The 72089-nt window shown below is 35.3% G+C and overlaps 7 protein-coding genes and 1 non-coding gene across 9 annotated transcripts; 2 read left to right on the top strand and 6 right to left on the bottom strand.

Moving 5' to 3' along the window:
- The first annotated feature begins 1048 nt into the window (after window positions 1-1048).
- On the top strand, window positions 1049-1155 carry LOC133033747 (small nucleolar RNA R71). The gene has a single exon (XR_009685815.1). It is a non-coding gene; the product is annotated as a small nucleolar RNA R71 (small nucleolar RNA).
- A 19690-nt stretch (window positions 1156-20845) lies between these two features.
- Window positions 20846-24040, bottom strand: LOC133031020 (uncharacterized). Its single transcript, XM_061104227.1, has 2 exons — window positions 22812-24040; window positions 20846-22781 (listed from the first exon to the last, which is right to left on the bottom strand). Exons 1-2 carry the CDS (start codon window positions 22886-22888, stop codon window positions 21917-21919), a joined length of 942 nt encoding a protein of 313 aa, XP_060960210.1. The 5' UTR covers window positions 22889-24040; the 3' UTR covers window positions 20846-21916.
- A 1118-nt stretch (window positions 24041-25158) lies between these two features.
- LOC115705538 (uncharacterized) lies at window positions 25159-33003 on the bottom strand. 2 transcript variants are annotated; one of them, XM_061104224.1, is made up of 7 exons: window positions 32281-33003; window positions 31863-32140; window positions 31069-31167; window positions 30833-30958; window positions 26687-30077; window positions 26496-26575; window positions 25159-25572 (listed from the first exon to the last, which is right to left on the bottom strand). In XM_061104224.1, exons 1-5 carry the CDS (start codon window positions 32390-32392, stop codon window positions 28332-28334), a joined length of 2361 nt encoding a protein of 786 aa, XP_060960207.1. In that variant the 5' UTR covers window positions 32393-33003; the 3' UTR covers window positions 25159-25572; window positions 26496-26575; window positions 26687-28331. The 2 variants fall into 2 exon arrangements, with proteins under 2 accessions (XP_060960207.1, XP_030488753.2); XM_030632893.2 differs by having other exon boundaries at window positions 25159-26575.
- Window positions 33004-33157: 154 nt separating this feature from the next.
- On the bottom strand, window positions 33158-55349 carry LOC115705537 (elongator complex protein 1). The gene is made up of 8 exons (XM_061104215.1): window positions 55266-55349; window positions 55018-55070; window positions 38591-38763; window positions 38132-38465; window positions 34413-37482; window positions 33965-34063; window positions 33554-33872; window positions 33158-33353 (listed from the first exon to the last, which is right to left on the bottom strand). Exons 3-7 carry the CDS (start codon window positions 38750-38752, stop codon window positions 33557-33559), a joined length of 3981 nt encoding a protein of 1326 aa, XP_060960198.1. The 5' UTR covers window positions 38753-38763; window positions 55018-55070; window positions 55266-55349; the 3' UTR covers window positions 33158-33353; window positions 33554-33556.
- Window positions 55350-57592: 2243 nt separating this feature from the next.
- On the bottom strand, window positions 57593-58468 carry LOC115703841 (uncharacterized). The gene has a single exon (XM_030631072.2). The coding sequence runs from the start codon at window positions 58466-58468 to the stop codon at window positions 57593-57595; it is 876 nt and encodes a 291-aa protein (XP_030486932.2).
- Window positions 58469-59851: 1383 nt separating this feature from the next.
- On the top strand, window positions 59852-62753 carry LOC133031015 (uncharacterized). The gene is made up of 2 exons (XM_061104205.1): window positions 59852-60096; window positions 61152-62753. The coding sequence occupies exon 2, from the start codon at window positions 61152-61154 to the stop codon at window positions 61914-61916; it is 765 nt and encodes a 254-aa protein (XP_060960188.1). The 5' UTR covers window positions 59852-60096; the 3' UTR covers window positions 61917-62753.
- A 171-nt stretch (window positions 62754-62924) lies between these two features.
- Window positions 62925-64577, bottom strand: LOC115703840 (uncharacterized). Its single transcript, XM_061114964.1, has one exon. The coding sequence runs from the start codon at window positions 64575-64577 to the stop codon at window positions 62925-62927; it is 1653 nt and encodes a 550-aa protein (XP_060970947.1).
- A 5806-nt stretch (window positions 64578-70383) lies between these two features.
- Window positions 70384-71703, bottom strand: LOC133037482 (uncharacterized). Its single transcript, XM_061114880.1, has one exon. The coding sequence runs from the start codon at window positions 71701-71703 to the stop codon at window positions 70384-70386; it is 1320 nt and encodes a 439-aa protein (XP_060970863.1).
- Window positions 71704-72089: the final 386 nt, after the last annotated feature.

Here is a 72089-nt window from a genome sequence, read left to right as displayed (position 1 = left end):
AGCGCTACACTCTTCAGTTAGAGCCACTGTCTCATAGTCTTCCATCTTCCTCTTCTTTGACAAAATTTCCTTCATAAACTTCACATAACTTGGCATCTGCTCTAGAGCTTCAGCAAAAGGAATGTTAATGTGAAGTCTTTTGAAGACTTCTAGAAACTTGGTGAACTGCTTGTCTAAGCTTGACTTTCTAAGCCTCTGAGGATAGGGTATTTTTACATGATGATCAATACTAATTGGTTGAGACTGTGGTGGTGCTGCTGGGCTGTCAGTAGCCTTCTCTGCGGTTGGTGTTGGTGTTTGCACTGGTTGAGCATTTATTTCTTCGTCTATCTCAACTGGTTGTGGTAACTCGGGCCCATCATACTTCTTACCGCTCCTCAGGGTAATTGCCTTGCAATTTTCTTTGGGATTGACTTCAGTTGTGCTAGGCAAATTTCCTTGAGGGCGGGTTGCTACCTGAGTTGCTAGCTGGCCCATCTGAGTCTCTGTGTCTTTAATTGAAGATCTAGTTTCGGTCATGAATTGGAGCGATAAATGTCCGCAAACTAGAACTTCCACCGAGGCTTGTTCTTGATTAAACTGTTGGTTCTGATTTCTTTGTTGATAGAACCCACTATTTCTTCGGTTGTTATTCTGGTTGAACCCATAATTGTTGTTGTTGTTGTTCTGTGAAAAATTCCCAATGGCTTTAGCTTCATCCATTGGCAAATCATCCACATCTGCTTGACACTCCGAAAAGTGATGACTTCCTCCACATAACTCACAAACAATTTGGGCTTGCTTAGCTTGCCCTGCAATGATTTTAGTCAATGCCTCAACCTGAGCTGTTAACTTTGTGATGGCATCAACTTCTAACACACCAGCTACCTTCTTAGATTGACTCCTTTCAGTTGGCCACTGCTGATTGTTTAGAGCCATCTCCTCCAATAGATCATACGCTTCATTAGCACTTTTTCTCATAAAAGCTCCTCCCGCTGCTGCATCTATTAAAGTTCTAGTATTACCAACCAGCCCGTTATAAAAGTTGTGAACCAGCATCCACTTCTCTATACCATGATGAGGACACCTCCTGATCAGATCTTTAAACCTCTCCCAAGCCTCATGGAGAGATTCATTATCTTGCTGGCAGAAATTATTGATCTCTCCTCTTAGCTTTGCAGACTTAGCTGGAGGAAAGAACTTTGACAAGAATTTTGTTGCCAGATCATTCCATGTAGCAATAGAATTAGGTGGCAAAGAATTCAACCAACTCTTGGCTCGTTCTCTGAGCGAGAATGGAAACAACCTCAGTCGAATGGCATCATCGCTAACTCCATTAACCTTAAAAGTTTCACAAAGTTCCATGAAGTTAGAGAGATGCAAATTAGGATCTTCAGAAGGGAGACCACCAAACTGAACTGAAGACTGCACCATTTGAAGGATGGCAGGCTTAATCTCGAAATTGTTTGCATCCACTGCCGGTGGCCTGATACATGACTGCACTCCCGTCAGAGTAGGGAGAATGTAATCTCTCAAGCTACGGCCATTAGCTTGATCTTCCACGGCACCTCCATTATTACCGTTATTACCCCCATTGTTTCCAGCATTATTGTTCACATTCGCAGCCATGATCTCTGATGTTTCAGCAGTTGCTGAAACTCTTTCTTGCCTCTTGTTCTTTCGATTCCTCCTGCAAGTTTTCTCAATTTCAGGATCAACTGGTAATATGACTGTTTGTCCTTGACGGCGCATGCACTTAGGATTCCTGAAATAAATCAAGAAAATATTGCAAGAAAAAGGTTAGAAAAATCAGCAAGAGAAAATATACCAAAGTAGAAGTTAGTATAATTTTATGTAATATTAATCTTAGACAATTCCCCGGCAACGGCGCCAAAAACTTGTTGCTATATTTTTAAACACTACGCAAGTATACGCAATCAAGTAGTAAATCTCACACAGGTGAGGTCGATCCCACAGGGAATTGGATTAAGTACTACTAAATTATACTTATGATTCTATTCGGTAAATCAAAAGCAATTATGATTTAAAAACAGTAAAATATGAAAGAAATTCAGAAAACTTAATAACACAATTTAAAGTTAAGCAAGATGAGACAATAGGGAGGAGAATCCTGTTGTTGTTTACCCAAATCGTTAATGATTAATTACTATCCTATTCTTGAAGTGAATGACAGATTATGAAACAACCTAGCTCCTTTCAGATCTTCTAGATTCTAAATCACATGTTATCTAATTAATTCCTTAATTAAACTAACATGAAATCAGCATTAAGTAATAATCTACTCGTCACATAAGTCATGCGAATACTTTCGTTTCACATAGAACATCGATTATCTTAATTTTAGCATTCTCAATTCTCACTTTTCAGATTTTGAATTGAGATCATAGAGCATGCACAAGGTGATCAATCTTAAACATGAAATTAAACACAAATTAAGATAATTTCACAAACAAGAATTGAGGAATGGTAATTAAACATTAACTAGGCAAAACATTAAACAACAATCATCATCCTCCCTAAATGGGAAATTTAGTTCAGAAACAAATCCATAACCATTCCTATGACAATATTCAACATAAATAAATTAAAGAGGAATAAAGAAAAGAAATGTTGGTGGATGAATTCTGGATCTTCACTTGAATCTCTATGCTCTTCCTGCCGCTCTCAGCTGTGTTTTAGGGTTCCAAATCGCTCTCCCAGACTTCCAATCGCAGTTTTCTATTTATAATTGAAATTTAGGGTTCGATGGACGAAAATGCCCCTGGTCCGTACGGGATCTCGCCGCGGCCAAGCTTCCTCTCGCCGCGGCTAGAAATCGTCAAATTTGGGTGCTCTCTGTATCTCGTAACTCGCCGCGGCGAGCCTCTTCATCGCCGCGGCGACTGAAGCCTTCTGAATTTTCGAGATCTAGCCGCGGCCAAGTTGTGTTTAGCCGCGGCCAGATATGCACAATTGCTGAAAAATTGAGTTTTCTTCGGCTCAGCACGTCTTTTAACGAATTTCTGCACCCGAGATCTCTTTTATTCCAAAGAACCTGAAAACATAGAAAACAAGCGTAATTCCGTCCCAACACAGCTAAAAACGCACATAAATTGGATCCAAAACATAGGCTAAAAATAGCCTAACACCCGGCAACGGCGCCAAAAACTTGTTGTGTAAAAATTAGATACGCAAGTGTACGCAGTCACAAACAAGTAATACAGTGATAAGTAGTGAGTATCGTCTCCACAAGGACTGTAAAACTAAAATTTCTATTGCAAAAGTTAATTACCAAGCAAAATGCCTAAAATCCAAAATGAAATGATCAATGAATCAACTAAATGAGCAAGAAAATAAGTAAATTAACTCAAAAGTAGATGCAAGATGGAAATAAAAATGAGTTGTAAGCTTTTGAAGTGTGAAAGGTTTGAATTATTGAATCCCCCTATGTTTAGCAAAAACTGTGCGTTTTGCTGCAGCAAAAAGTTAGCAAATCTTTAGCAAAAATCCCAGGTTAACAAGAACTCCATTAAAGTGCACAAAACTCTTCTAAATTTTATGCAATCAATCCTTGGACCTGTTCAAACATATTCCTATGTCAAGCAAGCTCAAGAATACCATTTCAAGCATAGTTCTCAATTGTTACACAAGGATATAACATATTCCTATGTTATTTCAAATATAATCTAAAAAAAAAAGATTAAGAACTTGTGTCATTCAAGCTAAGTCCATTACATTTAACATTTCCAGAATTAAATATAACTCAATAATCAAGCTATTGGTGGCCAAACAATATCAAGAAACTAGCAATACACACACTTGAATGAACATGAGAATTTTTACTAAATATTTGCATAAGAAAATAACTCAACTAAACATAGGGTTCTTCAACAATTCAAACCATTAAAAAGTTTAGCTCATAGCTAACTTGAGAACCACCATTACAAGATAAAATTTAGACATGGAGTTTGAATGTTAAGTTAAAGAAAATAAAAGAGAGAAGAAAGAAATAGCAAACAATAATAGAGGAGTTTTCCAAAAGGATGGATGTTGAATCTTGTTGTGCTTCTCCTCTTTCCTCCTTCTTCTTCCTCTTCTTTCAATCTTCTTTTTTTCTGTAGAAAAATGGTAGCCAAAGCTTCTCTTTTCGTTCCAGCCTCTTTTCTTTTCTCTAAATGGAGGCTTCTTTTTTCTTCCAATCTCCTTAGGTTTAGTACCTTTTTGCCCCAAATAAACCCTACACATGGCATGTTGATAGCCTCTCCATGTAATAGCTCCAGCCACCACTCTTATATTTCCACGTCATCTCCACAAATGCCACCTCTTTTAATGAAATGCCAACTCACCCTTTTTCTAAGAAAATAAAACACATCAGCCACTAACCTGTTTGCTGCAGCAAAAACTTCACAGAATTTCAGCAAAATTAAAAACATGACTAACTTGGTATTTTCTTTGCCAATTTATGCACAAGAGTTATTGATTTTTACTAACAACTTCAAATTACACACACACACATAAAACACTGAAACTTTCACAAATTAAGAGACAAACATAACTTAAATGACACAGAATTACAAAAAAAAAAATGCTTAAAGTGATATCAAATAACTCTTTACTCAAGAGTTATCATGGGCCTTCACAATTGGGTTCAGTATGTCGTACCCACTTTTATGGCTCCTAACTCTCACACAAGGCCCAAAAGAGAGGAATTTAACCTTAAAATGAACAACTGTTATTAATTGAATAGGCCCAAAACTAAATGGGCCTAAATAAAATCTATCAAAAACTATGATATTTTATTTAGCAACAACAACCTATATGCATCTATAACAAAATTAAACATATAGGCTCACACAGGCACACAATTTGGATGGATCCTATCATGTTGCTAGGTCATACACAGATGAAAGAAGATTGTGAAAATATACCTGTTACAAATTATTTACTTGACCAAGGGAGCCATGAGTTAAAATCAGATCATTGGATCTGTCAACAAGTTAACCATCGCTATTTGCAATCAAGCAATAATAGGTTTTAAAAATTTACAAACAAGCTAAAACACATACTCCTTGAACAAGGTTAGCTGGATAGTTGGATGTAGGATTTATTTAATTTTAAATAATTAAATTTCGAAAAAATAATTAAATAATAAAAATATTTAATTTTTGAAAAAAAAATTTAAAAAAAATATATTAATTAAAATAATATTTAAAATTAAACCTACAATTCTGAAAAAATAGGTTTCAACCAACCTAAATATCATTTCAAAATTTGCTAACTACTTTTAAAAATTTAATGTTATTTTATAAATAAAAATTAAATAAAAATTAAAAAAAGATAAATAAATATCTTTTTCAGATTTTATAATTTAATTTAAATAAATAAAATAACAAAATTTAAAAGTTAGCAAAATATCTTATATCTATTTAAAATTACATGATTATAGTTATCTTATTTTAAATTTAAATAAGGTCAAATTATTTTAAAAAAAAATTAATTTAAAAAATTTAATATCTGACCTTAAATTTAAAAATAAGATAAGATATAATCAAATTTAAAAATAAGATAGATAATTAAGCAAAAAAGATAGATATTTACTATTTTCAAATTTAAATTACACTAATATCATGAATTAAATTAAAAAATATTAATTAATTTAATTATGATAATTAGAATTGAATTAGGAATAGTAAATGTATAAATACAGAACTACACAAAAAATCGGAAGTTAAATCCATGAAATAGCATGAAAAAACGAAGAAAACGAAAAAAATGCGAGTTGTACGGACGGTATGTTGTGCATACACGTCCGCGCACGCATTAGGGGTGTTGGGCCGAGAAACCTCGGCGCAAGGGGGATTTGCATGAAATCCGCTCGCGTAAGCCCTGTTGCTCGATCCCGATTTTTTTTTGAAACTTCAAAAAATCATAACTAATTCAAATTAAATCGAAATTGAGTTCTGTAAAAAAAGTAAATTGCTTATATTTTTTCATACTATCCAATAAAAATAATTCCAGAAACAGATATTCAATTATTTTTCACGAAAAATTCACAAACATCAATCAATCATCATATAACACTCAATACAACATGATACCATCCAAAATATCAAACAATCGTTTTAAGTCCAAATTTCTTGCAAGCAAATCAATTATTATGGCTCTGAGGCCAGTTGTTGGAAATTATTTTACCAGGATCTTAGATCTACTCACAAGTATGTTGATTAACACCCTAAATATGAACTTCAAAAACGATAAAATAAACACATATAAAGTTTAGTAAACCTTACATTGGGTGCAGCGAAATATAATGACTCCTTCCGTTCAGATATCTAGCCCTTGATTCCTTTCTGTAGCAGAGCATTATCAATATCTGAACCTAGATCTCTTTCTCTCCTTCTTTAGTGCTGAAACTCCTTCTTGCTGAAAGTCTTTCTTCACGATCTTCCTCACTATGATTGAGGTATCACTTGCTGTGTGTGGGCACTACTCTAATCACTAAGTATTTCGAAATCTTAAGGAAGAAGAGAGAGAGAGAGTGGGCGGCCAAGGTAGAGAGAGAGAGAGAGTGGGCGGCCAAGGTAGAGTGGGTTTTTCTGAATGAGAAGTGTAATTTTCTTGAAGCCTTCACTATCTATTTATAGCATTCCACTAGGGTTAGGTTTGAATTATTTGGCATTAAAATAATAAAAATATCCGTTTGAAAAAACATCCCAAATGGTCAGCCGTGATATGTAATGGGCCTTACTTGGATTTTGCAGTTTTCACAAATTTTACTTCTATTTTCTCAAAAACGCCAATTTTTCAAATTCAACCATTTAAATGCCAATTCTAATTATTTAATAACTATAAATAATTATTAAATAATATTGTCATTTATCATATTTATTAATTGAACCATACAAAGTATCATAATTAACAAATATGCCCCTAAAACTCTTTCTTTACAATTTTGCCCTTACTTAGTGAAAAATTCACAAATAGACATAGTCTAATTTGAGAATTATAATTGATTAATCAAAACCAATTATATGAGTCTTACAAGCAATATTATCTCAACTAGTGGGGGGACCATGGGTCTATATAACCGAGCTTCCAATAAGCAGATCAAGAATTTATAACCTAAATTCACTGACTTATTAATTCTTCGTTGAATCCACGCATAGAACTTAGAATTGCACTCTCATATATAGAATGCTCTATATGTTCCACCATATAGACACATCATTAGTTATCCATTGTTATAATCCTAATTTGATCAATGATTCTCTATATGAATGATCTACACTGTAAAGGGATTAGATTACCGTTACACCCTACAATGTATTTTATCCTTAAAACACTTAACCTCATATAAATGATATTTCAGCTTATGTGAAATGAGATCTCCACCATTTATTTTCGTTTGGTCAAGCTCGAAAGAGATCATCCTTTACTTACTATTCGCCAGATAGAAGCTATAGATTCCATGTTTATGTTAGCGCTCCCACTCAATTGCACTACCGTGTTCCCAAAATGTACGTATCACCCTGACCCAAAAGTAGGCTTAACTAACAAAGCAAAGAACACGAATAGCCTCTTGAGATTGAGCCTAATCATAACAGGATTAAGATCATTTGATCTAGGATCAACTAGGCGATATTGACTTGAATAGATATTACGGTAAGTTTAATAAATCTAAGTCAAAGTTCAATATCGGTCCCTTCCGATGCATACTCCATGCATCCAACCTGAGCTTTACTTTAACCAATGCTCTGGAAAGAACATAGCATTTCTCCAAATGTAAGTAAACTCTGTTGTAGATTATCATATCAGTAAAACCCTGTGTCTGATAAATCTAGGAAACTTTATTCACATAGTCATGTTTACTTTCCAATATGTTGACAACACAATAAACAGGATCAAGTATGTGAAAAGGGTTTCAGATGAATTCTTACATTATGTACATATAATCATGAAATAAATCATGTGAACCATGAAACATTAAATGTTATTTCTGATCTATATTAATAAGTAAATCTGATTATATTGAAATGGGTTTTATTTAGGGCATAAAACCCAACAATATTTTTATAGACTCCTTGCCTATAAAAGAATAGCACTGCAAGATTATTTTACGCATTTTGAAAAGTCTCCATAAGGTGAGAGCATATCTCTCTAGAATTTGAGAACTCTCCTTAGATAATTTTCCTTGTAATTCTCGTGAGAAGTAAAAGTTTTAAGTAGACATAGTTCTATTACTGTCGCGACATGGAGATTGAGAAAAATCAATCATTCACAACCACTGATGAAGGATTCCTCAAAAAGTTAAGGATTAGTAATTGTGTCTCTCTCTTATATTACTTGCTTATTTCATTACTTATCTCACCAATCTACTGAGATGGTGTTGGACAGATCTCTGCGTCAACAGAGAAAACTATATAAAAACATAGATGAACATGAAAGATACACAGCATAATAGAAAATTGGATTAAAGCTATGAGGAAAAAATTTTATATTTCTTAATTAATTAAGTTATTATTATGCTCAAAGTATATGTTATTTGTTACATCATGCCATGAACACATTTTTTATTTTTTATATAGGTGTTTATTAATATATTATAATAATTTGTGGAAGTTTAATTTCCAATCGTAATATTTTTTTTCTTTAAATGGCTATAATTTTTAATATTTTTTAAAGATATTAAATATGGATTTTGAAGATCAGTTTTTACTCTTAGTAATTTTTTATTGGTATGCACGTCATAAACACACTATTTACTTAGAGTTAAATATAATACATCAACTCTATTCGATGCAAGATACACTTTGGAGTTCTTATATGGCTCAAATCGACAATGCATAGAGTTGATGTGGATGTCTCGTGATGCATTTATTTTTTTGTGCAATCACTTTAGATAGAGAGAATGAAGTAAATATAATAAGCATGTATCTGTTGAAGAAAAGATAGCAACTTTTTTAACCATATATCATAGCACATAATGAGCAATTTATTGTCATGATGAGAAGTTGCAACACTCTTCACAAACTGTTCACAAGTATTTTTATGAGGTTCTTGAAGCAATGATGCGTTTTGTAAAAGAGATAATAATACTCACAATTGATCTTGATTCCAATATTCCAATCACTCAAAAAAAATATTAGAAATTTTTTAAGGCACTGTATTTTCTCATAATGGTAAATACAATGGTTTGAGATGATATTTACACAATAATTTTAGTGCAGGGACAATCGGTGGTGCACTTGATAGAACACTAGTACATGTTGTAATCCCATTGATAAACAAACTGCTTATAAAGAAAGAGGAACTGGTAATTGCTATCAAAATGTTTTAGAAATATGTGACTTCAACATAGTCTTCACCTATGTTTATGCAAGATGAAAATGCGTAACACATGATTCACGAATTCTAAGAGAGATATTAGTTAACCCAAATTATTATTTTCCATTTCCTCCTCTCCAAGTTAGTGATTAGTGGAACCTAATTTATTGGTATGATAAATTAATTCTCTACTTTATTTAGTTTAATAATTTTATTTGTATACATTTCAGATAAGTATTACATATGCGATGCAGCATATCCATGCACTCGGAGATTTTACCTCCTTATTATAATGTTCGATATTAGTTAGAGGATTATCGTCAAAGACGTGCTGTAACAAAAGAAGAAAAGTTTAACCATATGCTCATGCTCAAGAATTGTTAATGAGTGTTCATTTAGAGTTTTGAAAGCAGATTTTTAATACTAAATAAGATGGCTCCATATATATGAGCTTATGTTCAAAGAGATGTTATTATTGTATGTTTTGCAATTAATAATTTTATCAGTAATTAGCATATGAATGATGAATGACTTACTTAATTTGATCAACTTCAAGTAATCTTTAAGTAAATGAGCAAATATTCGAGAACAGAAGATACACAAATCTTGAATAATTTAAGAGATGAACTTGCGCTAAAATTAACATAAAGAAAAGAAAATAATTGATACTTATAATTTCTTAAAAATTATTATTTTATTTTTCAGTTGAGTACTTGTATATTTTTTTTTAATCAAATATAATTTAATGAATTTGTTAACATCATATAATTAAAAGTATATTCAGATGTGAGTTAAAATCTTATTATTTAGATATACATTTAAATTCATCACATTATCTTAAAAATAAATAATAAATGCACTCTTAGTTATGTTCTACTTGACGAAGTATCAAACTAGATTTTATCAAAGAGTAGAAGAACTATTAATATGTTTAGTTCAATTATCAAATATCTCATCTATTGTTATTTTCCTTGTCATGATGATTATTGATAGAAGTGAAAAACCATCAACTTTTTCGTGGGTGTATAAATAAACTTGTGAACTTTATTTATATGCACTTTGCATTTTCTTTATTGTATTTTTCTTCACCCAATTCCGAATGCTTAATTCAGTTTGAGGCATTCGAAAAGTGATCTTAGTTCTTTTTATAATACAAAAACCCATGATGGTTAATGGGTCATTTAAACAAGCTAGAGACCTAGCTAATTTAGATGTTGATGACCGCGTAAAAAGGGTAGCTGATCAAAATGGTTAGATATGGAATTTGGTTTCATAAGATTTGAGGAGTTTCTTTTCAAGTAATATTGTAAGATGAGATTATGGCCTTGGCTGCTTTTGGGCTTCTAAAACTTAAAAAGTACTTTCACTGCCAGATTTTATAGTTTTAAAATACTTCTAGCCAGCCAACCAAACAAGTCCTACACGATAGTACTTTATTCTCTTGTTGTAGGGATTGGAATATTAAAGGGACAAAGGTGTATGCTGATTTTGAGTGAGATGTGCAGATTTGTCTCTAGCTAAATAATCCATGAGCAAATTAAGTAGTTGACAAAAAACCTGTCCTAACCATGACTTCAGCACTAAACTACTTCTGGTTACTTGTATAACCAGCATTCCGTACCCATACAAGAAAAAGTCCACTAATCCGTACTTGAAATATAAAATTTATAATTTGAATAACAAGTCAATACAACAAGTTACTCCAATTCTATTATTATTATTATTATTAGTATTATTATTATTATTATTATTATTATTATTATTATTATTATACTTTTCATGATGTCCCTACTTTCTTCGTGGACTCTTGAAAACACATTTTAAACAACCATAGTAGAAGAAAATTAAGAAAGCAAAGTATACTTGGGATTGGGATTAAAGTCCATATAATTTAGGTATTTATCTTTTAAGGTCGACACATAAAAGTATCTAAATTCTTATCTCAACCGCTCGATAAATTATATATATAATTGATTTTGAATAGTAGTGTGAATAATGTCATATATATCGACTCCTATTAGGCACAAGCACTGACTGACTGACTGACTCGTGATTCTCTAGAAAATTCCAGGCTTTAATAAATTTGTTGAACAAAATTCAAAATGTAAAATAAAATTGCATGACTATTATTATTAATTAATTTATTATTATGCAGAGAGAAGATATACGTTTGATTGGGTTAACAAGACTCAGACATTATTTATTGCAATGACACCTATCTATATGTAAACTACAAATTATATAATATAAGTCATAGCGTAGACAACGTCACTACACAACTAACATTGTTATTGCAAGTAGTGAGGAAGATTATTCAAAAGAATATTCTAAAAATTAATGTAATATATATATATATATATACTGAATAATAAAGTAATAACGAAATTCAACTTGGGAAGAAGTAAAAGAAATACATACGTACGTAAAGTGAATACAATTTGCGTACTCCAACTAAACTCCAATTCATAATTCAACATGGTGTCTAAAACTTATATAAACCACTCTCATCATATTTATATATATATATATATCAACGGAAGATATAACTTTGACCAAAAATAAAATTCTATGGTAATTCATTCCTATTTCATTTTTTCCAAAAATATAGAAATTCTGTCTTAGAAACACTAGAACTTGAATATAGAAATTCTATGGTAATTTTATAAACTTAGGTAGAATTACTATTACAAATACATTTAATAAAAAAAATATATTTAAATATGTAAATGAGTTACTTTTAATATATTAGGAAAATAAGTCTTCAATCTTTTTGCTATAACAAAATTTTTATTTTTCAACATTCAAACAAAGATATATGGCTAAAATAGAAAAGTCAGAGGAAAACACCACCAGTAGTTTGTTCAGCGACTCTCTCTAGTCTTTTTAAATCACAGTTCACACTTTAATTGGTTCCAGTCTGCTTATGCTGCCAGATTCATACTTTGCTAAATAATGTTGAGCATACTATATATATATATGTATATTATACATCAATAAAGCCCATAAATATATATAGTCTATTAGTTGATAATAAATATATATTTATTTATTGTATAGATTTATGGTATGGATGTATGTATCATCTTAACAACTTACATCAATCAAATTAATAAAGAGTTAATAATTAATCAAAGAACATGTAACTTGACTTAATTTTTATATTATTTAAACCATTTCATATCACTGTATCTGTATTTATAATATATATATGTATATATATATTTATAATCTATTAGGGTTTTTTTTTTTCGCTTAACATATTAGTTGAGCACTGACTTTTGCCAATTGATTGTTGATAGTTTTGACTGCTGCTACTGGAGTCGTGTGCTAATATGTAAGCTTGATTGATTTTAAAATTTCTTATACTATCTTATTAAAAAAAAAAAAATTGAAAATAATTCTTATGCACTATCAAACTTAAACTTATGTATTAAGTAAAGTAAATACTTTAGGTATTAAATGTCCAAGCAATTTCATAATAATAATAAGAATGGTAAATAGCGGCTAAGTACTTAAAATTTTATGTTTCTAAGCGGTATAAATTCAATGTTTATTTTAGCGACATAAGTACTCAATATTTGTAAAACTGTAATTTTCTCCAGTTTCTTCAGTACAGACTCTGCTTTGAATTTTTTAAAAGAACATTTGGAAGTAACTGATACTACATATTTCTATCTAGACCCAATGATTAAGAATTTAGGCCTTATATGTGCTAAGACAATAAAAGAGTATGTACTGACAAAATTAGAGAAAAATTACAGTTTTACAAACATTAGGTACTTATGCCGCTAAAAATAAACATTGAGTTTGTGCCGCTTACAAACATAAAACTTTAAGTACTTATGTCGCTATTTAACCTAATAATAATAATAATAATAATAATAATAATAATATGTACATGCACTACTAAAAAAAAGTTTTTGGGTCAATCAACGCGTCTGGTCAAATTTGTTGACCGACCCAAAAATCAACCTACACTTTTTTGCTTAAGTTATTCACAGATGCCAATAATTAATAATTAGCGTCAATTATTTATCCGACGCTGGAACAAAAACTGAAGCAAAATATAAAATATAAAAAAATATGTATACACTATTAGCATCGGTCTCCAACCGACAAAAAAAGTCATTATATATAAGGTATTAAAAAAATTAATTATGGGCTTTTGCCCATCTTTAAAAAATCATACTTATATACATCCCAACTTAACCTAATCTAATCTCTCTCTCTCTCTCTCTCTCTCTCTCTCTCTCTCTCTCTCTCTCTCTCTCTCTCTCTCTCTCTCTCTCTCTCTCTCTCTCTCTCTCTCTCTCTCTCTCTCTCTCTCTCTCTCTCTCTCTCTCTCTCTCTCTCTCTCTCTCTCTCTCTCTCTCTCTCTCTCTCTCTCTCTCTCTCTCTCTCTCTCTCTCTCTCTCGCTCTCTCTCTCTCTCTCGGGTTGTGGTGGTGGCGTGGTGGCGTGCGATGTTGGTGGTGCGGTGGTGGTGGTGCAGTGGTTTAAACTTATTGATTTTGAGTTTAAATGGTTGTTCAAATCTCTGTATATGTGGTGGTGTGAGATGTATAATAGTTTGGTGGTGGCAATGGTGTGATGGTTCTTATTTTTTTTAAAATTCTTTTACTTCGGTTCATAACCGAAGCAAAAAACTAATTAGTGTCAGTGCACTTGTTTTTTTGCTTCGGTTGTGAGTCGAAGTAAAACTTTTTTTTTTTGCTTTAGTTCATAACTTAAGCAAAAAAACATTTAGCGTCAGTTTGAAATTGAAGCAAAAAAATCAATATTTGTAACAGCAATAACGTCGGTTACACAAACCGAAACAAATTGTTTGTGTCACTTTAAATCTTAAGCAAAAAGTTCTTTTTGTAATAGTGATGTATATGGAGATAATAGATGATCGATATTACTATATCATTGTCGACCTGAGTTGACAACAAACAATAATAGGCAATGACTCACACTAAGCAAGGTGACAAGTGTTGTATATATTTGGATATAAGCAGAGTATATCCTTCTATTGTACCATCCAAATCAAGTAAGAGCCAAATTGACTAGAGTTAGATCCTTCAGCGGCTATGATCCAGATAGATCTCAAATCTCATAATAATCCAAGTAAACCAAGCATGCAGAACAAGTGCCATTTATCGACAAGAGGTACTCAATGAGTAAGAATCTTCTGAGATATTTTCCTTAAATACCTCCACAATTATAGCTCATTTAGAATCCCTATTTTCATTGAATTAATCTGATTGATAGAGAAATATATAGGATTCTGTATTCAAATCTCCCTAATTTATCTCATGTTAATTCGTGGTAAATGTAATTGTACTTCCCTATAAATAGTGAGGTCATATCACTGTTTAGGAATTATTTTTTCGCATTCTAAAAGATCAAGCACTTGCAAAAATAATCGTACACTTTCTAAGAATTGTTAAGAAACTCACATGGACAGACCTTGTGATATTGATAAATCCTCATAGTAATACAACAAAAAGGAGAATAGGTTATTACCGTTATAAGGGGTCAAATCTCTATAAATATTGTGTGTCGTTCGTGTATTGTTCTTATTTTTTATTATTTACTCTATAGTTATTATCGCTTTAAAATCTCAATGTTATTGACTAAAAGCAAGATCAACATTTTAGTACTTTCATTGAGAGCGTAAGATATTATCTAGCATGACCTACGATCTTCAATCCATTTTTGAATCGGCAATTGTGGTTCTGATAAGGATATTCTCATCAACTGAGCCACGTGATCCTAGCAACAAATCCTAATGTTCAAGCACCCATTGATTCAAGAATAGACAACCCTAATGCCAGGCTGCCTCCTTTGGGCAACCCATCCATGAGGACAAGAACTGGTGGTTCAGTCCCTGCGGGAACTAATACTAGAACGACCAGAATCACAACCCCTCTGATCGAAATCAAACTTAGTGTTCAAGAAGTTGGGATAACCGACACTCCGTACACTGGAGAAACTGGATCTGGCACTAGTCAACCATCTAAACGGGAGCCCTAAGTCGATCTAGGGGAAAATCTCGAATCGGAAAACTTGCAAGGTGCAGTCGAACAAGTCAAAATGCATTCCAACACACTTCATCATAACCAAGAGAAAACACGTACCATTGTGAACCATGTGTTTGAACAAAAACAACACAAGTTATAGGAGTGGATAGGTCATCAAACTCAGTCCATGTGTCCAACATGAAGAGATAAATCACCGCTCTAAGGAAGCTACCGGCCTGATCAAACGATTCACCCAACAAACTAGGGGCAAGTAATAGAAAACCATCCACCCAGACGAGATGCACATAAGGGAAAGAATCCCTACATTTTGTGTGAAGACAAGAGTACGGGTCAGAGGAACATCCAACCAACTATGTGTAGACGCCTAGGCGGGATGGACCTTCCCACTCTAGGCCCTCGGGATCGAATAGTTGGTCGCCTGGTAGATGATCAATTTTTTTCGGGTCATTACCTTGATAGGAATGATCAGCCCAACTTCCCTCCTCAACCTGAAGGAAGGAGAGACGTTGTACTGCCCCTACCAGATGGAAGGTAATTTGGTGTATATAGCAAGGATGGAAGGGTCCAAGTTTACCATCAATCCTAGTATTCTAATGCCCAACTTTATTAGGCACGTTACAGTGATTTTCTAACTATTGTGCCCACCTTTGCTAATTAAAGAGTTTTTCGAAAATCGTGTCAAATTTAAACTTTTTAATTAAACTTTAAACTTTAACAAATACATGACTTTACATAACATCTGAGATCCTATTTATAAGTTTAAAATAGTATTCAAAATACATTTTACAAATGTGTCACTCTGCAACTACAAAATGAAGGCCCATGTTGTCTTGAGACCGAACACTCCATGTCTAACCATCCTGATATGTACAATCATCCTCAAGCTCTAGACTCACTGATGCTCAGCCTTCACCTTTTCTTTTCGTACATGTGGACACATATTTGTAAGTCAACAGACTCAATAAGAAAAGCATAAAATATATAACATAAAACTGACTTGCAAATAGGTGTCAATACATCTACCTACAAGGCTTAACAACTGATCAAGAACGTTCTTAATGGAAGTACGAACTCTGTACCACATGCACTAAGTACTCATCTTGTACTAGTGTTGGTAAGTACAAATGAGTGTTGTACTACATACACTAAGTACTCATCTCGTATTAGTGGTTGTAATGTTGTTTCATACCCCTTAACATTATCTACTGAACAAATGCACTCCGTACCGCAACTGTACTAGTGTTGGTGGTATAAAATCCCATAATACAACATGCATATAACATACATACACATATACATATACACATTTTATACTAATCTTATCTCGTTTATTAATTCACGTGTGTCGGTCAACTTGGATAGAAATTATGTGTTGAATGGAGGCCCTATGTCACATTTACATAAAATGGATAAATAACTTGCTAAAATCTTTTCGAGGACGTAAACTCAAAATTAAAAGTTTTCCTATCAATAAATAGCATGAAAATACCCTAAATATCGAGAAAAAATGAAAATTAAGGCTCCCAAAACTACCTAAACTGATTCCCAAAATGGTAACCATTTTTTAGAATCATTTCTGGGAAAATGGTTTATCATTTCTAGAAAAACTATGAATTGTTTTTCTGCAGATGTCCCCAAGAACTTTGAATCTCACTCAATTCTACTCTAAATTTCACACCAAACTCCAGAACACCTAATTAAACCATAACAGACATAATCCAAGCAATAATAACAAGCAAAACTCTTAGAATCAAAAATTACCACAGTTGAGTCAAGTTGGAGTTCTTAAACTCAAAATTGATCAACCACTCAACCAGCCCTCAAAATCCTTTCAAATAAGCTTCAAACAAGTCAATACTAACCCAGAAAACAATCTCCAAACACTAAGGGTTCAGACAGAACCATTCCCTCAAAATTGCATGCTCAAACTCAAAGAAAAACCATCAAAACCCAAATGGAAAAGTTCTAGGGTTTTAACTCATATTGGAATCACTTCTACATCTTGAATTCTAGCTGAGTTCACTGATATTGATGAAGAAATTGTTTAGTTCTTAATGGTTTCTTAAGGTTGAAGAGATGAGAGAGAAATGAAGAGATTCATTTTGTTTGTTTTTTATTAATTGAATAATTGTTTATCTAGGTTTATCTTAGATTAAAATTAGACTATTATTATAATTTATTCTACAATAATACATCAAAACAACATTATTTTAATTATGCAAAATTACTATTTTGCCCCTTTCTCCATGCTTAAGTAATCTTAAGACTTAGGGGTAAAGTGATCAAACACTACAACCTCGTTTAATCTTGACACTCCAAATGTCAAATATATATTCCCCACTAAATAAAGGATTTTAAATCTTACCCATGTAACTCTAATGGCTAATTTGTCCCATTATCATGGTTATTGAGAAAATCACAAAAATCATAAATTTCACATATAACATATATAACACTCCTAAAGTTTAATAAAATCTCTAAAATCGAGAAATTATAACCCTAATGTCATTTATTAAAAATAGAGCCCATATAATAACTAATCACACATATAATCATAAGTTATACTTGATTAGTTCTAATTGCCCTTCTAAATCATAACTTAGTATGCGGTCATTACACTTACCTCCTTGTCAAAATGATTTTGTCATCGAAATCTAACTTGAACAACTTTAGATATTGAGTCCTCATGTCTGACTGTAACTCCCAGGTAGCTTCGTCCACCTTACTATAGTTTTAACAAATATCTATGATAAGTATGAATTTCCATTGATATTAAGAAAAACAAATCTGATATTTCATTAAAAAGAAGAAGAAAAGTGTTTGCCAACTCTCCCACAATTCCATTGTGGAATGAGTTGCAAAATTTAACAACGTTTTACTTGTTAACTGACAAAGTGTTGATACAGGTCAATAGCAATCAACAAGGTAATATATAAACTAATCCAGCAACAAAGAAAAGAGAGCAAAAATAAAAGGGAAATTTCACTTTTTGGCCTTAATAATACAAGCCATATCAAAATTTATACCCTCCCTTAATTTGTACAAATTTAGTCCATTAATTACATGAACTTCCCATTTTACCCTTTTTTTTCAAAAAAATAAATAAAATTGCTAAAAATTGAAATTGATCTTTCTCTCTCTCTTCCCTCTCTCTCGTGCACCACTCTCTCTCTAGAAAAAACTGAAAAATTTATCAAAAAATTTCTCTCTGTCCGTCCCACTCTCTCGTCCCTCTCTCTCTTCCCTCTTGAATGGTTGTTTCTCGGTGGGTGTTGGTGGAAAACTGAAGCACAACCCAATATCACTCAAGAATCTTACACCATTATAATGGGTAAGTTGTGTTTTAAGCCTTTTGTTTGACTTTATGTAGTTTAAAATTGTTATATGTGTGTTATTTGTTGGAACTGCTGTTTTTTGGTCTGAAATTGTTGAGATCTGGCAGATCTGGTTTTCAGTCGAATTCTGGGTTTTCCAGTGTTATCGATGATATATCGATAATTTATCGATGGTTTGTCGATGATTACAAAAGGAAAGGTCAGTGACGACCATTATCGACGTTATGTCGACATAATGTCGACATGTTATCGACATTAAGCAACCAACATATTATTTACAATTTGTCGACAACAAGCATTTATCTTTTTTTAGAAGTTGTCGATATTTTGTCGACACCATGTTGACAAAATATCGATGCAAATGAAAAAAGCCGTAAATAAAACATAACATAACATTAAAATAACATAAAATAAAATAAGATAAAAACATAACATAAAAAAACATTAAAAAAAACAGAAAATAAAGTTCATAAAAAAAAAATAAACATTAAATAAAACTCACCACAAGCCATAACATAACAAATTATTTTTTTTTAATTCTTTGGCTTGTGGGTGAGCCTTGCAATACTTGCATAATGTTCCAGGCTTCACCGGTTTACCGTTAAAGATGCCTAGTTTGCAACGACGGCATCCTTCGGGGAACCCTGGTGGTGGAGCCGGCCATACACCAGTTTTGCAAAAATGTGCTTCAAGTTGCCTGAACCTGAACTCATTCCCACATCGTTCTCTTTCGAAAGCTCTTTGGGCGTCAAAAACTTTCTGCATTTCAGGAGTAATTATGCCAACATCAGGCTCCTGCTTCAGCTCTTCAGGAGTTAAGATGGGGAATTTGCCTTTGTTCTTTCTTGGAGCCATATTTAGAACTTAAGAATAAGAGAAATTTTTAAGAGTAAGAGAGAAGTAGAAGACAAGAGCACTTATGAATAAGAAAGGGATTTGCTTTTATAGAGCAGTAAACATGTTGGGAATGTAGGAAAATTTAATGGTCATTAAATGTGTAACTGTACAGGTAAAACGCATGAAATGGTGTATTTGTCGACTGAATGTCGATACAATGTCGATATGTTGTCGACAACATGCCAATTTAGTGACACTGCTATCTTATTTGTCGATACCATGTCGACGTCATGTCGATAGCTTGTCGATAGGACACGTGTCTGACATGCAACGTGTCAGTTGGGAAGGGTTGTTGGGAACGTAGGTAAAATGTATTAACATTAAATGTGTAACCGTAAAACACGAAATGCATGCACTGTGTGTTTATCGATTGAATGTCGATGGTGTGTCGATGTTATATCGATGGCGAGCATGCTTGGTGTGGTTGTCGACGTTATGTCGATATTATGTCGACACAATGTCGACAATTAGTGCCATAATTTCTGCTGTTGTGATTATCGACATTATGTTGATTGATATCGATGGGATGTCGATTTTTATTTTTTTTTGGTGTTTTTTCCTTTACTCACCTTGTTTTTTTGGTTTGCAATTGCAGGAGAGAAAGTGTTCCTTGTTGTATCGTACGATGGTGTTTGGTTATGTGAGAATTATAATTGGATCTACAAAGCAAATAGCAGCTTCACGTTGACAGTTACAACTGAGACAACTCTACAAGAACTGCGACAAATTTTATATGAAGAGTTGGAAGTTGATCCGGTAGCGTATGATTTAAAGTTGGAGATTTGTTCCTTGTACATGAAGGGAAAAATGGTTGCGCCAGAGGTTATTAAGAGAGAACGCCAACTGAGAACGTTCTTAGAGATGAGGGCAACAATGTCAAATACAGAGTTTATGCCATTATTCGTGACCAATGTGAGAAAAGTTGGGAATTCGGAGCCTACGCCGCCTACTAATCCTCTCCCTCGAAGTGTGGTAGGGTCTTGCGTTCCCAAAACAGATGTTGGGATTGGTGTGAATGAGGAGGTTCCGACCAATTTAGAGGTTCCGACCAATGTAGGGCAAGAACAAGAAGCGACAGGATTTCATCAGTTTGAAGAGTTCGATACAACCTTCTACAATAACGATCCTATTGTAGATTTGAATATGGACGATGAACATCATGCAAACCCCGCATTTGAGGCGTCTTGTACTTATTCGTGGTAATAACATGTTTTCTATTGGGAAATTTGATATATTATAATGATGCATATTTTGTCATCATTTGTTTTTATTTTTCAGGTTCGAAACTGCTTTAAAATAATGTCGAGGTTGAATATTTTTTAAATATTTTAATTATTTTTAGGTTTAATAGTTATTTTTGTTGAATAATATCGATATTTTATATTTGAAACCACGAATAATTATTAAAATTTGAACGAAGAGAATGTCTATATATACATAAATGTAATGTTAATTACACAAAATATACAATGTCCCAATAATTACACATATAATCAGCCAACATTTTGGTAAAATAAATCAACACACCACCGTTGACGAAACATAGCTATCCGGCCTGGCTTCACATCGGTCAATCCACGTTGCATCATGAGATGCTCCACATACTCAATGCAATAGATGCCACAATCACCACTAAATGCAAAATAAAATGTAAAGTCAGTCTAACGTAAAACATATTTTAATACTATAATACTTTTTTATCGCTATGTACTTGGTTGTTGACTTCGGAACTAAGTCGTGAGTGGCTCGAGTCGAGTGCATTTTTAGAAGCACCGTGATGTCTCTGTTAGTTAACGCCATGATCTCGTTGTTATGTGGAAATTCCCCGGTTGCAAGGATTAGCGAGGGCAGCAGTTCTCCCCAAGTCTTCAGGATGGGTTCCATGGCGGTCCAATGACAGACGCTGGAATCACAGTTGTAGACATTAATTTTCCACAGCTCTATGTCAACTTCAAGTGTGACCCAGTGCCTTGCCTCGGGAAGATGCAGAACGAAGTAAATAAACTCGTTACCCCTCCATCTCTCAAAGACTTGGGACTGTAATTACGGAGAACAACGAAACAATTAAAAAACCATAATAATCCTCCCAAACAATTAACATTTAAAATCTTACTAAAACAATACCTTATGAACCCCTCTGCAGTAGTCCAGGATATAATCCTCCCACACAAAGTTTCTCCTCGGACCCTTGTGGCTCGTCCATGCACTGCTGATCATGGTGGTCACGAATGTGGAGAGAATGACACCCTTCTAAGGAAATGTCAGTGGATAGTCGGTGCGTCGCCTCCTCAGCATATGCATTCCTGCATCTATATGCTGCATATAAAGGAAAATGTCAGTTAGACAAAAAAATATATTAATTGCACATAAAGTTGTAAAGTGAAGTAATATTATAAAATACTTTACTTACGTCATCTGTAAGACATTCCTTTGGTGTGAGCATTATCCAAAAGAATGATGGACCGTAATCACCACTTCTCAAATCCCGAAGTCGGTGGTTCGGAATGAGTCCAACACACCACTTTCGGAAAGTGGTTAACAATTTCTCATCCGGTGGCTCCAGGGGATCAAACGTCGAAGATGGCCTATGTCTCCTCTTCATCTCCGTATAGTCACCGAACCATACAGGAGGATTTCTCTTCCTCTTCCGACTCTTAATCACTGCAGGTTGTGCCTCTATCGACAGAATCTCACCCTGCGACTCGGTGTCATGTACATGGATAACACCTGTATCGATCAGAGTCGCTGGAGCTCCCTCGTAAGGATCGTACCCGTCGGGGAAGACCTCCTCCTCTTCTACTGGGGGTGATGCAGCTGGTGGTGGGGTAGATGGATCTGCTGGGGCCTCCGGTGCTGAAACTGTCGTTGGCGGACGATTCAACATGGCCAATATGTCTCTAAGCTGCTCCATAATTACGTTCTGACCACCCTTCAGCTCTACATGGTTGGTCTCGTATGCCTTCTTCAGCTCGACATGAGCAGCATACAGACCCTGAGTGTCAGCCTCGATCCTATCCAACCTCGCCACTAAATCAGTGTACTCGGCACCCCGAACGCCTGATGAAGATGGTGCACTGGGCTGAGGTTCTGAACCAGTGGCCTGAAAAAATATATACCAAAAAAATACGGTAAGCATACGATAATTCCACAATGTAACAAATATCACAAAACAAAAACAATAAAAAATCAAGACATAAAAAAAAAGTTCCAAAAATTGGTACCTGAGTGTCTGTTTTTTGAGTGTCTGGTACCTGAGTCTCTGGTACCTGACTACCTGCCTCAGCCTCTGTGTCATCCACACCATCATCAACCAGGTTCTCCACACCATCGTAAGATATGGTCCTCACAAATGCCTCCTCCTCTGTCCGTAGAAGTAGCCCCTTCACCACTTCAAGATTCTGTTTATGGTTCAAAAAATATCAAAATAGAACCATTTAGCATTTATTACAAGCATTTATGTTAAATAATTATTCTGAACATAAGTGAAATTCATATCCGTCTAGAAAATAATGCGCTGACGTCTTTCTTCCCAATATCGCCCTTGCTCGTCCACCTAAGCATCCTGGGGAATCGAATCCCGTGATTCGTGCCATACCTCTTGCCTACCTCCAAAATGGCCTCGTACGCCCAATATTGTACTGCAGGTGCGAAGCCATAAGCTGTGTATTTGCACTCGTGCTGAACATTCGAACTCAGCTTCTTCTCGTAGTTGGCCTTCTACTTCAACATGTTTTTTTGAAGCGAGTGCATGAGTCTGGCGAATGAGTGCTTCCCCCAAGGAATCCGGAAGAAGAACTCGAAGTCTTCCACATATCTAAGTATGTGAGGCGTAATCAGCGCGTTTGCCTCGCGACCCAGAAGCACTGACTCCACAAACAAGCACAAGCCGAGCTTGTACAAGTCTTCCGGGTTCTGACAGTTTGTGAACCTATCTTGGAGTGCTTCTGTCTTCACACTATCAGACCGATTGAAATATTTGTTGATCAATCGGTCTGATCCTGAGCGAGCAACCTGCGCAGCCTTCTCCTCTTCTGTTGGCCCCGAGGAGAAGTCTAGGCCTGTAATGAGTGCAAACTCCAGCACTCCAAATCTGACCTCCTTCCGACCAACGTAAAACTGCATCCTCAACTCCTCCTGGGCATCTACCTTCATTTTGTGGAGCATCAGCTGGTGAAATAACACCGAGGAGAATGTCAACGGTACAGCATTCCAAAAGCTGCCGAAACGGTTTTCCTTTGCCGTGTTATTCAAGTTGTACTCCTCAAACCGAGACTTGATTTTTGGAAAAATTCCGGTGCCTCTGTAAGTAACGCGACCAGTAAAATGCTCGGGTGCTGGAATTATGAGTCTCGGAGCCATCTGAAAAAACAAAAAATAAATAAATAAAGCTGCCAAAAAATTTAAAAAACATATCGACATTATATCGACATGTCGTCGACATTATGTCGACATTATCAAAAGCAAACACAATTCAATTATATCGACAAAATATCGACATCCTGTCGACATTCAGTCAATATTTTAAATGGACAACAATTTCACAGCTTGTCGACAAAATATCGACAACCTGTCGACATTCAGTCGACAATACAAACTTAAATTCATAAGTTATTATAATCAACAACATATCGACAACCAGTCAATATGTTGCCGACAAATTCAATCAGACCACAATTTCACAACAAGTCGACAACATATCGACATACTGTCGATATTCAGTCGACAATACAACCTAACAATGAACAAGTTAATTTAATCGACAAACCATCGACATACTGTTACTGTCGACAAGTCGTCGACAATATAGGCCAGAAAATACACTGAAACCACCATCGACATCCTATCGACATACAAATAACATCTAAATTCAAACAGACACTCAATCTATCGACATCCTATCGATATGTCATCGACAAACCCTGTACATACATATAATTTCGCCAAAAATAATACACAGAATCAAAGGAATCCACAGAATGTACATGAACAAAGATAAATCACAAGTAATCAAGTAATCCACCAAAATCTAGCAAAATTGAACATTTAAAATCAATTATTTTTTTAAAAAAAAAAATAGTACATTTTTGACTGAAGTGGGTGTCGATTGAGGACGGTGGTGGGTGTCGACTGGATTTTGTGGTGGTTGTTTCGTGGGTTTTGTCGTCCTCGACTGGGTTGTGGGTTCGTCGATTGGATGCACACGAAGAGGGAATGGAGGTTGGGGAAGTTGGTTTGGGTTCTCGGACTTTCGTTGTGGCGAGGGAGAGGGAATGGAGGTTGGGGAAGACGAAGTGGAAAGAGAGAGAGGGAATGGAGGTCGGGAACGCCTTCAATGGAAGTGCCTCGCTGGTTGGGTTTCTCGGAGGTAGGTGGGGGGTTGGGGAAGCCGAAGTGGGAAGAGAGAGAGGAAAGGGAAACTTTTAGAGGGAAATTTTAATTAAAGGGTGATTTGGGTATCTTTTAAAATTATAGGCATTAATTTGTACAAATTAGTTTAGGGTATAAATTTTGATATGGGGTATATTATTAAGGGCAAATAGTGAAATTTCCAAAATAAAATGGTCAAAAAGAGGATGTATACATATATCACAAATAATAGGAAGGAACTATTCCAAATTCATTTCATGTATAAGAGCCAACAAGTACAATAGTCTATGTAATTACAATTACTCTACATATATTGATAAACATATAACTGGAAAGTAGTACAATAGTCTATGTAATTACAATTACTCAACATCTATTCTATATAAAGTGTACCTATATAACTGAATTCTTGATTTATGAGAAATTCATGGGTGACTTTTTATTTATATTTAATAAAATAATAAAATATTATTTATATATAATAAAATAATAAAATAAAAATAAAACAAATTCCATTAATATTTGAACTGATATTTGATGCTAATTATTCGAGAGTCACTACCATCGACCACCGAAGCTCGAGCTTTCTCTATTCTACGCCACCACACGAAGTCGTTCTTCAGCCTCCACCGTCACCTCCATAGCCTACAACGAGCAAGGTAAGATTTTAAATTTGATTTTAGGTTTAGGTTCAATTGTTATATTATTATGATCGTAGAAATAATTAATTACTTTTTATGATTTCAAATAGATACACATGATCGGTCAATCTCGGTGGCCAAAGATATATGTTCCAGAAAAATAATACCAGTACTACGCCTCATGAATAGACTAATCATCATATTATGTATAAACACATATATTCCTTGATTTGATTCAAATTAATATTAATTTTTCTCTTAAATTAAGTAACTTAGAGAAAAAGAGGTGTTATAAATATAGGTGTTGTTCGGTAATTATTAAAAAATCAATTTTTTGATTAATTAATTAAAAACCATAAAGAAACTACAAGATTTTGTTAAGTAAAATTTAAAAAAAAAAACAAAAAGCAAAATGATTGCCGAAGAGGCCTATATTTAATGATTATGATCAGAGAAAATTCTTACACTTAATTAATTAATAACAGGTTAATATAAGCTATATATGAGAGTGTTAGAAAAATCTAGAAAGCGGACAAGTAAGAGTTCACCACTCAAATATCAAAAGCATATGTTAGTAGATAAAAAAGTATACAATCAGTTTATTTACCGTTGAAATTGTCAACACTCTACTATAAATGCTATATTTTTCGAATTCTGACTATAAACGCGCTGCAACAGATTATTATTTCATAAATATATTTTTTTTCCTTAAAAATGAACACAGGGTAATAATGTTGAAGCAGTAATATTTGGCACTGAAATTGACGCTAGAGAAAATACTTTGGAAGTATTCCACACTTACTACATCAGCAACGCCTATGTCAAAAAAACAGCCCTGCCTTTCGATAAAAAGAGAGACTACAAATATACATGGACAGTGAACTCAAGAACAAAAAGCAAAAATTCAAAAATTCAATTAACACATACATTTTGATTTAGGGCTGTCTCTATCGTCACGCGACACGAGTACCTTCAAAATCAATCCTCAACTCCCCGAGGCAGAAGCACTGAAGAAATGGTAATACTCATAAAATCAAATACATATACTATTATAGCTACACATTTTACAAAAAAATTAAATTTGTGTATGCTATATTTATAATAATTATCATACTTACTTTATTTTAAGGGCGGAGAGTAACGAAACAGAAATTAAAAACGCAATAGCAAACTGCTTGACATATGAATCTTCTCCAAAATCTTTTGTTGGATTACACGAAATAGTGACTAACATCCAAATTTCAGAGTTGACGAAAAATCTGCAACTGAATGAGGTAAAAAATACTACAATATTTACTTTATAAAACTTTTGTTTCAATATCTTACTATTATTAACAACATTTGATTTGGATGTAGAAAAAATATTTTTGGATTAAGGCGTCAATAAAAATAACTGATACTCTCCAGAATTTTTATTACATGTCATGTGACGCATGACATAAAAAAATAGATTTATACAATCGCAATGAAAAAATCATATGTGACAAGCCAACGGCCAAGAAGGATTTTCTACACCACAGTATATTACAAAAAACTTATGATGTTATTGAAATTAAGTTAAAATTAAAAACATACTCACAATCTTATTATGCATTTTACAGTGCTATAGCATATGTTGAACTTGATGACAATACAAAGAGCCTATCTGCTATCATGTTCGCAAATATTGTGGAAAAAATATTTTCATGTACTGCCAAACTAATGAAATATACTGCAGAGGTATAGTTTTTAAAAAATAAAATAGTTTTACATGTCTTTCATAAGTTGATTTTTTAATTAAATAAATTATGCACACCATGTCTAACCATCTTAAATGAAAATACATCACTGTTTGCAAGAACACCGTCGCTTTGTCGACACTACTATATTCAATTTATCAAAGAAAAAATAGATGATCCAGATATATGCGGACCCGGCTAGAATGAAAAGTGCAAAATATAAAAATTACACTATTGTCTCTATCGAAGAAAATGAAGATTGAAATCCACCAATGACTATCATTAGTTTTCTTATCTACAATTTTTAGACTAATGCTATCTTCAATTATCAACAATTTAGAGATTGATTTTTAATTTTCTTTTTATCTTACACCCATTTAAGTAATTTTTCTTTAAGTATTGGAACATCAATTTTTAATTTATTTTTAGATTAACTTAAGAACAGATTTAAATCATTAAGCTTTCTTAAACACTAATATATTGCATTCGGTATTCACTTTTAATTGACAACATTATAAACTATAATATTTAGATACACATAATAATAATCTCACCTAATAATATTTTTTCTTTAATTTTTAATCGTATTACTTTCAAATAACATAGAAAAAACCTAGCATAAAATTTAGTATACGTGCATCACGTACCTTTTTTTTTGCTAGTATATTGATAAACATATAACTGGAAAGTAGCACAATAGGTACAAAAATAAGTGTCTAATATGAATGGTGACAAAAAACAAAAATCAAAAGTGGTAAAAATTAAGGGAATGGCTAATGCCAAGCTGGTAAAAGCTACAACCTATTTTTGATTGTGTTTCTATCCTGTACAAGCAGCTTTGTACGTAGTTCCTAAATTCAAAAACATAAAAAGGTCCAAGGAAGGTCCACTAACCTGTGTCAGCAAAAATAGTAACCAAAACAAAACATCCCTTGCCGAGGGTGTGCTTTCCAGGGATGTTTATCAATGAAACATCCAATTGAAGCAAATGCAAATGCAATACTCATTACCCAATTTTCTAATCCAATTGAAGTCATAAACAAAGTTAGCAAAGGTCTAAACCCTTTGCTTTGGCTTCTTCTGCAATACTCTTTTTCATCTCTATATCCGTGTAAAGGGTCTGGTAGGACTTCCACAACTTTACAGAAAATGGATATACCACCAATGCTCTTCCGTAAAATCTCTGAGATATGGTGTTGACACCCATTACATTACCCAAGATGCGAGCAGCTTCAACCCATACATGCTCTGGAGGAATCGGGACAGCATGCAAAATTGCACTAACTAAGTTTGAGCTTGCCCAGAACAATATACTGGTCGGAGTACGATCAGTAGAGCTGTTGGGACTGCTGCTCAAATGTCTACAAACAGACATAGCTAATTCATAGTTGGATGGAGATATGTCCAGAATGCCTTCAACAAAATCCACCAAAAGCTTTGGCTTACACAATAATTCAAGTAGAAAAGTTGGCCCATACCAGAGTTCAAGAACCAAGTTTACAAGAGAGAAATCAGACGAAACTGGACTGAATATGTTGCTCATAAGCTGTCGCACTCTAGGTTTCTTGGTGTTTTTGATAAATTTTCTAGGCAAAGGCTCAGGGACAGAGAAAGGTAATGAATTACCTATGTACCGCTCCAAAATGTTCAGCACACCACTGACAGAAGCATTCTCTTTCAATAGCAATTCACCAGTGAGCAAAAACATGGCATGTTCTCCAATGCAGTACTTGAAATATTTAGGAATAGAAGCTTTTAATGCCTTTTCAACAGCTATGCTAGCTCCAAGACGATCATTTTGCATTAGCTTATAAAGAGAGAGATTAAGAAATCCAAACATCACATCAATTGGACTTAGATTAGGAAGAGATTCCAAGATTGAATCCGAAGCTAATTCTATATTCTCACTATTCATACCATTCTGCAGATCATGAACTTTCCAAACCGAATGAAACCACCGGTCCATGAGTACCTTCCCACATTCATATCCTTTACTTTGGACAGCACATTGTGCATACTGATTCCAAATACACTGAATTCCTGGGACTTCTTTTGGCCAGCTACCAAGGATTTCCTCAAAGCCCGAGAAACTAAGATCCCCGAAATCCTTTTCATGTGCTCGTATTAAAACAAGTTCCAAGCATGATGGAAATAGTCCAAGATATTTATCCAACAAATTTCTACTACATTCCAAATTGTCTAGAGCAACCATGCACCTAATATGATTGACAGCAAAAAAATGTGCTGAGGTCAGATTAATATCATCTTTAAGTAATTCAGTTTTCATCAATGAATCAATAGAAAGCATTCCTTTTTCTATCAACTTAACAGCCCTCTGCTTCTCATCATCTAGTAAAATAATGGAAGGCCACTCAATTTCTGAGGCCTGTTTCTCACATTCAAATTGCTGGACCACGGCATCTGGTAATTTCCTATAAATAACCAAGTAAACACAAGAAATCCAGAATATGAATTTATCAGAAACTGTCAGGCGTGCATGTATATCAGAGAGCAGGACGGCAGGTTCATCAGAATTACTGTCAACAGCAAGGAGTTCAAAGATCTTCTGGATAGCCTTTTCAACATTCCCAGACATGCACAAGCAATCCACCATTTGTAAAAACAGATCTAAGATGCAAGCACTAGCATGCAATCTATCCCAGTCAGATGCAGTACTATGGAAGCAAAGAGCAGAGAGTGCTGCATAATATTTACTTAACCGATCATCAATATGTGTGCAGCTGTTGATATACATAAGCCAGAGTTCATAAGATCCTTGATTGTATTTGACCTGAGAACAGGAAAAGAAGTGTTCCACAGAGAAGTTTCAATTCCGGGTATTGAATGAAATGGGGAAGGCATATCTAAACATAACATGCCTCCAAGCTCCAATGCAACAACAAAAAATATAAAATTGACAGCAAAAGAATAACAAAGCTGGCACATGGAGCTCTGCTACATTGCTATCTGAATTCTCAGAAAATGGTGTCAGCATAAATGTCAACTTTCTACTTTTCTCACTGTTCTAACATATTATTTTTTGTGTTTTTACAGTGTAAATTCCTAGAAAGAGAACCCCTTTGAAATTTAAAACTACATGCAAATGTAAACTGATGAAACCCAACTTCGGATACTGTGAACAATACTGTAACTTAAAACAAGATAGTAAAAAAGATAGATGGAAATATATGCTTGCAAAGGAAATATTAGCATAAATCATTTCACCTAAGAAAAAATCTCAAATAACTATGTCAATCCATGATACCAAATTCACACCCCAACAACCCCCTCCTCTCAAAAAGATTTGATCACTCAATAGAAATTCGGATGTGATAATCAGAGATGTAGAAGAATCAGTCAGTATTAACAGGTATACAGACAACTGTTTCCTATCATTACAGATATATGAGATTAACCGCAAAAAGCAACTGAAAAGTAGAAAATAAAGTTTTTGAAAAAAACCTACAACATCATAGAGCTGTCGCCAAACATGGAGTACTCTGACCACACAAGATTCTAAACAATAGGAATCATGAAATAACATACCGCATAAGAGAACAGGTCATCATTCCCAGTAGACTTCACACTACTATAGTAAATAAGAAAATGGAATATCCAGAGAGATATAGATCTTGGATCAGCCTCCAGAGCCCGAGATATAATGTGAAGAGCCTGCAAAACTCAACTTAAAATGATAAGTAGTGAAGCTTCTGAAGGTGATTCTATAGACTTACGAGTTATGATGCAGATAAAATCCTAAAAACGAACACTAAATAAATTACCTCTTTCACAGCTTCAAATTTGTCTACCTCCTGATTGAAAATTAAAATAGCCGTTTCCAGGGCTTGCTCATTATCAGTCAAATACTGTTTGTGTTCACTCTAAGCATACATCATGCCAAGAAAAAAATTAGCACATCCAGAGATAGTGATCAGAGAACAAACAAAGAAAAATACTTCTCTTGTATGAATCTAAAAACTTGAAAATAGGGGGATTCAAAACAGGAAGCGCCAATAAAGCTCACCACACAATTTTATCAGAGACCTCGTCTATTAACCAAAATCAAACCAATAATGAGAACATCCCAAGCAATTGTACTGGAACGAGTTTGTGTTCACGAAAACAGATAATTGATCCCAAATTTTTAGTGTTTCTAAATCCTAAATCAATCAAGTTATTTATTCCTTAATTATAAGATGCACTAATAAGATTGTAGTTGCTATTAGCATCAAATTTCTTTTATAAAGTGTTTTACAACCACACAAATGACCCAAGAATAGTTTCAAACTAAATAACAGATAATAGAAAGACCAAAGTTTGCGTGAATACAACCAAGAAGATAATTCACTAAACATGTATTCAATTTTTGTGAAGGACAGTAAACAGATATGCAAGATTACAATGATGCAAAAAAAAAAATCACATGTAACCTATAAAAAGAAGTTCTAAAAATCGCACTTATCATGTAAAGTGTAAACTGATAACACATAGATAAAATGCAACAAACAAGAAACAAAAAAGAAGAATAGATATCTGGGTTAAAATAAGGAAAGAGGAACAGAATTAATACACAAACCATTCTGCTAGTTCTACTCAGAATATATGACGATTGCCTACTCCAGCTTCCACAGACTTCTATGCGGCCATCACTACCATGTGCGAGAGGCCCATGTGCAGGCAAACCATTTGACAACAAACTTGATAATGTTAAGGATAAACTGAAACATTTCTGCCAGCAATGACTATTTCTCCATGCTAAAACAGATTGGTATGAGTTCAGATCAGCTTTCAGGGTATCTAAGCCAACTAGATATGTTGGGGACATCATAACATCATAGTACTTGGGAACTTTTGCTGCATCACAATAAATATTTTAGAAGTAATATAAATTGAACTAGGCAGTATGAGAAAACATTGCCAAAAAAAGAAAAAATAGGACAGACAAAAACTACTTTCAAAGTACATATATTTATATATAAAAAGTAACTGCATACCATCAGTATCAGAATCATTATTCTGATCGTGAGATATAATTTCACTACACTTGTCCATGACATGCTGCCAAGGACATTCATCATTGTTGCACTTTCCTCGGAGTTCATACATGCAAAGGGGTTTAAAGGGGTCAACTGAAATATCACAATTATATCACAATTGGTAAGTTGGCTAGCCATAGAGTCAACAAATTGGCCGACTATAGCCTCCTCCAAATGGCCAGACAATGCCTCAATGTGGCTGGTCACCTATTCTTACTCTGGCTAGCCCCATCCAATATTAGTCTGCTCTCATACTTCTAGTCTATAGTGACTAAGAGGTAAACATCATCTTGAGCAAGATCCCTTGACAAAAGGAAAAGAAGAAGAGACCAAACTAATTCAAAGTAGCATGGCTACCCACAAAGAGTTACTAGACCCTTCAACAAATAAACTGAGGAATGAAATTAATGGATAAGTCAAAAAGAGAGATTAACCGAGCAACGAAAATAGTAACCTTAAATATTATTAGCCCCAATTTTCGAAATTAGAGACTAATCTGATCAATCTTAAGTTTTTAAATATTTTTACCGCAATTATCCCTTTTTCTTTTTAAGAATAAAAGTTTCGAGCTCTTCATTGAATTGGTGTTCTCTAAGAGCAAAAATTCCACGCCATTTTTTAGAGCAAAACACCAAAATAATACACCTATGGAGATTGCCCCACTAATTATTTCCTTCCCTGAAAGAAAATACGAAATAGAATGCTCATCACCTTTCCGATTGCCTACTATGATTTAAGCCTATCCTCATCGTTGTAAAACATTTGCCTTTTCCTATTTGTTATTTTTAATCTTCTGCTCAAGTCTCATCCCCAAAAATAATTGCCGACAAAAAGATGAGACAAAAATTCTTATAACGAAAAGGAGAAAAACAACAAAAAGGCTACATCATTTTATCTTTTACCAAAATATTATTACAACAGACAAAAATTTCAACTACTGTAAATACTAAACCTCCTTTTTCTAAACTGAAATCCATCATATTCCACTCAGCTGTAGGAGCACAAACATAATCCATCATAGGAAGTCTTGCCTATACACAATAACACAACAGTAAGAAATTGATAAAATGACAAGAACATTTCAAACAATTAAGATTATGTATGTCTATAATGAATTGACAAAGTAATTGTGCAGTTGCAAAGAGAAGAATTAGGCTGAATTTTGGGAAACAAAAAATACAAGGAAGAACAGGTTGAAATTCGTCGGCTATATTTAATTATTTATATTTACCTCTTAAGGAGAAGGGAATACTTTACACCGCCAAAAGAAAGCTTCAGAACTTTGCACTTCACCTCTCATCTTTTGTGTGTAATGCTCCAATGTATGTGCATACTCGTCCATGATATCATTTGTCACAGTATCTTCAGCTAAACTCACTGCTGCCAATTGAGACAGTTGAAAGTTTTCACCAGCACGTTGCAGCTTTCTTGCGATTTCCACCTCTCCAAGCATCGCAAGGCAGAGCAACAACGATTTCAACTCACGCTTTGCACCAACTGTTGGACACATGCCCTTCAAATGCTCCACCAAAGCCATCTCCTCCCCAGCACTACAATTTCAAAGTAGAAACAGATTATCACAAACAACCATGATGAAGGCAAAAAAACAAAAACCCAAATAATAATTATACAAATAAAATACCTGCCAGGACGAATTTTTCCTCTCTTTCTCTGACGCCTGGTGTCTCTTGCCTTGCTAGTTGCACTTGAGCTGACAGAAGTGACACGGCTACTCCTTGACCTGCACAGCAGATGGGTAAGGCAAAACATGAGTTGATAGAAATGTAACCCACCCTATCTAAAAAAGTTCGTGAGAGAACTCTCCTTTCAATTCACACAAACGAATAATCATTATCATTGATCACATCTGTCTAGCATAGACAGAAGGAATTGATAAGGCATGATCTCCAACAATTCAAAGATGTTGAAAGGGAAAGGGGAAAAAAACACAATAACAAAAATGTAGGATGAATTAACAAGAACTTGAAGGGTGGGTAAACAATCTTAACAATCAGAAAACAAAACTGAACAAAAGCAATGAAACGAAAAATCATGGGGAAGTAATTTCACTCAAAATGCAGAAGACATACCCTGTAGTGTAAGCACTCATTCCACTGAAGTTACTGCTAGCTTCTGAAGCTGTATCGTCATCAAGATCAGTCATTGCCTGTTCCTCTGACTGGATCTTCGCAGCAAGAAGTAATCTCCTTTGTCGAACAGCTAAATATCGAGCCAAGTACTTTCCTACTTTCTCCAGACCTTCCTCATATTCACCAATAAGCACACTTGCACAATCCAATGATGCACTTTTAACTTCTGAGATCAATTCCTGTCTATTGTGCATTACAGCAACCCTTAATGCCTCTTCCCATTCTCTAGCACTAATTAACAAATTAATTCCACTGCTAACATCTCCACAGTATTCAAGTGCAATTTGGGCAGCTTCCCCAGGTTTACCAAGAGCTTGAAGTTCTTCACAAAGCTCGTGAGCCAACTGAAGTATCTCTTCCCTTCCAAGTTTAAGGAGTCCAGCAATTGTAAGCACCCCACTCCAGTTACCACAAGCACGATAGGACTTCAAAGCCTTCTCCAAACTTGAACAACATAGATACGTTGCAGCAGCATCCTCATTGTGTTTCTCATCACTAAGGTGATCACCCCAAGCCTCAAGGATCTGTTTCTTCTTGGCAGGGTCAGATATCAGCTTAAGTCCCAATGGAAAAAGTTGAGGATTTAGCTTCATAAGGTTCATACAATCTGCATAATAAGCATCCCCTGCAGAGATAATGTGCTTGAGAGCCTTATCAAACCTACACAGCTTAAGGTCAATATTATAACACATTAGGTTAAGTGGCAAACGCTCCAGTTCTTGAAGAAAAGGAAGAAATTCTTTAGGGTCCCGCTGGGAGTTTAATGCAACAATAGCAGCAAGATTCAAATCATAAAGGCCTAAAGCAGCTTCAAAAACAGGCTCAGAATCAGACAGCCATAACAGATGCTTTAAGGCCTCTTCAGCAGAGGGATAAGAAGTTCTCCGTGGGTCATCAGAACCTAATAATTCCATTTCACGGATAAATTTTATTCTCTCCAAAGCTTCTTCAAGGGCAGGAGGATCACTACGAGCTAGGGTTGTTAAAATGCAAAGTTCTCTAGCAGGACTCTCAGGTAAGCTATCCTCCAGAGCCACCCTTATGGCCCTCAAGATGGAGGAAACCTTACTCGTAGAATCAGAACCTATTGGATATCTAGCTTGCACTTCTCTATCTTCTTTGAAGAAAGGCTGACAATTAAATTTTTTATATAATGTTTCCATTATATTTTCATTCTTTAAGGCACACACAAACTCAGTTATGTAACTCAAATTGTTAACCTGCTTGACAAACTCTGAAGCTGATTGCAGAAATAATTGCCAACTACAATAATCAACAATGACATTAAAATCAATTCTGTGCCGCCTCAGCATGAGCAGTGCATCTTTAAAGCGCTGGTTGACTAATGCATTGCAAATTGATAACAGGACCAATTTTCTTGGGTAAATACATTCCAAGTTTCCCCTAGTTGTTTGTAATATGACAGCTGCTTCATCACCATGCAGAACGCCAGCAATTTTGGCACCTCTCTCCCATATATTTATAAAGTTTACATTATCCTCCTCTCTCCTTTTATTTACATGGATAAAATTCGTGTACTTCTCCTCTAGGTCTCCATGCAAGATGTCATATAAGTCAACAATAAAAACAAAGTCCTGCTTGGTCGAAAGAATCAAATGTGTCATTACTTGGTCAGCCAAATTTGAGTAAAATGAGAAACTACTACAGTTGTTGCATAATATCTTTCCACTGATATGCAGCCTACCAACTTCATCAAGTCCAAATATCAAAGGTCCAGTGTTTCCAACTGGAACCACACTCATCCAAGGACAAGATGATGAGAAACTTCGATCATCATATTTCATAGCCCCATCATATTTCATAGCCCCAGGAAAGATACCCAACTTTGGTACATGTTCATATATCTTTCCACCGTAAAATTGAATAAAAGCTGAAGACTTTGTTGAATAATTGGGAGCAATACCAACAACCACCTCTTCTAGAGATAGTTGATTGGACACATTTGCATGCCATCCTGAGCACGTCACTGAACCTGGCACATTATCCTCAGAGCAGACAAGCTCAATTTCCAGCAAACAATGGCCAAGAAGCCGGTCCTCATTCAGTGATCCATGGGAAACGTTACTGTGACTAAATCCATAATGAGAAACGGCAAGGACTCTATGCGAATCCAACCATGTTAAGTGTATAAATGACCCAAGTGGCATATCAGATATGGAAGATTCAATGTTGAATTCCTTGCCTTCTAGCTCTTCCCAAGTACCATTTGAAGGAAACTCAACAACACACAAGCAACCATTTGACAGAGAAGCAGCCAAGCAATTTTTAAAATTCCTGGAATAAAAAGCCAAGTCTCGAACAGCAGAGGGAAACTTAAGGCTGAATAAATACATAGGAGGCGGCATGAGAGATAAAGAAAGTGGGGTTACAAGTATTTTGGAGCCGTCAATAACTAGTGCAGTTGAGTCCTCCATAACAGCTGTACTCCAGTTGAAATTATACAGTGTGACTTGGCCGCCAAGAGTCCAACAAATTAACTGTAGTTGCTTCACTGGATCCCACATGAAGCACACTTTATCCTCCCTTGAGTACCTAATCTCATGTTTTAAATACCAATGATTGTTACTGAAAAACCAGACCTTGATACAGTCATAATTTTCACATCTGACTAAAGCAGCAAGAAGATCTGAGTTACAATTCCACTTAAGCATTTCTATTTTTGAATTTACTTCCTCATTAATGCTAAACAAGCTTCTTTCTAACCCATTCTTCTCATAAAACACAATTGAAGGACATTCATTTTCTGCTTTTCTGTCATAGACAGATGCAATTTTTGCTCCACTGGGCATCCAATCCAAAACAGGTCCCATGAATAGCTTTGGTTCTGAAGCAGCATGCACTACCCCTGAATCTCGCTCCCAAACTTTCAGCCTCTTAAGCAAAGAAGTTGAATCCGACTCATTAGTAAGTGTGCCAAAGTACTTCCCATCACCCCGCCAAGAGATGAGGCTGCTAAACTCATTTCTAGAAGAAACGTTTGGCTCAACATCTGAGACAATAGTAGTCCACAGTAATTAGCAAATTGCAGAATTTATTCAATACATGTTAAAGTTCTTAGTAAAAAAAAGAAGAAAAATGGGAACAGGGGTCAAATTACAAAAGCCAAATATTGGAAGTCGAACATGCTTTTAACATGCTTTAAAGTGGCTTCAAAATCCAAGTTTCACAACAAATAAATTGGTTATATAGTAATATACTGTAAAAGGTAAAAAAAGGTTATCACAACAATAATAATAATAAAAGCACTCTTGATTTCTTGAGAAGTAATGGCATTAAAACAATGACACCACCAATTATTATATGGTGGGTATGTCCAATGAGAATAGCACATAGAAAGGAAACAAAAACACAACCTATTATAGGCTTTTGTATAATTTAATTTGCCTCTCTAAATATGATATATTGTGAAGAAAAAAAAAATGATGCATAACCTATGAATGCCCGTGTCCAAATCTAACAGTGTTCACAAACTCCAGTCATGTACAGGTATCATGTATCTTAAATTAAGTAATAAAATCAAAAGTGGTGTTTAATTTTCCTTATATGCAGATCAGAGCATTGGCCAAACCAATCATTATAAAAGTGAATTGTAAGTGTAAACAAAAAAAAAACGAGGAATAAAGGAAATAAGTCCTTACGGATGTCAACACCATCCGGAAGATCTCTAAGTGAAGTCTCATACAACAAATCCCAGTCATGAGTCATCACTAGCATCTGCTCAAACCCAGTAACTATGCAGAGCAAATCTCCATCTGGACTGGGTGAAATGCATTTTACACCACCCTCAACTTGACCAACAACTTCTGTGAATTTACCATCGACATTATGCAACAGCATTAGTCCACTCTGAGTTCCCAATAGCAAAGCCTCTTTCTCCATAACATAATCAAAGGAAGTGATGCAGTCACCATCCTCCAATTCAATTTGATCAACTTCCACCGGCAACATGGTTTTCCTCCATGCTCCCTCATTCTACACACACAAAAATTCCACTAACCATTATACAAGTATTGTTTATGCTAATCAGAAGTAGCGATTAATACCAATATTTTTATAGAAATAGATAGAGAGTGTCAAATTTAAGAAAAAAGTAGAACCTGGAAGGAAGAAAGATGAGTGGTATAAATGGAATTAGCAGAAGAAGCGAAGAACAATCGATTGCGCTCAACATCGAATGCAGAGAAGGTTATGATCTCTCCTTCGTTGGAGTGCAACTCCAGGCACAGTGAGACCTCGGAGTAAAGCTTGAGATTATTCATGGAAGTAAACCCTAAGCAAAGTTGGAAGTGAGGGTTTAAAAGCGGTGTTCAAGTTAAAACCTAAGGTTGCTAAGCGGCCCAAGCCAAGGGGTAGCCTGTTTCAAACAGCCGCAATTTTCTTTTCTTTTCTCTTTTCCTTTTGTGAAATTTAAATTGCCAAAAGTTAAAAATATATAATAAATTGCCAAAAGTTATATCTCTCCATTACTATGAATAATTTCAAACATTACAACAATTCAAAAGACACAACCATCCAATTCATAAAATAAATGTAAATATAAAAGCTAACAACACCTCATAATTTACAGTCCCTCATTTGGAATTTTTCAGAAAGAATTATTTATTTCACCAGAAAAAAGATTAGAATCTTATCACAATAAATTAAAACAAATTAAATCATACAAATTTCTTTTTTTTTTATTCGTCAGATATATCTATCTTATATAACAGAATTCTTGGTTTATAAAAAATTCATGGGTGACTTTTTATTTATATTAAAAATAAAATGATTTATTATTATAAATAAAATAGTTTATGAGAAATTCATGGGTCACTTTTTATTTATATATAATAAAATAAATCCTATTAAATCAAAAAAAAATACGATTATATTTTTGTTGTTGTACATCAACGATTGGGTTTTTTATAATTATTTATTGTATTCCTTTACCTATTACAATTTAGACATTCTCATGGAATCACACATAATATTCCAATCCGCACTTCTCTTTTTTCTTCTTCACAACTTAATAACAAAATATATAAGTAATAATAATAATAAAAAAGAAACGTGACTTTTATCAAAGTTCACAAAACCAAGCATCAATGGCAAAAAAAACCCAACAAAGTTTACAGCTAACAAATAATTTACATAATAATTTACATATATGTTGCAAACACAATATACAAAAAATAAAGAAGAAACCATTATTCACATCTAGAAAGGCAGTAGAGATAATAATAATAGAAACTTTTCTCTTTTTTTTCTTTTTTTTTATCAATTTTTTTTTCTTTTTGAATAAAGATAAATATGAAATTTTAATCGTATAGAGTTTTATTTTAATAAAACATAGTATTTTAAAATAATTTAAATTCAAATAATTTAATAGTATTTTGTTATAGAATACTATCACTTTTTGTTAAACATGGTTTTCACTTTTTGTCGACACTACCATATTCAATTTATCAACGAAAAAATGGACAATCCAGATATATGCGGACCCGGCTAGAATGAAAAGTGCAAAATACAAAAATTACACTATTGTCTCTATCGAAGCAAATGAAGATTGAAATCCACCAATGACTATCATTAGTTTTCTTATCTACAATTTTTAGACAAATACTATCTTCAATTATCAACAATTTAGAGATTGATTTTTAATTTTCTTTTTATCTTACACCCATTTAAGTAATGTTTCTTTAAGTATTGGAACATCAATTTTTAATTTATTTTTGGATTAACTTAAGAACATATTTAAATCATCAAGCTTTCTTAAACACTAATATATTGCATTCGGTATTCACTTTTAATTGACAACATTATAAACTATAATATTTAAATACACATAATAATAATCTCACCTAATAACTAATAATACTTTTTCTTTAATTTTTAATTGTATCACTTTCAAATAACATAGAAAAAAAACTAGCTTAAAATTTAGTATGCGTGCCTCGCACGTAATTTTTGCTAGTATATATATATTACTATATCTATTATCATTATATTTGAAAAAGCAATTTAATTTCATGGCAGACAAACAATCTAAAGGTTAGTTAAGTTTCGTATCATGATTATATATAAAATTAGGAAACATTACCGCGCTTTGCGCGGTTTTTATGACAATTGAGAATCGCATATATTTAAAGAATTTTATATATTTTTTAATATTTCTCATAAGTTTTTTTAAAAAATATATATTTTATACTTGAGGCTACAATCCCCCATCATTATTATTTAAAGTAATTTTACTGCTCTATATAAAAAAGTAATTTTACTACTATTGAAATTCATGGTGAATTTTATGGTTATGGTATAACTTAAATTATTATAATGGTAATAAATTGTTATTTTTTTCTCCCTTGAACATTTGCCCAATAAAATTGTATTTTTGAACTATTACTGATACTAAATAATTGCGCACATTATAATATTTGACCGGACCCCATCGGACCCCATGGTCCGACCATCGGATTGTGGGGTTTTTTTTTCGATTTCAAAGAGAGAGGAAGAGAGTGGGGCTGGGTCCGAGAGAGGGGGGCTGGGTCGGAGTTGGTCGGAGGTGGTGGAGGTGAGCCGTGGTGGTGCGTTTGGGTCAGAAGTGGTCGGAGATGGTGGTCGAAGGTGGTGGTGCGGTCGAGAGAAAGGGATGCGAGAGGGTGAGAGAGATAGATGCAGATAGTTTGAGGGAGGAGAGAGAAAGGGTTTGAGTTATGAGTGGGGTATTTTTGGGGTTTTGAAAAAAGTGGCATATTTTTGTAGTTTAAAATGTATTGATTTAAAAAAAAATTAAAATTTTTAATTATAGAAAATCAAATTTCCCTTAATTATTATCAACTATAAGTATAATTATTTGTTGATTACCTATTTATTTTTTAGTAAACTTAAAGATAATTAAATGAGAATAATATAATAAAAAGCTAATAAATTATTAAAAATTGAAAGAAGGAAGATTAAGAAACAAATTCACATAGGTCGTACATGATTCTGTTTGAAAAATCATGATATGATGTCAAAAGGCATTAGAGCTAGTCCTTTGGTATTTTCTCCCTCCCCTTAATAATTCTAAAAGATAATAACGAAAAAAAATAATATAATAAAGAGTACAAAAAAAAAAATTAAAAGAAAAAAAGTAAATACATAATAATTTATTAACGTAAACCAAAAAGATAAACAAATCACTTCTATTGTAATCATGATCACTATTATATATTGATATCAAGATTTTTTAATCTGGTTAAAATTTTCTTAAAGTTATATTACTCCATTTTTATTTTTATTTTTTGTGGTTTATGTATTTTTACAATTTTAAACTATAAATATATATATTTCATTACTAAAAGTAATAATTTAGATTAAAAAAAAATTATGTATAGGAGTGTTCCATAATGTAGTTTACTCGGTAGGCAAGTGTACTACAAACACTTTAAACGATATCATCAATAGAAAATCAATAAATTATAACCTAATAATTCAAATTAGACTTTATCTTTGCTTTGCTTTCTTTTTTGTTTTTTTTTTCCATGCAATTTTCAATTGGATATTGAATAAAAACGACTTTTATTGATACCATAAAACCAACAAATAATATTAACAAAAATATTGACCAAATGAAAGAGGAAATAAGAGTACGATACAGTTGAGTTTGATTAAAAAAATAATAATAAAAACAATACTTGAGTCAAGCGATGTCCAAAATATAGCGACAAAATAGAGGCGTATATGAGCGTGAGTGTGTTCATAATGGCAAAAAAGACAATTCCAATCATTAATGTTTTCGAGTTTCTTGGAAAAAAAAAATAGGGAGGCTATGTAGCTCCATGGAAACAACAAAAAACTCTACATGAGTTGGTCGTTATTAGATTGGGTCTCCACCGACTGCCACACACTTGTATGCTTTCATAGAGAAAAAAAAATGTGATTGAGTTAGGAAGATTCCAACTTGAATATTTGAAGATAATTTGTTAGAAGTTACACCTTATTCTATAGAAATAAGCTCGCTATATGAGAATGAAACAATTGAATTTTTTTTTAACATGATAGAAATTAATAATTAATAAATTTTCACTTAATCATGCATATATAACATTGAGTATATATATAAGTACAATAATATAAATATTACGAGCAAATGAATCTAGAAATATATATATATTCAGAGATTTTAGCGTACCTTCAAAACAGTGTCAAAAAGAAAACACATATAAATTTTTCTTTAATATATTGAGGAGGGTAAACCTCAATACCTTTTTTTTTTTGGCTGTGCATGAAATTGTGAAGAAATGTTAGAGTAGAAAAATTAAAATTGAAAAATTGAAAAAATAAAGCAAATAGATAAATTAGAATGAAAAAATATTAAAGTGTCAACCCACTAGCTCTAACAAAAAGATTATAGAAAATTAAGAAGAGGAAACGCCACATCATCTACCCTAACAACAGAATTATAAATATATATAAATAGATATATACATAAATTAAAACTAAAATTATGCTAATGGCATAAAATTAGAATGTCACCTGAAGAATGATGTGCTAAATGGGTCATATCATCACTTTACTATGTTGTGAACAAACTTATTGTCTTTCATTCTCCTCACACAACACACCAAAGTAATCAAATGCATAAGAAGAAATATAAGAATATATAGAGAGTAGAGCATACATTGATAAATAAATATATAGGATTTGCATCATTATAAGAATATATATATATATATATGGATATACTTGTATATCTTTACAAATCTAGAGTCACCTGAGAAGGAAACTCAAAAGTATTTGTGTCTTTCTTTTGTCAAATCAGCTCTCAACTCTTTTAGCTAGCATATATATAAACAAATATAACTCTCTCTACTATAACACATGATGAGTTTATAGTTGATTTCTTATTCTAATAAAAATGTGTACACACTCATATAAAAGAAACAATTATTGGCATTGATATATATTTTTGTAACCATTCATTTCAATATGAAACGTTTGCTTAGTTTAATATGAAACCAATAAATATAACTAAATGCATACATGAAAATGATACTAACTAAATGTTTACCTTAACGTTTCTTTACCTTAATATGCCTACACACACTCAATAGATTCTTTCTTTAGTTGTTATCATCTTTTCATATTCTTATTTTCGAAGAAAAAAAAAATAGTTATAACAATGAAAAGGGTAAATACCATTTTGGACCCTGTGTTTTGCAAAAGTTACAGATTGGACCCTGTGTTTTGTTAAATGACAAAATGGACCCTGTATTTTCTAAAATAGTAAAAATAGGACCCTGAGCTTAATTTTTAACAACTTTTTTTTTAATACAACCAACTTGAAGACAATGCTTAATACGAACAGATACAAAAAAATGTAAACAGTTTTGTCATAACACTTTTAGATTGGATTATAATTAAACTTTATTTTGACAAAAAATCAATTCAGGGTCCTATTTGTACTATTTTAGAAAATACAGGGTCCATTTTGTCATTTAACAAAACACAGGGTCCAATTGGTAACTTTTGTAAAACAGAGGATCCAAAATGGTATTTACCCCAATGAAAATAATACTAACTCCTTTGTTTAATTGTTATTAATGATAATAGATGATAATTCATACATCAATATTAATTGTTATTTTTTAGGAACGGTTTTCAGTTTCATTTGTAATAATGTTTACATTATTGAAATAAAATGAAAAGGAAAAAAGTAATAACAAATCAAAAATAAAAAAAATCACAAATTAGATAAAATAGAAGATTAAAAAGAGAGAACGCCACATCATCTACCCTAACAACAGAATTATATAGATATATAGATAGATTAAGAGAAATACAAGCTTTTCTTGGTATCATTTTTTTTGAGTGCTTTTCGAGTTAGAACAGAAAATGAAAAGAAGGAAAATACTTAGAACCCTAACCCTATTTTCATGTAACAGAAGAAGAGAAGTAGAAAAATCATCGAACCTTTAGAAAATTTCACCCCTAATAATAATAATATAATAATATAAAAAAGTAAGTGAAAATTACAACAGAGCACCCAATGGAAGACGAGTCATATCTGCATCAAATTTTAAATAATAACTCACTTATATGCACAAATAAAATTAAAATCTAATTTAGACAAAAAAAAAATACATGATTAACATGTTATTGCTTCCCATGCTTGAAAGCTACTCAAAAAAATCAACATACTCACAACATACATAATTTATGTTATTGCTTCACTAAATTAACATGAAGACTGAATATCTTACTACAATACAACATGTGGGCAGATCTCTTTTGGTATAAATTAAAATAAAACATGACTAATGAACTTTTACTTTTAATAGTAATGGATCTAATTAGCAGTAGAAACATTAAAAAATGATATTATTTCTGTGATACACAGACTAGTGATCACAGCCTTGATTTTGTACGAAACGATGTTTCAGATGGAAAAAAGATAGCAGTATTTAAGGGAACAACTTTTTCTAATATTGAGATGCATAAATTGACATTTCTTGGGTGCTTCAGTGTTCAGTGGCCATTCCTGCCTTGTTTGGTAGCACATCAATAAATTCTTACTATCACTTAAAAAAGCCTATGTGAAAATTACAACAGAGCACCCACACCAATGTGTGATACAAACTGGACATTGAACAATATTAAATGAGCTACCAAAAAGAAAAACAAAAAGTGAAACATTTACACAATAACCTATATGATAATATTACAATAACAACAACAACAACATTAACAAAAATACAAAACAGACCTTTAATTGGTCTCTCATGTATACATAGACAACCATCAAAGGGGTATCATCTGGGACCAGACAATTCATCTGGAGGGATGTGTGAAGTAGAGTCAACTGTGATTTCCAACTAATATTTTGAAGTAGGAGCATTACAAATAGGGGATTTAGTAATGTTCTCAGTTTTATTAGATATTTGCTTATTAATGAAAATAGCATTGTCCCTATTTTTCACAAGCAATAATCATAGGATGTTCAAAATTTTATCTGAGAATCTTCTCATAATTTTGAGCCTTGTGAAAAAGTATCAAGTTTGACATTTTTCCTTCATTCATTAAGAAAATGACACTGAAGTCATATTAGTTATCTGGGTTAAACCCATCAACATAATATGAATCCTGATTTTGATATCCATATCAATTCCAAGAAATGTAACACTATGTAACATATCGTAGCTAGTGATAGGGAAGAGGTTGAAACTACACTATACATATAGCTATAGTACATATATCTATGTATGTATTGTTAGATAAATTAACAATTAACCCAAGATCTATTTGTATATAACATAGAACACAATAATAAGATATAATAATTAGGTATGTGTACATGATTGATCCATAGCAATTATCTCTGTTTGATCCACAGCAGTTACTCCACTTTGATAGTGCAATACTATCAACTAAGTCTTCCTCCCTAGATCTCTAAATCAGAAGCAGTTTATTTATCTGATTATCAAAAGGTATACAATTGTGATGAGACAATATGTATTTATAGAGTTAGGGAGGGGACTTAGCTACAAAACCCTAGTTGGGTTGGGCCTGCTCATCAAAGGCTTCAGTCAACTAGAAAAGCCCACACTTCTGCTTCACCTAGACTTTACACACAGATGCTAAGCCCATTAACAATTGATCACCAACAACATGGGCTAACACAACAAAGAACTATCCAATCAACCCAAGTTTTAATAAAACCAATAAAACTTAATGTAAGCCCAAATAAAAAGTCTAACATTCTCCCACTTGGGCTACATTAATTTTAATACATATATATTATATATCAAAATAATTTTATTTGAAAACGACTCATGGGTTGAACAACAAGAAAACATTTGTGGCCACTTTAAAAATGATAGTTCTCTGATAGCATCTCAACATACCGGTCCAATTTAACCTTTGGTAATGAACTATGACAATCATATTATTTTTAACTCAACAAAAGACATTCATAATCACAAAATACCAAAGTATTAAATCGACATGGTCAATAAGTCTAGTAGTGTGGTAAGAAATTATGTTCAACATGTGATCAATTCAAAATAACATAATATCCTTATCAGTCCTCAATTTCACTGATACCGTGATGCTTAATAAATAAGCCAGTGAAATTAAACATACACTACTTAATAAATAAGTAAGTGTCACTAAACTTGCTTAAAATATTAAGCCAACAAAATATCATTGTTTTTAAGCAAATAAATTTAAAAGACAATGATCACAACAATATGAACCACATGCTTTCAATTCAATCATTCTCGAGAATACAACAAAACATAACTGAAAGCATAAACATCATATAATCAAAAAAGTATTGGCCCACAAAGTAGTTCATAACATCAACAAGTAAATTACATATAAATGTAATCTCAAAAGATAAAACAAGAAACTCCCACTAACCCAAAGGAACAAAAGATTATAAAATGCTCATATCAACAACATGTTATCAAACAATATGGCACTTAATCCTTCGGTTAGAGGATCTGCAAACATCAACGTGGTCTTTCAATATTCTATCACAATGTCTCATTTCTTAACTAAGTCTCTAATAGTGAGATACTTTATTTCCTTATATTTGGAAGCACTACTAATCTCATTATTCTTTGAAAAGAAAACAACAATATTATTATCACAATAGATTAGTATAGGAGAGGAAATAGGATCAACTAGTCGTATTTCTAAAATCAAATTCTTTAACCATAAAGCTTGCAAAGATGCCCCATAACATACGACAAATTCAACATCTATAGTAGATGATATGATTAAAGTCTATTTAACAATTTTTCAAGAAATAACGGCACCAACAAAAGTGAAAATATAGCCAGAAGTTGACTTTAAATCATCTACACAACCACCAAATTTGAATGTGAATAACTAACAACTCGAAGATTGTCAACATGCTTATACACAAGCATAAAACTCTTCGTTCTTTGCAAATAACTCAAAACTTTCTTGACTGCAACCCAATGATCATGGCCAGGATCAGATAAATATCTCCCAAGGACATCGACCATGAAAGCAATGTCAGGTCTAGTGCAAACCTAAGCATACATCAAACTCCCTGCTGCATTTTCATATGGGATATTCTTCATTGCTTCTCTATTTAAGTCGTTCTTGGGACAATGTTGCTTAGTAAATTTGTCCCTTTCAGAATAGGAACGAATCAGCTTTACACAAATCCATGTTGAACCTTTTGAGCACACGATTAATGTAAGCTTCTTGAGGTAAGCCAAGAAAAATTCTTATCATGATGAATCTCAATCTCCAAAACTAGAGATGCCTTTCCAAGATCTTTCATATCAAAATTGGTAGACAGAAAACTTTTGGTCTCATTTAGTAATGACAAATCACTGCTGGCAAGTAAAATATCGTCTACATAAAGAACAAGAAAAATATGATGACTCCCACTGATCTTCATATAAATACACTAGTCAAACTTGTTCTCGATGAAACCCAACAGTGTCACAACCTTATTAAACTTCAAGTACCACTGGTGAGATGCCTGTTTGAGACTATAAATGGATCATTTCAATTTGCAAACCAAATTGTCATTTCCATTTTCCTCGAAGCCTTCAGGTTGAGACATATAGACTTGCTCACTCAATTCTCCATTCAGAACAACAGTTTTAACAATCATTTGATGTAACTCTAAATCAAAATGCGCAACTAAGGCCATAATAATTCTGAATGAATCTTTAGTGGAAACAGGTGAGAAAGTTTCAGTGTAATCAATACCTTCTCTTTCAGTAAAGCCTTTAGCCACTAAATGTAATTTATACATTCCAATATGTCCCATTTTATCCTTTTAGTTCTTAAAAAATTCATTTGCAACCTATTGGTTTGAAACCATAAGGTAATAGAACTAACTTCCTCATATACATTATTTTTGTCCATGAACTTAATTTCATCATTCATAGCTTCTATCCATTTTGAAGAATGTGGACAATTAGGTGCTTCACTATAAGTGAGAGGTTCTACAAAATGACCAAGATTACATTCACCTTCTCCAAGGTAAATAAAATTATCATCACACCTTATTGACATCTTTTGTCTTTGAGATCTCCATATAGGAGGTACTTCTGGAATAACCTCTATTTATTGACCATCATTTTGAATGACATATTCCACAATTAGATTTCTCTGATAACATGACCCTCATCAACAACAAAACCTTCTTCAATAATAGGTTCCTCATCAATAATAGGACCCTCGTCATCTTAGATATTAGGAGCAATATATTCATCAGTAATGGGAGTGTTATCAACTAGAGTAAGAATAAGACTGCTATTATTATCATCTCTTGAAAAAGACATAGGAATAAAAATTCCTTTAGATGACTCCCCCGTTTCAAGAGATGTTGAAGGAATATTTTCAGCAACATCAAATTCTAAAAATTTAGCAGTCTGAGATTCAACAATTCGCGTACCACGAGTAGGATAGCAAAAGCGATAGCGTTTGGGTGCATTGGATAACCAATGAAATAACAGCGATTGGTTCTCGAATCTAACTTTTTCAAATTAGGATCATAAATCCGTACTTCAGCTGGACAACCCCATACATGAAGATGATTAAGACTAGGCTTCCTTTCAATCCACAACGCAAAAGGATTTTGGGAACAGATTTACTGGGAACACGATTTAAAATATAAGTTGCAGTCATGAGTGCTTCACCCCATAAAAACTCTGGAAGATTTGATCTCCTCATCTTGCTTCTAACCATATCCATGAGAGTGTGATTTCTCCTTTCAGCAACGCCATTTTGTTCAGGTGAACCTAACATAGTGTATTGAGAAACTACACCATTTTCGAGAAAATATGCAGCAAAAGGCCTCAGCGTAGTCCATATTCTGAATAACAACCATAATTTCTCCTCCACGATCTGAAAGAACAACTTTGATGACTCTTCCTCATTGTTTCTGAAGAACATTTCGAAAGATTTTAACTTTATCAAGAGCGTTGAATTTTTCTTGAATCAAGTGAAGCCATATAGAGAAAAATCATTTTTGAAAGTTATGACATACTTGTATCCTTAACGTAGTAGTCAATTTTGTACAAGTATAATCAGCACAAGTATCCCAGCCAGAAGCATCAACAGGAGGAATAATTTTAGCTAGAAGTAATCGATAACTCTTTCTTTAGAAATATGACCCAATCTATCGTTCCATAATAATAAGTATGTTATCGTAATATAAGATTTCTTATCCACAATATTCACAGCATTGAAAAAGGAAGCTAAGGAAGTCAATGATAATTTGAAAAGAATATCAGAGTAAAAACAGTTTCCAATTATTCAGAGTCAAACATAATGTCAACACTATAATTGGTAAAAGGAAAAGAAAATTATTGTTTAACTAAAAGCGGAAGCGAAACTGAATTACTTTAAAAGTAGGAATCAAGAAAGTACTGTTCAAAACAATCTGAACAGTAAACGGTAATTCAAGAATTAATGTGCCAACATAAATAACGTCAACTCCAATATAAGTGCCCACTGTAAGCATTGACTCCCTCTCACTTGGCTTTCTGAGATCCCTTAGCCCCTGGCTGTGGTTGCTTATTTTCATATTTTCTTTATCCTTTGTTGGGCTTGAGTTGAGAAACAAAGTGAGAAGAATCATTCTTCTCATTTTGTTAGCTTGCTTGTTTCAGCTATATACTGAGAAATAAGGTTACTAACACTCCATATTTTACTATAAGTGTTTAGGTTGTCTTGGTAAAGCTAAAAGAAGTAAGAAGTTCATGAAGAACTTGAAGAATGGTGTAAAAGTCAGGAAGAGGAATATTATGATCTTTCAACTTGGACTGAACATTAAAAATTTTAGAATAAAATCTCGCACTCCTTTTAATTCATCATACTTAATGGTTGTCATTTCATCCATAAGATGTCCAGCTTCAGCGTCTTCACCAGTGTCATATAGTTTTTCTACAACATTGAAAAACGCTTTTGTATTTGAGGTGTTTGGCAAAGCATTAAATGAATGTTATGGAATTGAACTTTCATAGCAATGAGACTAAGATGATTTGAATTTTTCCAATGTGCGTGAAGAATTTTTGGGCAACAATTCTGATATTAGAATAAGATCAGCAGATTTTTCTTCTCGAAAGCATAAGTCCAAATCTATTATGCCTAAAGTAATTTTCACATCTCGTTTCCATGTCTTAAAGTTGGAAGCATTCAGAATTCAGATGAAAACGTTATTGTTGTTCGTGTTGGAAATTATTTTACGAGGATCTTAGATCTACTCACAAGTATGTTTATTAACACCCTAAATATGAACTTTCTAAAACGATGAAATAAACACATATAAAGTTTAGGAAACCTTACATTGGGTGCAGCGGAATAATATGACTCCTTCCGTTCAGATATCTAGCCCTTGATTCCTTTCTGTAGCAGAGCATTATCAATATCTGAACCTGGATCTCTTTCTCTGAATCTTTGATGCTGAAACTCCTTTTGCTGAATGTCTTTCTTCACGATCTTCCTCACTATGATTGAGGTATCACTTGCTATGTGTGGGCACTACTCATACACTAAGAATTTCGAAATTTAAGGAAGAGAGAGAGAGTGGGTTCAGCCAAAGATAGGGAGAGAGAAGGCTCAGTTTTTTCTGAATCAGAAGTGTTAGAAGAAAAGTGTAATTTTCCTGAAGCCTTCACTATCTATTTATAGCATTCCACTAGGGTTAGGTTTGAATTATTTGGCATTAAAATAATGAAAATATCAGAGGTAAATTTCCTACAAAAGTGGCAGGCCCTATACTAGTGGATTTGGGCCTCACTTTTTGCAATTTTGCAGTTTTACCTTTTCTGCATCTGATTTTCTCAAAAACGCCAATTTTCTAATTCAACCATTTAAATGCCAATTCTAACTATTTAATAACTATAAATAATTATTAAATAATATTGTCATTTATCATATTTATTAATTGAACCATACAAAGTATCATAATTAACAAATATGCCCCTAAAACTCTTTCTTTACAATTTCGCCCTTACTTAGTGAAAAATTCACAAATAGACATAGTCTAATTTGAGAATTATAATTGATTAATCAAAACCAATTATATGAGTCTTACAAGCAATATTATCTCAACTAGTGCGGGGACCATGGGTCTATATAACCGAGCTTCCAATAAGTAGATCAAGAATTTATCACTAAAATTCACTAACTTATTAATTCTTCGCTGAATCCACGCATAGAACTTAGAATTGCACTCTCAGTATATAGAATGCTCTATATGTTCCACCATATAGATGCATCATTAGTTATCCATTGTTATAATCCTAATGTGATCACTGATCCTCTATATGAATGATCTACATTGTAAAGGGATTAAATTACCATTACACCCTACAATGTATTTATTCCTTAAAACACTTGACCCCGTATAAATGATATTTCAGCTTATGTGAAATGAGTACTCCACCATTTATGTTCGTTTGGTCAAGCTCGAAGGAGATCATCCTTTGCTTACTATTCGCCAGATAGAAGCTATAGATTCCATGTTTATGATAGAGCTCCCACTCAATTGCACTACCGTGTTCCCAAAATGTACGTATCACCCTGACCTAAAAGTAGGCTTAACTAACAAATCAAAGAACACGAATAGCCTTTCAAGATTGAGCCTAATCATATCAGGATTAAGATCATTTGATCTAGGATCAACTAGGCGATATTGACTTGAATAGATATTACGGTAAGTTTAATAAATCTAAGTCAAAGTTCAATATCGGTCCCTTCCGATGCATACTCCGTGCATCCAACCTGAGCTTTACTTTAACCAATGCTCTGGAAAGAACATAGCATTTCTCCAAATGCAAGTAAACTCTGTTGTAGATTATCATATCAGTAAAACCCTATGTCTGATAAATCTAGGAAACTTTATTCACATAGTCATGTTTACTTTCCAATGTGTTGACGGCACAATAAACAGGATCAAGTATGTGAAAAGGGTTTCAGATGAATTTATACATTATGTACATATAATCATGAAATAAATCATGTGAACCATGCAACATTAAATGTTATTTCTGATCTATATTAATAAGTAAATCTGATTATATTGAAATGAGTTTTATTTAGGGCATAAAACCCAACAGTTCGTAGAAAGGAGACCGAAAAATCCAAAAAATTAAAACTTGAAAAAGCAATATGAGCAATGCATTAGAAAATATTGTAGAGTCAGCTGGTCATTATAAACTCCCCTTTGGGGTGAGAATATAACACACACATGATCTACCTTCATGAAGTTAACAACAAAGAAAAAAATACATATCATTTAAGAATTTTAATACCTTTGGGCAAATAAATTTCTTAAAAATATGTATTAATTCAAGCAAAAAATAATAATACATTTATATATTTAAATTATTACCTTTGGGCAAATAATTAAAATATATATATTTAATATTAACTCACTTCATGGAATGTGAACTAATATATGTAAATACTACCTTTGGGCAAGTAATTACACATATAGTCAACCAAAAGATATAATATTTTCTTCAACATGTGAAATTTGGTGATAAAATTAATAATTTTCAACCAAATTTCCAAAAGAGATATATTAATTGCTTTTATTATATTGATAATCAAAAAATAAAGTGTCCACCATAACACATTATTTTTGCATCAAACAATCAAGTTTTATAATTTTAGAACAACAAATAATCAAAAGATGTGAATATAAGAAAATTGGTGGAGACTACATAGTCAAGATAAATTAAATAAGAGAGTGACTATGTCATATGGAACGAGAAGAAACCCAAAAAAATTTCTATGATCGACAGATTTCGAAAAATTATCAAAAAATATTATTAATAATATTTTAACTACATAATTATCATTAAAATAATAATAATTATTAAACAGAGTCAAAAAAATTAATTAAAAAATCATTAAAAAATCAGAAATTAAATTTTAAGCACGCTGGAAAAAAGAACGTTGAAAAACGACGTCTGACGTGGCCCCACGCCCCCACGCGCCACCTGCGCGAGTGGGCTTCGCGGCTGGACTCCTTCTTCTTCCTCCAGCCGGGTTGGAGGCGGGTCACGCGACCAGGTTCGGCCCAGTCGGGTCTGCTCGTGTTTTCCAGCCAAAAAATTGACGAAAACACTGGATTTTGCATGGGTTTAGTTTGGGAATCGATTTCTAGTCAATCTATGTCTCTAATTTCGGCTATTAATTGCTAAAAAAAAATAGATCTAAAGAAAAGCTATCCAAAAATAAAGAACATAAAAAAATTGATTTGGAATATCAATCTTGATCAAAATACAAAATTAATCATTGAAGAACATTCATAAACAATTAATAATGAGATATCTATAATCAATTTTAGATCAAAAACAATAAAATCAAAAAACACAAACTATAATTTCATAATGTAATTATATAAACCCTAAACTTTAAAGTTAAAATTCTCATAATATACATAATGATTTCATGCATATAATATATCAATAGAACGAGAATTTAATGATAAACAAAACCCGTAAAGTTTTAAGATTTAAAAACAAAAAATTCAACATAAAATAATAACGAAATTAATATGTAATTATGAATAATTAACATATACAAATTAATTATACTAATTATAAGTTCTAAATCATATACAATAGGCAATGTGATACCACATGTTAGATAAATTAACAATTAACCCAATTGTATATAACATAGAACACAATAATAAGATATAATAATTAGGTATGTGTACCTAATTGATCCATAGCAATTATCTCTGTTTGATCCACAGCAGTTACTCCACTTTGATAGTGCAATACTATCAACTAAGTCTTCCTCCCTAGATCTCTAAATCAGAAGCGGTTTATTTATCTGATTATCAAAAGGTATACAATTATGATGAGACAATATGTATTTATAGAGTTAGGGAGGGGACTTAGCTACAAAACCCTAGTTGGGCTGGGCCTGCTCATCAAAGGCTTCAGTCAACTAGAAAAGCCCACACTTCTGCTTCACCTAGACTTTACACACAGATGCTAAGCCCATTAACAATTGATCACCAACAACATGGGCTAACACAACAAAAAACTATCCAATCAACCCAAGTTTTAATAAAACCAATAAAACTTAATGTAAGCCCAAATAAAAAGTCTAACATGTATAGCCAAAAGAGAGTGAGAGACATAACAGTGCATATACAGTGAACAAGGGAAGCAGGGGAGTTGTATATACTGCCCAATTAATTTCATACAGAGGCAGCCTACCTCTGTTTCAATTACTTATTACCTTGTTGACTAACATATCAATTATCCCTCGTATGACAAATTTTTTAAGCTAAAAAAAATGCAAAGCATGGAAATCAAAGTATACAGCAGCTACACAAATTGCAGATAATCAAGTGGAAACAAAAACAACAGCATGAAACTCAATTTTTGAAACTCCATCTTATCCAGCAGTAGTGTAGAGAGAGAGAGAGAGAGAGAGAGAGAGAGAGAGAGAGAGAGAGAGAGAGAGAGAGAGAGAGAGAGAGAGAGAGAGAGAGAGAGAGAGAGAGAGAGAGAGAGAGAGAGAGAGAGAGAGAACGAACCTCTATGGAAATGGATAAAATAGGAAGCACGAAGATGTAGAGGAAACTGGGAGCTGTAGCAAACAAAGGAAGAGGAAGAAGAATTAGAAAGATAAAGAATACCTGCCCTAAACCTCCAATCCCTTCCCAAAATTTTCGTCCCAGAAAATGAGAGAGAGAGAGAGAGAGAGAGAGAGAGAGAGAGAGAGAGAGAGAGAGAGAGAGAGAGAGAGAGAGAGAGAGAGAGAGAGAGAGAGAGAGAGAGATACCTGGTTGAGTGAAGTGAAGAGGAAGGGAACAACTGAAGTGGAGAACGGCTAGGGCTTCACCAGGATAGGTTTTGATTTTCCAGTTAAATGAAACACACCATTTTGTTAATTTTACTATTGTGTAAGGAAACTTACAAAAATATTGAAATTTTGATTAATTTTTACAAAAATACTGTCACACGGAAATTTTTTAAAAAATACTGTGTTTTTATAAAATACCAGTAAAACACAAAGCAGAACAGCTCAAAACAACAATAGAATACCAGTAAAACACCAGTAGAACACTAGTAAAAACTTAACACATATACTGCAGTATGAAACTTATAAAAAAACACAGTAAAAAAGTAAAAAATATCACCTGATAGTATTTTTATAAAAAAATAATAAAAGTTAGTATACCATGTAAATTTCCCTTGTGTAAAGGTAAGGATAACTAAGGTAAACTGAAAACCCTTTCAAAAAAATTTAAAAAGCATACCAAACATAGGTTCGACAAGAATACTGTGTACCAAACAGGAATAAACAAATGCAGTATTCTTGTATTATTGGGCTGGAATAAAGATTGCAATTTTGTAAGTTTTTAATAATAACATTTTTGTTATGGATGCATAACAAAAGTGATAAATTTGAAAAATACCACAATTTACAAAGCTAATTAAATATCTTATTTCTTTACTTAAAACTTAATACATTCACAATTAAAATGCAACCATTTAGTGTATGAATATATATTCAAATAAATGACAACACTACCAACTTTTATAATTTATTTCTCAAGAAAATACCAAATACAGTAGAACCTCTATTTAAGAATACTCTATTCAAGAATAACCTCTAATTTGTTATAAAAAAATCAAGTCCCAATTTGGGCCAGTTATAAATAAGAATAACCTCTAAATTATAATTAGTTATACATTTTCTAAGTCACGTATTAACAAATTATACCTGTATATAAGAATAATTACATTTTAATAAAATATATACATATAGTAAATTTATATTTTGTAAATTTATTTATGTGAAATTAATAATTTTATTTCAAATTATAATACATGTATGAACATTATATTTACTCTAAAATAATTTTAATATAATATAGTATTAATGATTATTTATTGTTATTATTATTACATTGATATTTTTTAGTTTTTTAATTTTCTTTTTCTAGTTTAACTCTATTGAGTTATAACCTCTCAATTAGAATATAATTTATTTGGTCCCAAGTGTATTCTTGGATAGAGGTTCTACTGTATATTGAAAGTGTTTATAATAAATTGTTAACAAATTGTTTGATGCTATAAATTTATGCTGATTAAGAATAAGAAGAACACTCAAATAAAAAAAAAATCAAAAAGAAGATACAACGTACCTTGCACGTAGTTGCCGTCTAGTTATAAAAAATATATATACACACGTGTGTTAATTTCCTATATTAGAAATATTGATATTAAAATATAGTTTATGTATATTGTCATGTGTAAGTGTAGTGTTTAACAAGTAATAGAACTGATTATATTGATTAAAAGAAAATCAATTGAAATATCAAACAGAATGGTTAAGAGGACAACTATAAGTATGTGAAAACTTCATATAAAAATATATGTTTTCCTGGAATTATGTCATTATAGTCTTTATTGAATGGGTAATAACAAATAAGTGATGAAATCATAGTTGTAATTAAACACATTGAGTCTTTAAAACAGAAATTAAGAGATTTGGAGATGTATAAACAAGAACAAGATACTGAAGTTGCTTTATTAGAATATGATTTGAAGACTTTATTATCTGTTTGTATAGCTGCTACAAAAGAACTTCAATTCAAGGTGAAAGACAATTTATTGGAGCTTAGTATTCCTCCTAACGTTGAAAAAAATTGAGATATATTTTTTTAAAGTGATTTAAAAACTGGTTGGGCAGTAAGTATGGTGAAGCAGCAGAGATGATGTTGCTTGCTACCAGAAATGTTCAAGTTTTGTGTAAGCATTTTGAGAAACATCAATGAAGTTGCAGCCTTTATTATTGTAGATTTGCTAAATGATTTGATAAAAGCTATAAGATTTTCTGAGAAAACAATTTAGGAAAATGATCTAACACAAAATACTATTTCCCTATCAATGGGGATAGTTGTTTAAGCTTTTAGAACCTCATGTATTGAGCTGAGGCTTCTAATAAATGATTATCAGGCCAAGAGGGTGACATTGAAGGAAAGAGAGGCCAAAGTTATATCATTTCACTAATCATTGTCGAAAAAAGAACTTATAATGAAGAGCTCATAATGAATTTATAATATAAGACTCATAGTGAAGAATTCAATTAAAAAATATGTCTTAAGAATTCTTACCAAACATAGGCTTTGAGAAGCATGCTACAATATCTTCATTTGAATTCCTTAGTATGGCTCCAATCCCAATGGTTCTTGAGCTTTCATCAATAGTCGCATCCACATTTAATTTAAGCTGCCCATATGGAGGGTTGCTCCAATTACTTGCTGAATTGCACGGAGAACAATTAGTAAAACTTCTCTGGTTCCATGCCTTTATATGTTCCTCAAATAACCTCTTAATGTTGGAAACAATTTGGGATAATGGTTTTGAAGTCCCACCATGAGTGACATTGTTTCGTTCCTTCCAAATAGACCAGGATGTGAATAGGAATAGCTCGAACTCTGATTTAGATAGTAGCTCATATGCCTTTAAAATTACCATTTGGAATGACACATTGAATATTACATTTTGTAAAATATCGAAATCCAAGGATTGCCACACCTTTCGTATTCCCTCACACCAAAAAATTGCATGTCCATTTGTGTCATCTGAGTAGCCACATAAAGGGCAATTTGAACAAGAACTAACATTCCTTTTATACAGACCTGCCAAAGTGGGTAAAGCTTCATGAAATCCTTTCCAAGCAAAATGTAGCACTTTAGCGGGTAAATGTAACTTCCAATATTTCTTCCACCATTCAGAAAAGACAGCACTAGAGGGCCTGGGATCAGCAGTAATCTCACTTATGGCCAAATTGTATCCACTTTTGACTGAATAAACTCCATCTCTTGTGTAATGCCAAAACCAACTATCATTCTTATTTATCTTACTTATTGGTATTGAAAAAATACACTCCTGATCAGGCGCATTGAAGAAAGCTTCAACCATTGGTTTTTTATATCCCTCCCTATTATCAAGAATAAAATCATTCACACACATATTAGTATGTGTATTCGTTAACGTTGAAGGAATAAAAGTTGTAGCTTGGGGTAACCATGGATCTTGGAATGCTTGAATTGTATGGCCAGTCCCTACTCTTCGCCGTAAACCTTTTATCAACAAAGCTCTTTCACACATAATACTACTGTTGACTGGATTTTTAGCCAACCGACGCGGAGTCGTAATAAATGAGATTTAAACCAAAATCACAATAATAAATGCAATTAATAACGCCGGAATTCGTAATAAATGTAAATAAAAGACACCGAAATTTAAAGAGGTTCGGCCCCGGATGTCGGTAATAGCCTACTCCCCTTGAGTTTTATTAATCTGAGTTGCAATAGTCAAGAACAGGCTCTTGATTGCAAAGAATGAGAAATCTTTAATTTTCTAAGTGTTTCAGATTGCGGATCCCCCTCCCAGGTCATGGGTGACCCCTTATATAGGGGAGGGGGGTCGGTGCTTCTCGCTTCAGGAGACGCGACCAACGCGGAGCCATCTCAACCGTCTCCTTGATTTTTGGAGGCGGTTGGAGTCTGAAATTTAGGAAAATATCCTGCTATTTTCGTGGGTTGACAACTGTCCTTGAGCCTTTCGCGGGATTTTAACATTTGAAGGAGTCACTGATGACAAGGGTCCCTTATGGGTGTGACATGGTCGTCAACCACCTTTGAGGATTAAGCTCATACTTGGGGGTAACACCCTCGAGACTCTCGCTGAGGGGGGATGACCACTATCATAGTTAGGTGACTCCCCCATGATCCAACCTGAGAGAGAGAGGGGGGGTCCCCCCCCTTAAACCCAAGTTGGGGGGGAGGTCCCCCCCCTTAAATCTAAGTTGGGCCCCCCCCCCCCTTAAACCCAAGTTGGGGGGGTCCCCCCCTTAAACCCAAGTTGGGGGGGTCCCCCCCTTAAACCCAAGTTTTCTTTTGGGGGGAGAAGAACAAATACCCATATTAAGGGGCCATCTCAACAGTCATGACTTGGCTCCTTCTTCATTAATTTAGTCCCAGTATTTTTGTGCCACGTGGTATTATTCTTGACACGTCATCGTCGTCAAAATTTGGGTAAACATTTGCCCCCCAAGTTTCTAGCGGCATGACCATACGGTAGAAACTTTCTTTGTTGTTCGGGTCTTACTTCTGTTGTTGACGGCTTGGCACAGCGGCACCAAAAATACTATGCCTATACTAAAATATTTTTTTTTTCCTTTTTTTTTTTTAGGAAAAAAAAAATCAAATAAATAATTCCCACTCACCACTTTTCACATTTTACAATATAGCCCAATAATAATTTCCCAAGAAAAATAAATTACAAGAGAATAAATAAATTTCAAAGAAATATAACCATTTACAAAGAAATGACTAACAAAAATATAAAAATTGCTCATTAGCCCTCAATGGTAGTGGAGGGTTATAATAGCAATTTTGGGTTAAAAGGCCCTCTTTTTGCAAAAATAAAATTCCCTATGTAAGAGAAAAAGATGACAAACCTTCACATTTCAAAAAAACCATCTTTTTCATTTTTTGCTCTTCATTTTTGGGGTTGGGCATCTTCTCACCATTGGAGGAGATTTTGAAGCTTTGAAGTGATTCTTGGACACTTGGTGGAACATTTCTTCACTATGGGTAAGTTTCTAACTCCTCCATAGTCATTTTTCTCATTGAAATCATGTTTTTGGTGGAATTTTTGAAACTTTTTCTTGGTTTTCTTGCTATGGCCGAATTTGACATGCTTGATTGGGATTCTTGGATTTCTTGATATAATGTGATTGTTTGAGGCTTGGGTTTTGTAGTATAGGTGATGGGCAATGTGTTTTTGGCTTTGATTTGGTTCAATTTGATGAAAAAAATAAGGAAATTTGAAACTTTTAGGTTGGTGGTGTTCTTGAATATTGAAGAACACTATGAACATGAAAAGTTTCAATTTCCCTCCATTTTTTCATCTTTGATTTTCATCAAATTGATAAAAATGTGTTTGTGGTGGACATTGATCTTGGACCCTTTTTTTTTTTTTTTTGCTTGGCCGCCCCCCCAAGATACCCCTTTGGGGGGGTTGGGGGGTACCCCGTGCCACCCTTCTTGGAGGTAGGGGCGACTAATTGATTTGGCTTCCTAAAATGTCGGGGTGACATCCCGAGACTAGATGCCATTGCCGAGGTAGGGGCTTCCTTGGATGTGTTTGCTTCAAATATTTAGAGGTTATAGTTCACCCCTTTGTGAGTCGAAGGGGGGGGGGGGCCTTACACCCCGAAGCCGGGGGGTGTTCCCCTTACGCCCCTTTGTGAGTCGAAGAGGGGGGTCCCCTCCTTACACCCCGAAGCCGGGGTGTTACCCCTTAATTACCCCCTGAAGGCCGGGATGACACCCTGCTATAGGCGGGGGTTGGGGTAATATACCCCGAGACCATTTATAGGGGGTGATGCCTTGGGACGACCGTGGTGTATTTTTGCGATTTGGAGCTAATCGTTATTTTTACTTTTTACACTTAGTAAGAATACTAAGCGTTGTAATGACCATTATTGCTCCTTTCATTTAGTTGCTTAGATGATTATCTCGCTGTAAATTTTTATTGTGCATATCTTCTCTTCTCCTTTTATTTTTGTACTAGTAGGTGAATCCATCATGGATAGCTTACTAGCATTACTCGGTGTATTCACCTCCTCGCCTTTTCCTTTTTGCAGATGCGTTATAGCGACTATTGGGGGGGTGAACACCGAGTAGACGAGGACCTTCTTCAACTTTTGTTTGAAGATTGTCCAGCGTCGCCCCCACACAACTCGTCTGGGGACGAGGGGCTTAGTAGTGTGTCAGAGACGCCCGACCACCTCTACCGAGAGAGAATAGGTGGTGAAGCATACAACAGGCATATTTGGGAGCTTGAAAAAGGGATACGATCTTATCTGCCCCTAGAGTGGACATACACTCTTCCCTTTGGTGAGGTCAATATTCCAGTAGGGGTGCCCATCGGCCTGTCAGGGGGGTTTCCCTTGGCCGAGACTGCTATAACCACCTCAGAACTACCTACTATGTTGAACGCTATGGCTCGCACTAAAAAGAAGAGTCGGGTTAGCTCTTCTGAAAGTTCCCATATGGCGGAGGTCATTACTAAACGGAGGGTATCTGACGATGTTGAGATTGACTCTGCCGATGGAGCCATGGAGGAGATAGTCAAAGAGTTTGAGAAATGGGTGGAAGAGGAAGCCAAGAATACCCTTTATAAAGCCGCCAAAGAGAAAGAAACAACCAAGAGTTCCCAACCAGCAACTCTCAAAATCAGTGAATTCGCCCCTAAAGTGATTAAGGAAGTTCGCACTTCCTGCTGCAAAACCAAGCAGACCCCCTTTGTGGACCCTTCTAGCAGTCTCACCGAGACCCAACTCCAATATGTGGAGGAGTTGACTGTGAATGGCAAGGACTGCCAGTTAGTACTCTTCAGAGATTCATGACTGTCCGGGCAGTCTTTAATCCCGTAACTTTACTTTTGAGACATTTATGTCTTTAATCTTTTTACTTGGCCATCGGGGCCTTTATCTTTATATATGGTTTTAAATGTTGACTTTTGTTTAGCGTGAGCCACATAGCGTGGGTATATATTTATAGTCAACCATTCACCACACACAAGTTGCTCAAAACATTGAGTATTGCACCGACACTCTAAAGATTTTAATATCTACTTAAGCGAGGGTGCATTTTTGCTTACTAGTCCATATATGGGTGTGGTTGCCCCCCAAGTGACTATGTAGGTTTACCTCTTGGTCACTTATCTTATGACCGGGGTGTTACCTTTAAGTCTTGGTTGCTCACTATTACCCATATATCTATGACCATTGTGAGGCTTGCAATTTGATTCAATAACAATCATACAAGCTGCGTCATTATATGAAAATAACTTGCAATTTTATTGATAAATGAAATTGGCGACAACGCCTTATTACATCACTACGTAGTAGTATGTGATTAAAACTAAAGCAAATCTAAAAGAAAAGACTAAATACTAATAAAGATTCTAAGTTGCTTACGGGCACACCCTTAGCATGAATTGTTGCTGAAAAGCAATTGTTATTGATAATATTTGCGGAGGTGTTGGCCGTTCCAATATCGGGGTACTGGTATAAGGTTCATGTTAGAGTCATACCGGCCGAGCCTATACGTGCCGGGGGGTACAACTTCTGTAACCTCGTATGGACCTTCCCAATTTGGCCCCAATACTCCTGCTGTTGGGTCTTTAGTGTTGGCCAAGACTCTGCGTAGTACTAGATCTCCTACCTTGAAGCTTCTTTCCTTAACTTTGGAATTAAAGTATCTGGCTACTTTTTGTTGGTATGCTGCTAACCGTATTTGTGAGGCTTCCCTACGATTTTCCAATAGGTCCAACGATTCATTCATCATCTGGTGATTACTGACTTGGTTGTATGTCACTCGTCGGTGGGAGGGTGGGTCTAGCTCGACCGGTATCATCGCATCATACCCATAAGCAAGGGCAAAGGGGGTATCGCCAGTAGCTGTTCTTTCTGTCGTCCTATATGACCACAAAACTTCGGGTAATTGCTCTGGCGCCTTCCTTTCGCTTCTTCGAGTCTTTTCTTCAAAGTGTCTTTTAAGGTCTTATTCACCGCCTCTACCTGCCCGTTTGACTGGGGGTGCGAGACCGCCGAGAAGCTCTTTACTATGCCATGCTTAATGCAGAAATTTGTGAACAGGACACTGTCAAACTGGGTACCGTTGTCAGATACCAATTTATGGGGTAATCCAAACCTACATATAATGTTCTTGACCACAAAGTCAAGCACCTTCTTGGATGTTATAGTTGCTAGGGGTTCGGCTTCTGTCCACTTTGTGAAGTAATCGACTGCTACTACCGCATATTGCACTCCTCCTTTGCCCTTAGGCAACTGACCGATCAAGTCTATACCCCAAATAGCGAAGGGCCATGGACTCTGCATTTGCGTTAGCTCGTTGGGTGGAGCCCTTGGTATTTTTGCAAACTTTTGACATTTTTCACACCTTCGAACATACTCCATGGAGTCTTCTATCATGGTTGGCCAGAAGAATCCTTGCCTCAGTACCTTCTTGGATAAGCTTTGCCCCCCAGCGTGATTACCGCAAAAACCTTCATGGACTTCTTCCATTAGTCGTTGGGCTTGGTCTTGATGTACACATCGTAGCAGGGGCATCGAGTACCCTCGCCGATACATGACACCATCAATGATTAGGTACCGGGTGGCCTTCCTTCTCGTTTTCTTTGCCTCGTTTTTGTTGGTGGGCAGTGTCCCTTGTTCTAAGTAAGCGGCTATGGGGGTCATCCACGATTGAGTCGTATCGAGTAGGAGTACTTCTTCTTTAGTGCGGATGCTTGGCTCAAGTAAGTATTCTATTGGCACAAGGCTGGCTTTATCTATCTTCTCACTTGTTGCCAACCTTGCCAAGGCATCAGCGGTAGCATTCTCTTCTCGTGGTATTTGTTGAATGGTGTACCCTTCCAGTTGGGCAAGCAAGTCTTGTATTTTGCTAAGGTAGGCCATCATTTTTTCTCCTCTAGCCATGTACTCTCCCAAAACTTGATTTACAACCAGCTGGGAGTCGCTGTAAATGTCTAAGTGTCTGGCCTTCAGCTCTTTTGCTAGTTTCAGACCGGCAATTAATGCTTCATACTCGGCTTCATTGTTTGAGGCAGGGAAACCAAAGCGAATGGCCGTGTGAATTCGTTGTCCCTCCGGTGTTGTTAGGGTGATCCCCGCTCCTGATGACTGGTCGGTAGAAGAACCATCAACTTGTAGCTTCCAGGTTTCACCGGGGTAGTCTTGGTTTTCATTTTTCTCGGAGTTATGGACGTGTGGTTCAGGTGAATCGCTCAGGTCAGGCTTTTGGACGTCACTGGTTATTGTTGGTTGGTCGCCCTCTCGCGTTCTGGTACACTCGGCTACAAAGTCATCCACGATTGGCACAAGGCTGGCTTTATCTATCTTTTCACTTGTTCCCAACCTTGCCAAGGCATCAGCGGTAGCATTCTCTTCTCGTGGTATTTGTTGAATGGTGTACCCTTCCAGTTGGGCAAGCAAGTCTTGTATTTTGCTAAGGTAGGCCATCATTTTTTCTCCTCTAGCCATGTACTCTCCCAAAACTTGATTTACAACCAGCTGGGAGTCGCTGTAAATGTCTAAGTGTCTGGCCTTCACCTCTTTCGCTAGTTTCAGACCGGCAATTAATGCTTCATACTCGGCTTCATTGTTTGAGGCAGGGAAACCAACCGACGCGGAGTCGTAATAAATGAGATTTAAACCAAAATCACAATAATAAATGCAATTAATAACGCCGGAATTTGTAATAAATGTAAATAAAAGACACCGAAATTTAAAGAGGTTCGGCCCCGGAAGTCGGTAATAGCCTAATCCCCTAGAGTTTTATTGATCTGAGTTGCAATAGTCAAGAACAGGCTCTTGATTGCAAAGAATGAGAAATCTTTAATTTTCTAAGTGTTTCAGATTGCGGATCCCCCTCCCAGGTCATGGGTGACCCCTTATATAGGGGAGGGGGGTCGGTGCTTCTCGCTTCAGGAGACGCGACCAACGCAGAGCCATCTCAACCGTCTCCTTGATTTTCGGAGGCGGTTGGAGTCTGATATTTAGGAAAATATCCCGCTATTTTCGTGGGTTGACAACTGTCCTTGAGCCTTTCGCGCGATTTTAACATTTGAAGGAGTCACTGATGACAAGGGTCCCTTATGGGTGTGACATGGTCGTCAACAACCTTTGAGGATTAAGTCCATACTTGGGGGTAACACCCTCGAGACTCTCGCTGAGGGGGGATGACCACTATCATAGTTAGGTGACTCCCCCATGATCCAACCTGAGAGAGAGAGGGGGGGTCCCCCCCTTAAACCAAAGTTGGGGGGGGGGGGGGGGGGGGGGGGAGGGGGTCCCCCCTTAAATCTGTTAGGGCCCCCCTCCCCCCAAACCCAAGTTGGGGGGGTCCCCCCCCTTAAGCCCAAGTTGGGGGGGGGGGGGGGGGTCCCCCCCCTTAAACCCAAGTTAGGGGGGGTCCCCCCCTTAAACCCAAGTTTTCTTTTGGGGGGAGAAGAACAAATACCCATATTAAGGGGGCATCTCAACAGTCATGACTTGGCTCCTTCTTCATTAATTTAGTCCCAGTATTTTTGTGCCACGTGGTATTATTCTTGACACGTCATCGTCGTCAAAATTTGGGTAAACATTTGCCGCCCAAGTTTCTAGCGGTATGACCATACGGTAGAAACTTTCTTTGTTGTTCGGGTCTTACTTCTGTTGTTGACGGCTTGGCACAGCGGCACCAAAAATACTATGCCTATACTAAAATATTTTTTTTTTCCTTTTTTTTTTAGGAAAAAAAAAATCAAATAAATAATTCCCACTCACCACTTTTCACATTTTACAATATAGCCCAATAATAATTTCCCAAGAAAAATAAATTACAAGAGAATAAATAAATTTCAAAGAAATATAACCATTTACAAAGAAATGACTAACAAAAATATAAAAATTGCTCATTAGCCCTCAATGGTAGTGGAGGGTTATAATAGCAATTTTCGGTTAAAAGGCCTTCTTTTTGCAAAAATAAAATTCCCTATGTAAGAGAAAAAGATGACAAACCTTCACATTTCAAAAAAACCATCTTTTTCATTTTTTGCTCTTCATTTTTGGGGTTGGGCATCTTCTCACCATTGGAGGAGATTTTGAAGCTTTGAAGTGATTCTTGGACACTTGGTGGAACATTTCTTCACTATGGGTAAGTTTCTAACTCCTCCATAGTCATTTTTCTCATTGAAATCATGTTTTTGGTGGAATTTTTGAAACTTTTTCTTGGTTTTCTTGCTATGGCCGAATTTGACATGCTTGATTGGGATTCTTGGATTTCTTGATATAATGTGATTGTTTGAGGCTTGGGTTTTGTAGTATAGGTGATGGGCAATGTGTTTTTGGCTTTGATTTGGTTCAATTTGATGAAAAAAATAAGGAAATTTGAAACTTTTAGGTTGGTGGTGTTCTTGAATATTGAAGAACACTATGAACATGAAAAGTTTCAATTTCCCTCCATTTTTTCATCTTTGATTTTCATCAAATTGATAAAAATGTGTTTGTGGTGGACATTGATCTTGGACCCTTTTTTTTTTTTTTTTGCTTGGCCGCCCCCCCAAGATACCCCTTTGGGGGGGTTGGGGGGTACCCCGTGCCACCCTTCTTGGAGGTAGGGGCGACTAATTGATTTGGCTTCCTAAAATGTCGGGGTGACATCCCGAGACTAGATGCCATTGCCGAGGTAGGGGCTTCCTTGGATGTGTTTGCTTCAAATATTTAGAGGTTATAGTTCACCCCTTTGTGAGTCGAAGGGGGGGGGGGGGCCTTACACCCCGAAGCCGGGGGGTGTTCCCCTTACGCCCCTTTGTGAGTCGAAGAGGGGGGTCCCCTCCTTACACCCCGAAGCCGGGGTGTCCCCCCTTACGCCCCTTTGTGAGTCGAAGGGGGGGGGGGGGGGCCTTACACCCCGAAGCCGGGGGGTCCCCCGTTACGCCCCTTTGTGAGTCGAAGGGGGGGGGGCCCTTACACCCCGAAGCCGGGGGGTCCCCCCCTTACGTCCCTTTGTGAGTCGAAGGGGTGGTACAACTTCTGTAACCTCGTATGGACCTTCCCAATTTGGCCCCAATACTCCTGCTGTTGGGTCTTTAGTGTTGGCCAAGACTCTGCGTAGTACTAGATCTCCTACCTTGAAGCTTCTTTCCTTAACTTTTGAATTAAAGTATCTGGCTACTTTTTGTTGGTATGCTGCTAACCGTATTTGTGAGGCTTCCCTACGATTTTCCAATAGGTCCAACGATTCATTCATCATCTGGTGATTACTGACTTGGTTGTATGTCACTCGTCGGTGGGAGGGTGGGTCTAGCTCGACCGGTATCATCGCATCATACCCATAAGCAAGGGCAAAGGGGGTATCACCAGTAGCTGTTCTTTCTGTTGTCCTATATGACCACAAAACTTCGGGTAATTGCTCTGGCCAGCTTCCTTTCGCTTCTTCAAGTCTTTTTTTCAAGGTGTCTTTTAAGATCTTATTCACCGCCTCTACCTGCCCGTTTGACTGGGGGTGCGAGACCGCCGAGAAGCTCTTTACTATGCCATGCTTAATGCAGAAATTTGTGAACAGGACACTGTCAAACTGGGTACCGTTGTCAGATACCAATTTATGGGGTAATCCAAACCTACATATAATGTTCTTGACCACAGAGTCAAGCACCTTCTTGGATGTTATAGTTGCTAGGGGTTCGGCTTCTGTCCACTTTGTGAAGTAATCGACTGCTACTACCGCATATTGCACTCCTCCTTTGCCCTTAGGCAACTGACCGATCAAGTCTATACCCCAAATAGCGAAGGGCCATGGACTCTGCATTTGCGTTAGCTCGTTGGGTGGAGCCCTTGGTATTTTTGCAAACTTTTGACATTTTTCACACCTTCGAACATACTCCATGGAGTCTTCTATCATGGTTGGCCAGAAGAATCCTTGCCTCAGTACCTTCTTGGATAAGCTTTGCCCCCCAGCGTGATTACCGCAAAAACCTTCATGGACTTCTTCCATTAGTCGTTGGGCTTGGTCTTGATGTACACATCGTAGCAGGGGCATCGAGTACCCTCGCCGATACATGACACCATCAATGATTAGGTACCGGGTGGCCTTCCTTCTCGTTTTCTTTGCCTCGTTTTTGTTGGTGGGCAGTGTCCCTTGTTCTAAGTAAGCGGCTATGGGGGTCATCCACGATTGAGTCGTATCGAGTAGGAGTACTTCTTCTTTAGTGCGGATGCTTGGCTCAGGTAAGTATTCTATTGGCACAAGGCTGGCTTTATCTATCTTCTCACTTGTTGCCAACCTTGCCAAGGCATCAGCGGTAGCATTCTCTTCTCGTGGTATTTGTTGAATGGTGTACCCTTCCAGTTGGGCAAGCAAGTCTTGTATTTTGCTAAGGTAGGCCATCATTTTTTCTCCTCTAGCCATGTACTCTCCCAAAACTTGATTTACAACCAGCTGGGAGTCGCTGTAAATGTCTAAGTGTCTGGCCTTCACCTCTTTCGCTAGTTTCAGACCGGCAATTAATGCTTCATACTCGGCTTCATTGTTTGAGGCAGGGAAACCAAAGCGAATGGCCGTGTGAATTCGTTGTCCCTCCGGTGTTGTTAGGGTGATCCCCGCTCCTGATGACTGGTCGGTAGAAGAACCATCAACTTGTAGCTTCCAGGTTTCATCGGGGTAGTCTTGGTTTTCATTTTTCTCGGAGTTATGGACGTGTGGTTCAGGTGAATCGCCCAGGTCAGGCTTTTGGACGTCACTGGTTATTGTTGGTTGGTCGCCCTCTCGCCTTCCGGTACACTCGGCTACAAAGTCAGCCAGGGCCTGCCCTTTAATAGCCAATCTTGGCTGATACGTTATGTCATATTACCCTAACTCTATTGCCCATTTAAGGAGGCGCCCCGACGTATCGGGTTTTTGTAGCACCTGGCGTAAGGGTTGGTCAGTGTGTACCACAATGGGATGAGCCTGAAAGTAGGGTCGAAGCTTCCTGGATGCTAAGATAAGGCAGTAAGCAAGCTTTTCTATGACGGGGTATCTACACTCTGCCCCAATCAGCCTTTTGCTCACATAGTAGACTGGGTGTTGTGCTCTATCTTCCTCCCTTACCAAGACTGCACTAACTGCATGTTCTGTTACCGCTAGGTATAAGCTTAACCCTTCACCATCTAGGGGTTTTGAAAGAACCGGAGGCTGGGATAATTGTTGCTTTAAAGCTCGAAAGGCATTTTCGCATTCCTCAGTCCATTCAAATTTTTTGTTACCCCTTAGGATGTTGAAGAAAGGGACACATTTGTCGGTTGATTTGGAGATGAATCTACTCAAGGCGGCGATTCGGCCTGTTAAGCTTTGGACGTCTTTAACTTTAGTTGGGGACTTCATGTCGATCAATGCCTTTATCTTTTCTGGATTCGCCTTGATGCCCCTAGAGTTCACTATGAATCCAAGGAACTTTCCCGAGCTTACTCCGAAAGAACACTTAAGAGGATTGAGCTTCATTCGGTATTGTCTTAGGATCTCAAAGCATTCTTTTAAATCTTCGATGTGCCCTTGGGCTTTCTTAGACTTGACCAGCATGTCATCAACGTAGACCTCCATGTTTCTTCCTATTTGCTCTTTAAACATCCGGTTGACCAACCTTTGATAGGTGGCTCCAGCGTTTTTCAAGCCAAACGGCATCACTTTGTAGCAATACAAGCCAACGTCCGTTCGAAAACTTGTATGTTCTTGGTCAGGTGGGTGCATGCTTATCTGATTATACCCTGAGTACGCATCCATGAAAGTTAGAATTTCATGGCCGGCTGTTGCGTCTACCAATTGATCGATTCTCGGTAAAGGAAAACAATCTTTTGGGCATGCTTTGTTTAAGTCTGTAAAGTCAATGCACACCCTCCAGGTGCCATTTGGCTTTGGAACTAGTACAGGGTTCGATACCCAGACTGGGTAGTAGGCCTCTTTGATGAAGTTGTTGTTCCATAGTTTTTCCACCTCTTCCTTCAATGCCTTGGCCCTTTCTTTGTCGAGTAGCCTTCTTTTTTGTTGAACTGGCTTGAAGTTTTCGACGTCGATGTTTAAAGCATGACTTATCACGGTGGGGCTTATTCCCTCCATGTCTTCGTGTGACCAAGCGAAGACATCTTGGTTTTCCCTTAAAAACTGGATCAAAGCGGATCTTATGTCCTCAGGAAGGTTTTTCCCGATCTTGATTAATTTGGATGGTTGTTTGGGGTCTAATGGCATTTCTTCCAATTCTTCAATCGGACCAACCCCTGTATCAATGTCCCCAAAACGGGGATCAATGTCTTCGACCCCGTTTTGGGCGAGCCTTCATTGTTGAGAACTACTCGCCGTAGCTTTGAGGGATTTGGCTGCTTTCTCCTTGGTTGCGATGGATAGGTTGTAACACTCTCGTGCTACTATTTGATTGCCCTTCAAGTAGCCAATTCCACCCTTGGTAGGAAACTTGACGAGGAGGTGAAAGATAGAAGTGACTGCTTTCAGGTCATACAGGGTTGGGCGGCCGATTAAGGCGTTGTAGGGAGATATTGTATCCAATACCACGAATAAGGCCATGATAGTGACACTCTTGGGGGCTGTTCCCACTGTCAATGGTAACTTAATAAGTCCAGCCGGTGCCATACCACTTCCTGTGAATCCATAGATGAGATGTTCGCAGGGCTCTAAATCCTTTGCTCCCAAACCCATCCTTTCCAATGAGGACTTGAAGAGGATATTGGCTGATGACCCATTATCAATCATTGTCCTTGCCACAATCATATTGGCGATTTGTACCTCTACTACCAAGGGGTCGTTGTGTGGATATCGAACGTGTTTGGTGTCCTCTTCAGAGAACGTGATTAACTCATGTTCATAACGAGGTTGCTTGGGAGCTCGCTCTTGGACAGCCAACACATCGTTACCCAGTTCATGTCGCAGAGACCGAGCGTACTTCTCTCGGGACTTTCCGGAGTTCCCCGCAAGGTGAGGTCCTCCAGATATAATGTCCAAACGGCCCGCAACGGGGGGAGGTAACAATTGTTGGTCATCTCCAACTGCTTGTTGTTGTTGTTGTCGTTGGGGCCGGTCATTGTCCCGTCGTACATATCTTTTCAAGTTGGGGTTGTTTTGTCTTATGAGAAACTCTATTTCCTCCTTCAGATTATTGCACTCATCGGTGTCATGACCGTAGTCATTGTGGAATCGACAAAACTTGTTCATGTCGCGTTTGCTAATGTCCTTTCTCATGGGATAAGGTTTGCGGTACGGTACCACTGAGTGAGTTGCATTGTAGATATTTTCTCTTGTGTCCAGGAGCAGGCTATAGGTGGTGAACCTTGGAATTGGATCTCGCCTGGCTGGCTCGGGGGTATTCTTTAGTCTTTTGTTATCATTGTTGTTACCGCCATTACTGTTATTCCCTCTCTTACCATTGTTGGAGCCATTCCTAGCGTTACCCCCTTGAGAGCTTTGACTATTTGAGCTTGTTCCGTTTTTTTTATTCTTAGTGTGGTTGAAGTTTTGAGCGTTTCGCTCGGCTTCTTCCAATTTAATAAACTCATCTGCTCTGTCAAGAAAGTCTCTCATAGTATGGGTTGGTTTCCGCCTTGTATCTTTCCATAGCCGACTTCCCACAAGGATGCCTCCCATGATGGCGGCCCGCTTGCCATCATCGCTTAGATTTTTTACTTTGGTTGCCTCTTGCATAAAACGTTGAATGTAGTCTTTTAGTGGCTCATCTAAGCTTCGCTGATGGCGACTAAGTCACCCAACTCTGCTGGTATCTGTCGGGCTGAAGAGAATTGGGTGTAAAATAACCCCTCAAACTCATCCCAAGAAGTAATTCTTCCTGGGGGTAGTTTAGTAAACCATTGTTGCGCCGTGTCCGTGAGGGTTGCAGGGAAAATTCGACACCTAAGGTCATCCCTGATTCCTTGAAGGTCCATTTGGATTTTGAAGTTCTCCACATGAGTTAATGGGTCTTCACTACCCGTGTACTTGCAAGTGGGCATCTTGAACTTGGCTGGAATAGGGAG

Source organism: Cannabis sativa, chromosome 1 (genome assembly GCF_029168945.1).
Source record: "Cannabis sativa cultivar Pink pepper isolate KNU-18-1 chromosome 1, ASM2916894v1, whole genome shotgun sequence".
NCBI lineage: Eukaryota > Viridiplantae > Streptophyta > Magnoliopsida > Rosales > Cannabaceae > Cannabis > Cannabis sativa.
Note: the sequence above shows the minus strand (reverse complement) of the source record. Positions and strands in the feature narration are given on the sequence as shown.

Coding starts and splice junctions, on each gene's coding strand:
- LOC133031020 (XM_061104227.1), bottom strand. CDS start 22,888: ATGGTGTGGAGAACCTGGTTGATGATGGTGTGGATGACACAGAGGCTG. Junction 22,782..22,811: donor GTCAGGTACCAGAGACTCAG/GTACCAGACACT, acceptor ACAGACACTCAG/GTACCAATTTTTGGAACTTT.
- LOC115705538 (XM_030632893.2), bottom strand. CDS start 32,392: ATGTATGAACTCCGAGGAAAGTGCAACAATGATGAATGTCCTTGGCAG. Junction 31,168..31,862: donor TGAGTAGAACTAGCAGAATG/GTTTGTGTATTA, acceptor ATGTATGCTTAG/AGTGAACACAAACAGTATTT. Junction 30,078..30,832: donor ATGACCTGTTCTCTTATGCG/GTATGTTATTTC, acceptor TCCTGTTCTCAG/GTCAAATACAATCAAGGATC.
- LOC115705537 (XM_061104215.1), bottom strand. CDS start 38,752: ATGAATAATCTCAAGCTTTACTCCGAGGTCTCACTGTGCCTGGAGTTG. Junction 38,466..38,590: donor CTCATCTTTCTTCCTTCCAG/GTTCTACTTTTT, acceptor TTGTGTGTGTAG/AATGAGGGAGCATGGAGGAA. Junction 33,873..33,964: donor GGAAAAATTCGTCCTGGCAG/GTATTTTATTTG, acceptor TTGAAATTGTAG/TGCTGGGGAGGAGATGGCTT.
- LOC115703841 (XM_030631072.2), bottom strand. CDS start 58,468: ATGTGTGTGAATGATTTTATTCTTGATAATAGGGAGGGATATAAAAAA.
- LOC133031015 (XM_061104205.1), top strand. CDS start 61,152: ATGCGTTATAGCGACTATTGGGGGGGTGAACACCGAGTAGACGAGGAC.
- LOC115703840 (XM_061114964.1), bottom strand. CDS start 64,577: ATGGCTAGAGGAGAAAAAATGATGGCCTACCTTAGCAAAATACAAGAC.
- LOC133037482 (XM_061114880.1), bottom strand. CDS start 71,703: ATGGGAGGCATCCTTGTGGGAAGTCGGCTATGGAAAGATACAAGGCGG.